This window comes from Nicotiana tabacum, chromosome 8, assembly GCF_000715075.1.
Source record: "Nicotiana tabacum cultivar K326 chromosome 8, ASM71507v2, whole genome shotgun sequence".
Lineage (NCBI taxonomy): Eukaryota > Viridiplantae > Streptophyta > Magnoliopsida > Solanales > Solanaceae > Nicotiana > Nicotiana tabacum.
In genome coordinates, this window is record NC_134087.1 from 179,853,805 (window position 1) to 179,925,893 (window position 72,089).

At 38.4% G+C, this 72,089-nt stretch overlaps 2 protein-coding genes and 1 long non-coding RNA gene across 5 annotated transcripts; 2 read left to right on the forward strand and 1 right to left on the reverse strand.

The window, feature by feature from the left end:
* The first annotated feature begins 16,590 nt into the window (after positions 1-16,590).
* Positions 16,591-20,502, forward strand: LOC107820296 (pentatricopeptide repeat-containing protein At1g53600, mitochondrial-like). Its single transcript, XM_016646557.2, has one exon. The coding sequence runs from the start codon at positions 16,705-16,707 to the stop codon at positions 18,868-18,870; it is 2,166 nt and encodes a 721-aa protein (XP_016502043.2). The 5' UTR covers positions 16,591-16,704; the 3' UTR covers positions 18,871-20,502.
* A 12,579-nt stretch (positions 20,503-33,081) lies between these two features.
* Positions 33,082-36,651, forward strand: LOC107811258 (uncharacterized). Of its 3 annotated transcripts, none has more exons than XR_001653876.2 (4): positions 33,082-33,842; positions 35,259-35,554; positions 35,642-35,773; positions 35,861-36,651. It is a non-coding gene; the product is annotated as an uncharacterized LOC107811258 (long non-coding RNA). The 3 variants fall into 3 exon arrangements; XR_001653877.2 differs by having other exon boundaries at positions 35,905-36,651; XR_001653875.2 differs by having other exon boundaries at positions 33,086-33,842; positions 35,642-36,651.
* Positions 36,652-67,497: 30,846 nt separating this feature from the next.
* Positions 67,498-68,093, reverse strand: LOC107809601 (uncharacterized). Its single transcript, XM_016634258.2, has one exon. It carries the CDS (start codon positions 68,011-68,013, stop codon positions 67,600-67,602), a length of 414 nt encoding a protein of 137 aa, XP_016489744.1. The 5' UTR covers positions 68,014-68,093; the 3' UTR covers positions 67,498-67,599.
* Between the last annotated feature and the right edge of the window lie 3,996 nt (positions 68,094-72,089).

Below are 72,089 nucleotides of genomic sequence, written 5' to 3' on the forward strand. Positions count from 1 at the left end.
TTGAAGTTTCCGGTTCGATAGTGAGATTTTGATCCGAGGGTCGGAATAGAATTTCGGAAGTTGGAGTAGCTCCGTAGTGTTGAATGTGATGTGTGTGCAAAATTTCAGGTCATTCGGACGAGGTTTGATAGACTTTTTGATCGAAAGCGTATTTTTAGAATTTTTGGAATTCTTAGGCTTGAATCCGATGAAAAATAGGTGTTTTGATGTTGTTTTGAGCGCTCCGAAGGTTGGAACAAGTTTGAATGATGTTTTAGGATTGGTTGCCAGGTTTGGTTGAGGTCCCGAGGGCCTCTGGGTGATTTCGGATGGTTGTCGGAAGGATTTTGGAGTTAGAGTTGCTGCTTCAGCTGCTGGTTCTGTCATAACCGCACCTGCGGTTAGGATCCCCAGGTGCGGCGCCGTAGAAGCGGCTTAGCAATCGCAGAAGCGGAAGTGAGGAAGGGGCCAGAGTCTGCAGATGCGGTCAGGTAACCGCAGAAGCGGCACCACATCTACGGTAATGTAGTCGCAGGTGCGGAAAGTCCTCCTTAAGTGAGAAGTCGCAGATGTGACCTTTGGTCCACAAAAGCGGGACCGCAGATGCGGTCCCTTGACCACAGATGCAGAAACAGCTGGACAGAAATATGAAATTTTGAGGGTTTTAGTTTCAAAAGTTGGAAATTCGATTTGGAGCTCGGGAGAGGGCGATTTTGAGAGGAAATTGAAGAGGAGATCATTGGGTAACGATTCTTTAACCCTTTCTAGTTATATTTCATCAATCTATAGTTAGTTTCATCATTTAATTTCGGATTAGAGATGAAAATTGGGGAAAATTTGGAAGAAAGTTCTTAGACTTAGAATTTGACTTTTGATTGGGAATTTGACCTTAGATTTGGATAATTTTGGTATGCATGAACTCGTGAGAGCATGAGAATTTTGATAATATAAATTTTACCTGATTCCGAGACGTGGGCCCGAGGGGCATTTTGGTCATTTTACCTAATTTTGCGTATTAACTTAGAATTGTATTGTAGAATCAGTTACTTGAAATGTTATTTACATTATGAAATTGAATTGAATAGATTTGGGCTATTTGGAGTCGAATACTCGTGGCAAGAACGTGGTCTCGGGTTGATTTGTGTCGGTTCGAAGTAAGTGGCTTGTCTAACCTTGTGTGGGGGACTTTCCCCTTAGGATTGCTATTGTGATAATTGAAATGCCTTGTATGTGAGGTGACGAACGCGTACTTGTGCTAATTGTTGAAAATCCAGTTTTCATTAAGTAACTTTAATTATGTTTTCCCTTTCTATTTATTCTACTTGCACTTTTAAACCTGTTCTTAGTTAGAGAAACATGTCTAATTGATTTAATTGTTTTATTTGTTTTAACTACCTTATTTGTATTACGTGAAGCATGCTAGGTTAGAATTGTCTGTGTTACCTTGTTATGAAGTTGAGTCTATTTGAGTATTCCTTGTGCCATTGTTGTGTGTTTACTTTGGGACTACAGGACGACATCCTGGGAAATCCCCTAGACGCATTTATGATTTGAGATGAAGTGCGGGATACCGAGAGATCCCCGGCACGTACATTAAGGATACCAAGAGATACTCGGGATACCAAGATATCCCTATCAAACATTGAGGATACCAAGAGATATTCAGGATACCAAGAGATCCCTATCACACATTAAGGATACCAAGAGATCCTCGAGATACCTAGAGATCCCTATCATACATTGAGGATACCAACAGATCCTTGGAATAACAAGAGATCCCTATCATGCATTGAGGATACCAAGAGATCTTCGGGATACTAAGAGATCCCTATCATACATTGAGGATACCTAGAGATCCCCTAGCATATATTGAGGATACCGAGAGATCCTCGGGATACCAAGAGATCCCTAGCATATATTGAGGATACCGAGAGATCCTTGGGATACCAAGAGATCCCTGGCATATATTGAGGGTACTAAGAGATCCTCGAGATACTGAAAGATCCCCAGTTATTTCCTTGTGATTGTTTGCCTCTATTTCAGTTATTGAATTCCTTGTTTTCCAGTATTAAATTCTTATTGTTATTTTTCAACTGTACTGCTTATCTTATACTGTCATGTCTTATATTCTTTATTTTATCTCAGTAGGGACCTGACCTTCCTCGTCACTACCCGATCGGGGTTAGGCTTGGCACTTACTGAGTCCTGCTGTGGTGTACTCATGCCCTTCTGCGCATGTTTTTCATGTGTAGATTCAGGTACTTTCACTCTGTTTTATCATCCTTGAGGCGAGGCACTTCTGTAGAGACTTCGAGGTATATCTGCCGTATCCACAAACCGAAGAGTCCCTTTCTATCTTTTTGTAATAGTATAGCCCTTCAGTACTTCCCTTTTGGTTAGACATTTTTGGAGTTAGAGCTTCTTGTATATCTCTTAGCTTGTGATTCATGGGATTCTGGGTTTTCAGAAAATGTATTGGTTTTAAGAGTTAATATTGTGTATGTCGAGCGGCACTTTTAAATGCTGTTTTATTACTCTATTTCTGTTTTAAATTATTTTCTTCCGCAAATTTGGTTTATCTTTCGCATTTTAGGCTTACCTAGTCGTAGAGACTAGGTTCCGTCACAATGGTTCACGGAGGGCGAACCGGGGTCGTGACACCTTGAGGCGAGACGACTGCTCCAGCGACTTCGAGGTATATCTGCCGCGTCCGCAGACCGAGGAGTCCCTTTCTATTCTAGCTTTTAAACATTTGCCCTTCTGTATTTCTTTTCCTTGTTAGATATTCTGGAGTTAGAGTACTGTGTAGTGATCCTTAGCTTGTGATTCATGGGTTTTCGGGTATTGGAGATATGTATTGGTTTCTGAGAGTTAAATATTGTGTATGTCGAGCGGCACTTTTAAACATTGTTTTATCACTATTCATTCTGTTTTAATTTGTTTTTATTCCGCAATTTAGGCTTACGTAGTCGTAGAGGACTAGGTGTTGTCACAATGGTTCACGGATGGAGAACCGGGGTCGTGACAAACATATTATAGTAAATATAATTCAATATTTAGGTTGTTTGTCCTCGTGCTTTATTTATTATACTTGCAACACATAAACACACTGAAAATTTATTTCACACAAATTTAAAAGGATATTCTTTAATTTTGAAAGACGAAAGCTGAATTCGGGGATAAACACATACTTTAAAGCACATTGACCAGTATCATACTTTCTGCATGTATGTCGTTATTGTCAAAAAATTTATATATCATATGTGTGCTATTACATAAGTTATTCGGCATATCTAAGTTTTTCAGTAGTATGACGGGCATATTTTTCTTCAAAATCAAACTATTCGCAACTAAAAATTAATTTTTAACTTAGTCTATTATATATACGATCATACTAACATAAATAAGAAATGAACTTAACAACAAACTTGTATGGTAGAAGGCCATTTGACATTAACGTATTTAAGTATTCTTCGAAGTAGTAATTATTGATATCATATTCTGCTAGTCAAAAATTAAAAATATTTTATTTTTACCATAAAACTTAGTAATCAACCTTTTATTTAGTTGATCAACATATTTATTTCTGCTAACTAATATAGCTCTTTAATTTCTGTCATGTAATTTTTAAAAATTGCATTTTAATCCAATGATGAAAATATCTCCCTAATTAAATTCACTACTATTACCATTGTGGTTGATAACTAAGTGCCCTGGAAGAACCAAATCATCTTTTATTAGATGGTCTACTTTGTTTCGGACGAAGCAAGAAGTCACTGAATGTTGGATCTATTTTTACTTTTATCTTTTCTGTCAATTGTATCATTTTCACTTGAGGCCATAAGCACAATTTTGGCAAGCTAGCTTTTATAGTCTCTGCTTTCATCAATTTTGGAACCACTGATAGTACTTGACAGAAATCACTTCCTAAACCATTACTTTTCCACTAAATATTCATTGGTATCTAATATATCTCTAAAACTCTGAGCAAATATTTCGATTATTTGACGCTTAGCCATAAGCCCTTAATTCAATATTATAAATTTTACTTTCCTTATAAATTTAACAACATTGCTCTATTTGGTATATTTGTGATGGTTATTTCAGTTGTTTGAATAGGTATATCAAATCTAAAGTAAGTTGTATGACCTCGAAATAAAATCGTTGGTGGTACACCACTTATTATTATTGCTAACAATATCATTCCTCTTAATCTGACATTTGCAAGTAATGCATAATATAACACTATTATTTTGATTCTGCAGGAGGAATCTACACAGGATAATCCCTTTATACCAGAGTCGTCTCTTTATAATATGGTCTTGAAAGTTTATTACTATTTAGAATTTAGCTTTGATTGTGCTTCCTCAAACATTTATATGGACTTTTGATTCTTAATAATGTAATAACCTTTTTTTACTTTGTGTTATAATTTTTTAAATCATTAACGCTCTTTTTATGGAATAAATTTATGTAACCTAAGATTTTGTTTTAACTTGAAAAATAATTTTACTCATATGATGAATTTAAAAAATAATTGAATTGGATTCTCTTGCTAAATAATTAATTGAAAGATTTAATTATTTGATCTTAACAAAAAATAATTTATTTTGTGTTGATTCAGATTCTTAATATTAGTTCATCTGTTGTTTTGAATATTTAATCGTAATATAATTCTATCCACCAAATTTTTTATTTTTAAAGGGTAAAAAGATCGATCTAACATTTCACTTTTAGATATTTATGCTTGCAGAATCATTAGTGGTATTAACTCTTACCAACTTTTTTTCTTTCTCTTTCTCACACATTTACATTCTTAAATATTTTCTTACTTGTTCTTTAATAATTTGGTATATTTTTCAATATTACACAAAAAAAATTGATTAAAAAATATTATTTGAGTAGAAAAGCAATTCAAATATAATATAAAAATATATTATCGTGGTGATATATTATTTTCTCAATTTCAACGGTTTATGCAGCCCATTTAACATTACTTTTATTGTAACGACCCGACTGGTTGTTTTGCTTTTTAGAACTTTGTTCCCCTAAATAAAACTCCCTGCGCTTGCTTTAACTAATTTACGACCTACGGGGAGGGTTGGTTCGGGATTTGGAAGGAATTGGGTTGAAATATGCTCATTTGATTCCTTAAAATTTTCTTAAAAGGCTAAGTTTGACTTTGGTCAAAATTTTTAGCAAACGGATCCGGATTCGTGTTTTGACGGTCCCAGAGGATCTGTAGGAAAATATGGGACCTGAGCGTATGCCCGGAATCGAATTCCGAGGTCCCCAGCAGGAGTAATAAATTTTTATTATAAATTATTAAATTGAAATTCTACGGATTTAATGAAAAGGAATAATGCTTGATCATATTGGTATCGGGCCCGTATGTTAGTTCCGGAGCACGGTACAAGTTCCATATAATATTTTAGTCTTGTCTGTGAAATTTGGTGAGAAACAGGACTGATTTGACATAATTCGGACGTCCAGCTGTAAAGATAGGAATTTGAATGTTCTTAAGGATTTCATGCGGTTTGGTGTTGAATCCATGGTTTTAGATGTTATTTTGGCGATTTGATCGCTCGAGAAAGTTTGCACAATGTTGTTGGACTTGTGTGGGTGTTCTGAGTGGAGCCCCGAAGGCTCGAGTGCGTTTCGGGCATGGGTTGGGGGTGAAAAACACCCTAGTTTTCTAGTGTTTCTGTGAGAAATTGCAGGTTTCGCAAATGCGAGGAATTTGTTCGCAATTGCGACCTCACATTTGCGAGGAAACCACCGCAATTGCGATGAAGGCAGCGGGTGGGAAGCGTCGCATTTGCGACAATTGCACCGCAATTGCGAACCCTGCAGGGTCCGCATTTGCGACCCCAGGATCGCATTTGCGATGAAAGCAGGAAGGGAGCCAGTTCGCAATTGCAAAGATTTTGCGGCAATTGCGATTTCGCATTTGCGAACCTTATGTCGCAAATGCGACATCAGAGATCTGGGCACAGCTTTTAAAAACGGGACTTAGGCCATTTATTTCATTTTATCTCTACACTTGGGCGATTTGGGAGCTTTCAAATAGGGGATTTCAACATAGCATTGTGAGGTAAGTTAATTCTACTTTATGTGAGTTTAATACTTGGATTTTGGGTAGATTAACATACAAAAATTTATGAAACTATGGGATTAGAGGAAGACCTAGGGTATTGATAAAAGTTAGATTTAACCACGAAATTTGTTATGAAATGAATTATAAATCATATATTATTGATTCTTAGGTTATAGAGAACAACTTCCTTTAAAAAATTTCGGAATCCGGGTACGTTGGCCCGGGGTCGGATTTTAGGAAACTTGTGTTTAAAGTTGGGAAATTACTTAAATAGATAGAATACGATCTTGTGAGCTTATATTGACTAGTTCCTACCTCATTTAACTAGTTTTGGATCGTTTGGCTCCAAATTGAGGGTTTAGGCTCGTTCTTGGTATTAGAATTACACTTTGGAGCGAGGTAAGTCTCATTTCTAACCTTGTAAGAGGGAATTGTCCCCGTAGGTGTAATAATTGAATAATTTGCTACTAAATGCGGGGGCTACGTACGCACTAGGTGACGAGAGTCCGTGCGTAGCTACTATTATGTTAATTGTCCGGGTAATCTAGGGCCTATATCATGCTATATTTGTGATTGTCTCTATATTTTCTTGCTAATGTGATCACTTAGGATATGCTAGAGACTTGGAAAGGAATATATGCGAATGTATACACTTGTTGGACATTTGTATGAATTTGTTGGAAAATAAATGCGCCTTCGTGTGTTTTTCTTGATATTAATTGATATTTGTGGATCGGGTCGATCGTCTCGGTAGAAATAGATGCATCTATGGTTCGTGCCATTCGACCCTCTGGTATTGCACAGTTTATTTTCTGTTGGATCGGGCCGTCGGTCTCGGCATAATGTGCGCATGATATCTACGTAAAATCTTATCCATGACTTGTTCTGCTAAATATTTGAAATGTAAATGGCTAACTGTAAAATTGTTAAGAACATGACTTATTACCTATTGCTACAAACTGTTGATTATTTGTGACTCCCATGCTTAGCATACCACTTTATTATATTATTTGACCTTAGTAAGTATCAAGTCGACCTCTCGTCTCTACTTCTTCGAGATTAGACGGAATACTTACGGGGTACATATTGTTTATGTACTCATACTACACTTCTGTACTTAATTGTACATGATCTGAGGCATGTACATCTGGCTGTCAGTCTGGTGCGCGCCCCTGATTTATAGTCTGAGACATATACGGTGAGCTGCCTCTTCCTTTGCCATCCAGCGACTTGATGGAGTCTTTCTTTACTTTTGCTGTCTATTCTGTTTCGGACAGTAGGATAGTTTTATTCTTTTGTACATTCTGCTAGTTGCCCACTACTTGTGACACCGGGTCTTGGCACACACATTACCAGACTTTTATTTTGGGGTTGTATGATTTCTTTTGGCACATTACTATTCATTTCTGGTTTTAACTTTAACTTAAGGAATTGCTGCACTTATTTTTGGTAAAAGTAAAATGAGAACTTAATTATATTTCAGCGTTGACTTGTCTGACAATGGTGTTGGGCGCCATCACGATGTATTAGGGAAATGGGTCGTGACAACATGGTATCAAAGCACTAGGTTCACGTGGGTCTCACAAGTCATGGGCAAACCTAATAGAGTCTTGCAGATCGGTACAGAGATGTTTGTACTTATCTTCGAGAGGCTATAGGGTGTTAGGAAAACTACTCTTTATTCGTTTCCTATCGTGCAGTGGTTGGTATACTAAATTTCCCTCTTCTATTCTCTCACAAATGGTGAGGACACCCACGGCTGATGTTTTAGACCCGGGAAGAGCTGCTCCCCCTGTTGCCAGAGGCCGAGGCAGAGGCCGGGGGAGGGCACCGGCCCAAGGTAGGGGACGAGGGCGTCCCAGAGTTATCCCAATAGTACCACCAGCAGATCCTGCGGGAGATCCTATTATCGAGGAGCAGGGCAAGGTGCCCGCAGCTGGGCCTACCCCGACGGACTTTATGATAGAACCGGGCTTCCAAGAGGTCATGGGCCATATGCTGCGGTTCATGGATTCCATGACTCAGGCTGGTTTATTTCCAGCGGATCTAGCTACATCACAGGCAGGAGGGGGAGCACAAACCCCTACTGCTCAGGCTCCTGGACACGCAGCTGTAGTGTATCAGACTCCAGGTGCACTACCCATAGATGGGGCCCAGCCAGTCACTACAGTGGCGCCCCAGCCCCGACGAGCTACAGACGGTGACCCGTAGAAGTTATTGGACAGATGGACTAGACTTCACCCTCCTATATTCGAGGGTGAGCGTCATGAGGATGCCCAGGACTTCATAGATAGGTGTAGGGACAGACTGTACAATATGAGGATATTGGAGTCGCATGGGGTTGACTTCACTACTTTTCAGATTGAGGGCAAGGCCCGTAGATGGTGGCAGTCCTATGTTCTTGGCAGGCCAGCAGGTTCTCCTCCCATCACTTGGAGTCAGTTCACACAATTATTCTTGGACATGTATATTCCACCCTCTGAGAGGGAAGAGCAACAATATCAGTTCGAGCAGCTATAGCAGGGTCAGATGTCGATCACCGACTATGAGGCGAGTTTTTTTAAGTTTTCCCACCATGCATTGATGATACTTCCTACTAACGCAAAGAGGGTGCGGAGGTTCATTGCAGGGTTGCATTCTGGCATTAGGGCCAACATGGCCCGAGAGGTGGAGATGGGGACTCCTTATCAGCTAGTGGTGGAGATTGTTTGGAGGATTGAGGGCTATCGTTTGAGGGGCAGAGACCAGATGCAGCAGGGCAAGAGGGCTAGATTCTCCAGAGAGTTCAGAGGTGCCCCGGCTAGGGGTAGAGGTCAGTTTGGGAAGGGTCAGCCCAGCAGGACCCATATTCAGCACCACCACCTGCTTGGGGTGCTCCGGCGCGCCCCTATTTTAGCGCCATGCCAGAGAGTTCTTATCGCTCGCCACCTATTCAGGGTTCTTCTGGTGGGTATTCAGATCCTCAGGGTTCTTCTGATTCTTATTTCAATGTTATGTCGGAGAGTTCATACCGTCCACTGGCTATTCAGGCTTCTTCTAGTGGGTCTACATGCCATCAGGGTTAGCCATCAAGGCAGTAGGCCGCCGCACCGCGGGGTTGTTTCGAGTGCGGAGACCTTGGTTATATGAGGAGATACTACCCCGGACTTCGGGGCAAGGTAGTGCAGCAGGGTCAGCAGCCTATGATTTCAGCACCGACTGCCCCCCCTCCACCTAGAGGTGGAAGGAAGACTGGTGGGGATCGTCCTAGAGGTGGAGGCCAGACAGGGAGATGTCAGCCAGCTACTGCTCAGTCAGGTGGAGGCCAGTCGGCCGGCGCTCCAGCCAGATTTTACGCCCTTCCGGCCAGGCCAGATGCATTGGCCTCAGATGCCGTCATCACAGGTATTATTTCTGTCGGCGGTATAGATGCTTCGGTATTATTTGATCCAGGGTCTACTTATTCATATGTATCATCTCTGTTTGCTCGTTTCTTGGTTATTTCTCCTGAGCCTTTGGGCACTCTTGTTCATGTGTCCACTCTTGTGGGCGATTCCGTGGTTGTGGATCGGATCTACCAGTCCTGTGTGGTCACCTTCTGTGGTTTCGAGACTAGAACGGATCTTCTGTTGCTTGACATGATCGACTTTGAGGTCATCCTAGGCATGGATTGGTTATCTTCATATCATGTCGTCCTAGATTGCCATGCCAAGACTGTTACATTATCGATGCCAGGGTCGCCAGGGTTGGAGTGGAAGGGTTCCACGGTTGACACGTCTAGCCGGGTTATCTCTTTCCTGAAGGCTTAGAAAATGGTCGAGAAGGGGTGTTTGGATTATTTGGCTTATGTTCGGGACACCACCGCAGAGTCTCCGACGATTGATTCAGTTCTAGTAGTTCGAGAGTTCGCCGATGTGTTTTCTTCTAATCTTCCTGGCATGCCACTGGATCGTGATATTGATTTTTGTATTGATTTGGCTCCAGGCACCTAACTTATATCTATTCCACCGTACCGTATGTCTCCTAAAGAGTTGAAGGAGCAGCTTGAGGAATTGTTAGCGAAGGGGTTTGTTAGGCCCAGTGTATCACCTTGGGGTGCACCAGTGTTATTTGTGAAGAAGAAGGATGGGACTATGCGGATGTGCATTGATTACCGCCAGTTGAACAAAGTCACCATCAAGAACAAGTATCTGTTGTCTTGTATCGATGACTTTTTTGACCATTTGCAGGGTGCTAGGGTGTTCTCCAAGATTGACTTGAGGTCGGGTTACCATCAGTTGAAGATTCGGGACTCGGATGTTCCAAAGACTGCATTCCGGACTAGATATGGCCATTATGAGTTTCCAGTGATGTCCTTTGGCTTGACTAATGTCCCAGCGGAATTTATGGACTAACAAGGTGTTTAGACCTTATATTGATTCCTTTGTCATCGTCTTCATTGACGACATCTTGATATACTCACGTAGCTTGGGGGAGCACGAGCAGCATTTGATAGTAGGTGCTTCAGACATTGCGAGAGCAGAAGCTATATGCTAAGTTCTCCAAGTGCGAGTTTTGGCTAGAGTTAGTGGCATTCTTGGGGCATGTTTTGTCATGAGATGGTATTAAGGTGGATCCCAAGAAGATTGAGGCAGTTCAGAGTTGGCCACGTCCTACTTCCGTGACCGAGATCAGGAGTTTCCTGGGGTTAGTAGGTTATTACAAACGATTCATGCAGGGCTTTTCATCTATTGCATCACCTCTGACTAGATTGACCAAGAAGGGTGCTCCTTTCCATTAGTCCGATGATTGTGAGGAGAGCTTTCAGAAGCTCAAGACATCCTTGACCACAACACCAATTCTTGTGTTGCCTTCCGGTTCAGGGATGTATACGGTATATTGCGACGCTTCACGCGTTGCATTGGGATGTGTATTGATGCAGGAGGGGCGAGTTATTGCATATGCTTTGCGTCAGCTGAAGATCCATGAGAAGAATTATCATGTGCATGATCTGGAGTTGGCCGCGATTGTTCATGCTCTTAAGATATTGAGGCATTATATGTACGAGGTATTATGTGAGGTTTATACTGATCATCACATCTTACATCACTTGTTCAAGTAGATGGATCTCAATTTGAGGCAGCGTAGATGGCTTGAGTTGCTGAAGGATTATGATATCACCATTCTTTATCACTCGGGCAAGGCAAATGTGGTTGCAGATGCCTTAAGCAGGAAAGCAGAGAGTATGGGTAGCTTGGCATTCATTCCAGCAGAGGAGAGGCCACTAGATTTGGACATCCAGTCCTTGGATAACAGACTTGTGAGGTTGGATATTTCAGAGCCCACCCGAATTCTTGCGTGCGTTGTTGCTCAGTCTTTATTATTGGGGCAGATCAAGGCCTGGTAGTTCGATGATCCACATTTGGCAATTCTCAGAGAGACAGTGCTTTAGGGTAGTGCCAAGGAGGTTTCTATTGGCGAGGATGGTGTCTTGCGACTCCAAGGTCGCCTATGTGTTCCTAATGTTGATGGTCTGAGGGAGAGGCACACAGTTCACGGTATTCCATTCATCCGGGTGCTACGAAGATGTATCGTGACTTGCGACAATATTATTGGTGGCAGAGGATGAAGAAAGACATAGTGGAGTATGTGGCTAGGTGTTTGAATTGCCAGCAGGTCAAGTATGAGCACTAGAGGCCTGGTGGCCTATTTCAGCAGATGCCTATACCAGAGTGGAAGTGGGAGCGCATTACTATAGATTTTGTAGTTGGCTTGCCCCGGACCTTGCGGAAGTTTGATGCAGTATGGGTCATCGTGGATAGGTTGACCAAGTCGGCACACTTTATACCGATTGTGACTACTTATACTTCGGAGAGACTGGCTCAGATTTACATTCGGGAGATAGTCCGGTTACATGGTGTGCCTGTTTCCATCATATCGAATAAAGTCCCTCAGTTCACTTCTCATTTCTGAAGAGCTATTCAGGGTGAGTTGGGGACCCGCGTGGAGCTTAGTACAACATTTCATCCACAAACCAATGGGCAGTCGGAGCGGACAGTTCAGATCTTGGAGGACATGCTTAGAGCATGTGTGATTGACTTTGGAGGACAGTGGGATCAGTTCTTGCCTTTGGCAAAGTTTGCTTACAACAACAGCTATCAGTCCAACATTGAGATGGCTCCATTTGAGGCTTCATACGGTCGGCGGTGTCGTTCTCCTATCGGGTGGTTTGAGCCGGGTGAGGCTAAGTTATACGGTATAGATTTGGTACAAGATGCCTTGGACAAGGTAAAGTTGATTCAAGAGAGGTTTCGCATAGCTCAGTCCAGACAGAAGAGTTACGCAGATCAGAAGGCGCATGACGTATCATTCATGGTTGGCGAGAAGGTTCTCTTGAAAGTCTCGCCAATGAAAGGCATGATGAGATTCGGGAGGAAGGGCAAGTTGAGCCGAAGGTTTATTGGCCCCTTTGAGGTGTTGAGACGAGTTGGGGAGGTTGCTTACGAGCTTGCTTTATCCCCCAGCTTATCGGGAGTTCATCCGGTTTTTCATGTATCGATGCTTCGGAAGTATCATGTCGACTTGTCCCATGTGTGAGACTTCAGTACTATTCAGCTAGATGAGAGTTTGGGTTATGAGGAGGAGCCAGTTGCCATTATTGATAGACAGGATCGCCAGTTAAGGTCCAAGAGAATTTCTACGGTGAGGGTCCAGTGGAGGGGCCAACCAGTCGAGGAGGCAACCTGGGAGTCCGATGAGGACATGCGGAGCAGATATCCACATTTATTCAGCAGCTCAGGTACTTTTCTATGTCCGTTCGAGGACGAACGTTTGTTTAAGAGGTGGAGAATGTAACGACCCGACTAGTCGTTTTGCTTTTCAGAACCCCGTTCCCCTAAATAAAACTCCCCACGCTTGCTTTAACTAATTTACGACCTACGGGGAGGGTTGGTTCGGGATTTGGAAGGAATTGGGTTGAAATATGCTCATTTGATTTCTTAAGATTTTCTTAAAAGTCTAAGTTTGACTTTGGTTAACTTTTTTAGTAAACGGACCCGGATTCATATTTTGACGGTCCCGGAGGGTCCGTAGGTAAATATGGGACCTGGGCGTATGCCCGGGATCGAATTCCGAGGTTCCCAGCCTGGGTAATGAATTTTTATTAGAAATTATTAGATTGAAATTCTAAGAATTTAATGAAAAGTAATAATGCTTGATCATGTTGGTATCGGGCCCGTATGTTGGTTTTGGAGCCCGGTACAGGTTCAATATAATATTTTCGTCTTGTCTGTGAAATTTGGTGAGAAACGGGACTGTTTGACGTGATTCAGACGTCTGGTTGTAAAGATAAGAATTTGAATATTCTTAAGGATTTCATGCGTTTTGGTGTTGAATCCGTGGTTTGAGGTGTTATTTAAGCGATTTGATCGATCGAGCAAGTTTGTACAATGTTGTTGGACTTGTGTGGGTGATCGGAGTGGAGCCCCAAGGGCTCGGGTGAGTTTTGGGTATGGGCTGGGGGTGAAAAACATCCCAGTTTTTTGGTGTTTCTGTGAGAAATTGCGGTCTCGCAAATGCGAGGAATTTGTTCGCAATTGCGACCTCACATTTGCGAGGAAACCACCGCAATTGCGATGAAGGCAGCAGGTGGGCAGCGTCGCATTTGCTACAATTGCACTGCAATTGCGAACCCTGCAGGGTCCGCATTTGCAATCCGAGGATCGCATTTGCGATGAAAGCAGGAAGGGAGCCAGTTCGCAATTGCAAAGATTTTGCGGCAATTGCGAGTTCACATTTGCGAACCTCATGTCGCAAATGCGACATCGGAGACCTGGGCACAACTTTTAAAAATGGGACTTAGGCCATTTATTTCATTTTATCTCTACACTTGGGCGATTTGGGAGCTTTCAAAGAGGGGATTTCAACATAGCATTGTGAGGTAAGTTAATTCTACTTTATGTGAGTTTAATACTTGGATTTTGGGTAGATTAACATACAAAAATTTATGAAACTATGGGATTAGAGCAAGACATAGGGTTTTGATAAAAGTTAGATTTAACCACGAAATTTGTTATGAAATGAATTAGAAATCATATATTATTGATCCTTAGGTTATAGAGAACAACTTCCTTCGAAAAATTTCAAAATCTGGTCACGTGGGTCCGGGGTCGGATTTTAGGAAACTTGTATTTAAGGTTGGAAAATTGCTTAAATAGCTAGAATATGATCTTGTGAGCTTATATTGACTAGTTCCTGCCTTATTTAACTAGTTTTGGATCGTTCGGCTCCATATTGAGGGTTTGGGCTCGTTCTTGATATTGGAAGTACACTTTGGAGCGAGCTAAGTCTCCTTTCTAACCTTGTATGAGGGAATTGTCCTTGTAGGTGTAATAATTGAATAATTTGCTACTAAATGCGGGGCTACATACACACTAGGTGACGAGAGTCCGTGCGTAGCTACTATTATGTTAATTGTCCGGGTAGCCTAGGGCCCATATCATGCTATATTTGTGAATGTCTCTATATTTTCTTGTTAATGTGATCACTTAAGATATGCTAGAGACTTGGAAAGGAATATAAGCGAATGTATACACTTGTTGGACACTTGTATGAATTCGTTGGAAAATAAATGCGCCTTCATGTGTTTTTCTTGATATTAATTGATATTTGTGGATCAAGCCGATCGCCTCGGTAGAAATAAATGCATCTATGGTTCGCGCCATTCGAACCTCTGGCAGTGCATAGTTTATTTTTTGTTGGATCGGGTCGTCGACCTCGGCATAATGTGCGCATGATATCTACGTAAACTTTTATCCATGACTTGTTCTGCCAAATATTTGAAATGTAAATGCCTAACCGTAAAATTGTTATGAACATGACTTATTACCTCTTGCTATAAACTGTTGATTATTTGTGACTCCTATGCTTAGCATACTACTTTATTATATTATTTGACCTTAATAAGTATCAAGTCGACCTCTCGTCTCTACTTCTTCGAGATTAGACGGGATATTTACGGGATACATATTGTTTATGTACTCATACTACACTTTTGTACTTAATTGTACAGGAACTGAGGCAGGTACATCTGGCTGTTAGTCTGGTGCGTGCCCCTGATTCATAGTCCGAGACTTCGACGGTGAGCTGCCCCTTCCTGTGCCGTCCAACAGCTTGATGGAGTCTTTCTTTACTTTTGCTGTCTATTCTGTTTCGGACAGTAGGATAGTTTTATTGTTTTGTACATTCTGCTAGTTGCCCACTACTTGTGACATCAGGTCTTGGCACACACATTAGCAGACTTTTATTTTGGGGTTGTATGATTACTTTTGGCACATTGTTGTTCATTTCTGGTTTTAACTTTAACTTAAGGAATTACTGCACTTATTTTTGGTAAAAGTAAAATGAGAACTTAATTATATTTCCGTGTTGGCTTGCCTGACAATGGTGTTGGGCGCCATCACGATCTATTAGGGAAATGGGTCGTGACATTTATTTTTCTTCGTCTGGGCATTATGGAGTGATAATGTATTGCTAATATAGATGATTCTTATGAAATTGATTTTATTAAACCTTACTACATATTTTAATAAGAATTTAATAGATAAAATTTTATTGATTTCAAAATCTTAAATATTTAAAAAATTAATGTAGAAGGTATTTAGTCCAAAAAATAGGTTATTAATGTTAGTCTTTTTTCTATGAGTTCTTCTGTTTAATATTTTGGGGTATTTTGGTCTATCGATATTGTATTTGTGCTTTTATAAAAATATATATACTCTCTTTTTTCTAAATGGATTTGGACAATATAATACATTCTCAAATTAAATTAGTAATAGGACAATACAATATTTTCAAATTAAATTAACAATAAGAATTTTTAAGAAGTATATCCTAAAAGTAATAGAATTACACGGCTAAAAATATGTCTCAATCGCGAAAGTAATTATACTAATAATTATGTAACATTTTCCTAAAGGTATTGGGTTTACATGCTAACATGTAGTATTATATGTTTATGCCCGAAAATAATTATATGATTTCTGCATCTGGGTATTTTGAAGAGTTTGTGGGAATAGTGTTTTATAAAATATAGAAAAAGAATAAAAAATAATGATATGAACTCCTATTCAAGTTGAGACATTAACGAACAATTTCCTGTGCAAACAATAATTCTTCGACCACACTTTATTTTAGACTTGAAATATCACTTAATTTTAAATTCTAAAATTTTAACTTTTGACATTTTATCCAACGATAGAGTTATTTAGCGAAAGATATCTTAACAGTATTTTGGTTTACCAACATTGTATTCGAAAATATTGCATTGGAATCTTGTCATGTAGGATTTTTAACGTGCAATATTATATCCTAAAACTAATAGGATTATAAGGCTAATATTTAGAATTTCGATTATATCCTTTTATTATGAATTATTATGCTTAATATTATAAAGTTATTTTTGTAAAACGATATTATATTTATATTTTTATAATAATATAGATATAGATATATATATATTTAAACTACAAATTCTTTGTTATAGGTGGGCTAACAAAACCACGTTCAAAACAAAACAAGTTATACGGAGTACAAAGTAAAACAAAAGAAAATTTTGAAAAAACCGCGCTTCCCTTTCTCTGGATAATGGAAGCTTTGTTTGTTTCTCAGTCATGCTAGCAAAGCCGAACTTCTTACATGTCCGCCTACGTTTGCCTTTCTCAGAATTTGCGCTTCCAAATCTTAAATACTCAACTTCTTCAAACACCCTTTTGAACGCCGGCGCTAAAACAAACAAATTCTTGATTTATTGTAACACCCAGATCGCAAATAATGGCCGAAACGGAAACATTAAAGAAGCTGAATCCATTTTCAACCGTATGGCCACCAAAAATATCGTTTCTTGGACCGCAATGCTTACGGCATATTCCCAAAACGGGCAACTCAAGAAAGCTCGTGCACTGTTCGATGAAATGCCTGAAAGAAGTGTCGCTTCGTGGAATGCGATGCTGACGGCTTATATGAGAAATAGAGTTGAAATTGATGGGATATTCAGTTTTTTTCAGCTGATGCCGGAGAGAAATTCGGTGTCTTTTGCTGCAATGATTACGGGGTTTGTTAATGCAAGGAGGTTTGATATGGTGGAGAATTTGTATAATCAGACTCCTATGGTTTTGCGGGAACCTGTTTGTTCGAATGTATTGATAAATGGGTATTTGAAAGTTGGAAAGTTAGACGATGCAGTTCGTGTTTTTGATGGTATGGTTCGAAAAGATATTGTTTCTTGTAGTGCAATGATTGATGGGTACTGCAAGAATGGGAGAGTTATTGAGGCTCGGGAGTTGTTTGATGCGATGAAAGAGAGGAATGAGGTCACTTGGGGTGCTATGATTGATGGGTATATGAAAGTTTGTTGTTTCAAAGGTGGGTTTGAATTGTTTCTAAGAATTAGAAGGGAAGGTGATGTGAGATTGGAGCCTACTATACTAACGATCATGTTTGAAGCTTGTGGAAGATTTAGTAAACATCAACAAGGTTATCAAGTCCACGGATTGGTTTTCCGTTTGGGATTTGAGTTTGATGTTTTCTTGGGTAATTCACTGATCACTATGTATTCTAGATTTTGTTGTGTAGATGCAGCTAAACGTGTGTTTGATTCGATGTTAAGGAAAGATGTCATTTCGTGGAATTCTCTTATTACTGCTTTTGTTCAAGCTGGAAATCTTGAAGAGGGATATGAGCTTTTTAAAAGGGCTCCGGAAAAGGATGTTGTTTCTTGGACAGCCATGATCACAGGGTTTTCTGAAAAAGGGTTGACTGAAAAATGTGTTGATCTATTTGCAATGATTCCCGAGAAAGATGATGTTGCATGGACAGCTCTTATCTCTAGTTTTGTAAATAAAAGGGAATATGAGGAGGCTTTTCGCTGGTTTATTAAAATGCTTCAAAGTGAAGTTAGACCAAATCCTCTAACTTTAAGTAGTATGCTTAGTGCTTCAGCTGGTCTGGCAATGTTAAATCAAGGTCTGCAAATTCATGCTTATGTTATGAAAACGAATATGGAGATAGATCTGTCTATCCAAAGTTCTCTTATCTCAATATATTCCAAGTGTGGAAGTTTAAATGATGCCTACAGGATCTTTAAGCTCATAAGTTTCCCGAATATTGTTTCTTTCAATGCGATGATTACTGGATTTGCCCAAAATGGCTATGGCAAAGAAGCAGTTAAGTTGTTTGACCAGTTGCAGAATGAAGGTGAGCAACCTAATGGTATCACTTTTCTAGGGGTACTTTCAGCCTGTATGCATGCTGGGCTCGTAGAAGAAGGATGGAACTACTTCAAATCCATGAGATCATTATACAACATTGAACCGGGGCCTGATCATTATACTAGCATGGTTGATATCCTCGGACGAGCTGGTTTACTTGATGAAGCAGTTAATCTAATAAATTCAATGCCATTCAAGACACATTCTGGGGTTTGGGGTGCTCTTCTGGCTGCCAGCAAGACTCACTTGCGTCTTGATCTTGCAAAGCTTGCAGCTCAAAGGATTTTGGACTTAGAACCAAGTAGTGCAGCTCCGTACGTGGTCTTGTCAGACCTGTATTGCATTGTTGGAAAGAAGAAAGATGAGGAACAAGTTAGGCTGGCAAAGAAATTGAAAAGAATAAAGAAATATCCAGGTTGCAGTTGGGTTTTGTTGAAAAACAGCGTTGGTTTATTTCTCTCCGGAGATCAGTCCCATTTGAACTTTGAAGAGATCAGCTGCACATTGTGGACAATTTTGGATGAAATGAAACAATTAAGTTGCATAGACCATGACCTGTTACCACATTAAAAAATGATAATTAGTGTGAGAGAAGGATGTCCTCAATTATAACGCTTTTCCACCCACACAACTAAAACGAGACTGTCATTTGCATGCCGTATATCCATATGTTTTTCTTGGATGGTTGAAGAGGATAATTGGTGTATTAGCAAAAGCTGTAGATATTTTAAGATACCAGTTTGGGTTCTATAGTCAAGTGATGCCTTCTGGAAGAAATTTAATGAGTTTCTAAAGGGCATTACCAGACATTCTCCATTCTGCAATGTTTGGCAAGTGGAAGTATAAAAAGATTGCCATCCTGACTTATTGAATCACTGAGATGATAACATGTCAATAGGTCCAAGGCCTGCTTAATTGAAAGGTGTTAGTAGTTATTATCGCTTGCATGGTCCTCCTGCTAAGTTTTTGAAGGCAGAGTTACAGCATCATGTACAGCTCTCCCATCTGAGAGGTTGCCCCTTTCTCCCTGGTTAGTTTACTCATTCCTAGTGCCTACATTTTCTATTAAATTTTGAAAATAGAGAGGTAGAGTTAGGAGCTCAACATCGGAAGAGCACCCTTCTTCGCTTTGGGAAATTTGAGTTAGCTATTGTGGTTTTTATCCTGCAATTTAATCACTCAATTGGATAGTGATTATGTTCCTAACTTAAAATCTGTCTATACATTTTGAAGCTGCAAGTCTGCAACCTTTTTTCTTAACCAATAAGTAACTTTATTTTGTAAAGTATAGGGATTATTCACAGCATAACATTGTAGACAGGAATTATTCACAGCACATGCATAACCTTAGCATCCTTGAGATTGGTAGTAGCTGCAATAAAAAACAGACAAAAATGACAGTACACACTTTAGCTAATTTCCACATCCACCTTTACAACCATCATCCCTATCTCCAGCATATTTGCTGCTACACCTCCACTGCAGTCACTTCCTCTGTATCATTATTGATGAAAGCTACTGTGGCAGCTACAGCAGCAGATGCCCCTAAAATAACCATTCCACCATCTTCTGTTACACTGCTTTTGGGTCTTTCACCATTTTCAAGCGTCACGACATGCTTGTAGAGAAGGAAAGCCTTGACGTAATTGGTAAAGTTGTTGTCATGTGATCAGGAGGTCACGGGTTCGAGCTGTGAAAATAGCTTCTTACAGAAATGTAGGATAAGACCCCGGACCTCTTGCATCGGGAGCTTAGTGCACCGGGCTGCTAAAAAAAACGACATGCCGGTAGAGGAGATACAGAGGATTCATATTTCTTGTCACGTTGCAGCGCCTTTTCTTTCCACCACAATGGACAGAAAACAAAATCAACATTGGCAGCATCAGAGCTGCGGATGGTCAGTGCAGTTACATATGCTTTCTCTGCATTTGATCCGCAGATGATCTAGAAATGTGTAAATTAAAACCATAATTTCAATCTACTACGTATAAACTAAAGTCATGCAAGTGAGAACATTTTGTTGAAGTCTAGAAGAAGAATAATTGACATCTCTCATCTAATCTTATAAGAAGTGATTAAGGTAAGTATTGTATTTAGGAAATTACATACTTTTCTTGAAAAGATTTAAGATAAAGCTAATGGATTAATTTTAGCAATAGTAACATCATGCGTCATTTGTTTTTGGGATAATACATAAATATCCCTCCCACTTGTCCTGTTTTTCATCTGTACACCTCAATTTTGCTGCGTCTTATTGTCCCGTAAATTATTTTGAGTGGTGTTAATATCACTTTTTCACTTTATTTTCATAAACAAATCTTTTTCCACTACAAAACCCGCAGAAACCTTCGAGCAAAACTACAACTATACATAATACAACCACATTTTCAACTATCAAGAACTTCTTTTAATATTTTTTTCTCTTCTTTAACGGAGAGTCCAATTATCTTGACTTTGACATTTCTATCAAAACAAGCTTTAAATATAATATGAGCGAAATTACAACTTGAAATTGGAACATTAAGTACTAAAAATAGTTAATTACAATTTGACCTATTCAAAAACCTTCACCACAACCACCACCACTGCTGCTGCCATGACCACCCCCTCCACCAAAACCACCACCACTGTCACCTTGAAAGCCGCCACTACTCGTATTACATGTTATGTTGATCAGAGTAGCCATGGCAATAGTACCATCATCAGGTTGATGGGCCAAAACTCTATTCCCTTGGCTTGCAATATTGGTTCCTGCGGGAAGCTCGTCATTTTTCTGCTTCTTGCTGGAACTAAATGCACAGCAAATAAAGAAGACAAGAAACGCCACGCACGCTGGCAGGACCGAGAAAAGTATCATAACAGATTCCTCCATGTTAATTTTAACCCCACAAACTGTTGGAAAAGTTGCAAGAATAGAAGACTGCGACTTTGATTGTGAGTGTAATTATTGTCCTTAAGGAATTTATGCTTCTACTCTATCGCTGCTGGTTGTGTGAAAGAATTTCTTCAGAAGTTATAAAGAACGAAACTCAAGTTCAGAAAAATTTGTATTTCCACAAAATCACGTTGAGAATATTTCAGAGCGAAGAAAAGAAAGGAAAATGTGATTGTAGTAGTACGTTTTTAAGGAATAATATAATTAACCAGCCTTTCCTTTCTCAACAACTATAGCTATACCACTAACGGAAACAATAACAACTTGGCAGAAATTTCAAGAAGACTGCTGCCTGTTATATATTGAGATCTTTTGGTTTATGTACTTACGTAATTTCTGCATGAACACACGTATTTGCACATGAAATTTGGGAATATTAATACAACTTGATTTTTTTATTATATCCACCTTGAGCCGTCATTGACTTTCCTGAAATTTACTTTTGGGTGATAACTGTGTTTACCGTAAAACAGTGCAGTTGAATTTATAACGTGGTTTATAGACAAGCAAACTGATTTGATCCGAAAATGATAAATGAATTAAATAAAATGCAAGACTTGACGTTGTAATCGAGATAACTAGCAGATAGCTTGGTTCCGGGAGCAAGGCTTTCGTAGGCAGCAATAAGAATAACGTTAGACAAAAAAATAAAGTATTATTTAGCTTGAGAATATTGGGTAGAATAGGTTTGTCAGAATTTTCGTGTCTTACAATGGTTATTGAAGCCATTATATATAGCTATACCTAGGAACAAGGTCCTAGCATCAAACACCTCTTAAATGACAATAATGTGAGCCATTGATGAATATGTAATGGCAGGTCATGAATGCCAAAATTCTCCGTAATGCCTGTGTATTTAATACTGAGGAATATTCTTCATTGAATGTCATCTGGTAACAAATATTTGTTTGCTCCCGTTGATTATGTTCCTTTCGGGATCTATTCAGTGCCAACCGAAGTTGTTGTCCTCGGTCTTGGTTTCCACTCGCTTCATCTTCCGTCTGCCTCAGTTTCCACGTGTCACGACGTCATTCGAGCATTTAATATGAACCGATTTGACCCTATACAGAAATTTTCCCTGCTTTCCGGTGGCACAACTTTGTGTCACCGGAAAGTTGGTAAAGATTCCTTTCTTGGCGGAAAATTTTCTGAACCCTTCTAAAAAGTTTCTGACGCTTGATAAAATGCACGTCTTCTCGCATTTAATACCCCGAACACGTGTTACTCCACGATTTAGAAATATTTTCGCCAGTTCTCGAGGTAATCATAGTCATAGTTTTAGCCGCCTATTCCTTTACTTATACGTCTTATTCTTCTTCTTCTTCTTCCACTTCTCACAGTTTCATAAACTCTTCTCAACTTCTTTGCATTAAACTTCTTTCTGCTACTATTTTTCTTTGATCTTTTATTCTTCTTTAAAAAAACTCTTATCACCTATACTGATTATGGCTTCTTACACTAATTTTTCCAATAACTCCGGTCTTCTCTTCGGTGGGGGCCCGAAGAGGAGCAAAGACAAAGATGTCTATGTTGATGTTGATCCTTCCATGGCGAGCACGATCATTCCCAAATATCTCAACATAGCCTAGGACTTCGAAGAGAAGTTCCCTACATCAAACTCTCAAACATGAGCTATTGGTAAATATCCTTCATATGTTCGCCCTTCTAGTATTCCTGTTGTGAAGGAGGACTGTGACTGCCATGCTCTAAACATCATTACTCCCGATTTGGTGGAGCGAGTGACCTTTACTAAGAAGGGCTTCACGTACGTTTACACGTACCCCTTTACTTGGGGTTTGTTTTCTTTGAGTGGGGAACTTGACCCTGTGATTTTAGAATTGTGCCACCGGTACCAGGTTTGTTTAGCTCAGGTTGTAGACATGTGATTTTTGACCCTTCCCAAGATTTTTTATATTTTAGCACGTAAATATTTAATTTAGGCCTAATATAGCTATTTCAACTAATTTTGACTTTTTTTACTTTATTTCTTCACAAAAAAAAATTACAAAAATATTTTAGTTTACGCATCTTTCATAAATTTAAATAAAAAATATACAAAAATAGTAGCTTATTTTTATTTTTATATATAATCTTGAAAATACAAAAATATCCTCATATTTTAATATAGTTTAGTTCAATTAATTAAAATTAATTTTATATTTTTTATTATAATTGTATATAATTTTAGAAGGAGGAATTAGTTTTGGGTTGGTTTACCCCGTCTTTATGAATCTTGTAGTCTATTTTTTTAGCCTTTGGCTCAATTCTCTTGCCCATAATTTCCAAACCCATAACTCCTAGGCCCATACCCCTAACCTAATCTCTACCCCTATATAATAGGACCTACACCTAAATATACACACACCTAAAAACCTTACGGAATCCGTCGTTCAGCAGAAAAGACCCCACCCCCTAGATTTTTGTCTTCCTCGCACCCCATCCCCAATTCTCTGAAGAACAAAAACCTCTCCTCTTTACATATCAAGAGATCCCCTCACCCCCTATAATTTCCCTTAAGCTTCAACGACGGAGACTTCTGATCTTCATCCTCACATTCTACGAGAAATCAGCCGCAACACACACACAAAGCCATCATTGTCTCCTTCATTAGAGCATCTTGAAAACTCTATCTTCACAGCCATGTAGAAGCTCCAAGACCTCACCTAAAATCATCCCCAAAACTCCATGAAAACACTATAAAAATAAAAATAAAAACCCAGCTCAAATTCTGCCCAAAACATCGCACAAATACTGCAGCTCCAAGGTTGAGTTCGAGTCCGCTGGCGAGTTTAGGTTCGAGCGAGCTTCGGTCTTGGTTCGTGAGTCCCGAACAAGTTTTGTTGATATGATTGATTTAGAAACTTTGTACTGATTTGAACATAGGGAAATAGATTGGTTGTTGATCTCCCCGGTCATAATTGCTGGTAATTCTTTTTCCATTCTTATGCTTTTGCTAACTTGTAATTAGGCCTATCTTATCCTTTTATTTTGTGTTGTTACGCTTTTTTTTTTATATTTTTCTTGAAATGGGTATTGGCCGATTCTAAGATTGCCTTTGAAATTGAGTTGTAGAGATGAATTTGGGTAAAGGGAAATTAAAAGATTGTATCTCTTTAAGTAATCATTTTGGGTGCCGTTGATTTGGGTTCTTTGATAGATAGTTAAGAATGAAATTTTTTAAGTATGATGATAGTTCAATTTTAAAGGGGATAGCTTTCTGTAATGGCATTTAGCATCTTCATTATGGCTAAAAGGTGCAACTTTTTGGATATAGTACTTATAAGAAAGAATTGCAGAATGCAACAAAAGTTGGAACTTTTTATGCACCTGTTTTATGGTTGGTAGATCTTGTTATCTGGTTGGGTTGTTACAACTGAAATAGTTAATTGGGGCATCAAGCTAGTCACTTTATAGTTTTGACAATCTAGGTGTTTTTGGTTAGATGTAGTTTGGAGGACTGCTTATGATTTAGAGGTAGCTTAATTACTTAAATTTTTGCAGGGAGAACTTGGGTAAGAAGAGAAAGGGAGTAGATATTTCAGTTACTTGTCAAAAAAATGCGAGTCCATTCACAGTAGTCAGGTCACATTTATCGCTTGAGGATTACTCGCGAAGGAAAAAGAAATCTATGTCATTGAAAATTCTAGCTGTTGTAGGAAGAGTGTAATCATAGGAATAGTCACTTCCCCGCCTTGTGGGAGTGCACGTTCATGGTCACCTGAACGAGGTCTTAAAAGGAAAATAGGTTTCCTTGATTCAGCCATTCGTAGCTTTCTTTAGGCACAACTTAATCTATTATCGTGATTGTGTACACGTTCGCGTAGTATGATTATGATCCTAATAAATAAATCGAGGTATGTGTTTGCGCAACTTTGACCAAACTTTCTTAATAAATAAACAAAGCGTTATTAATTTTGGACACGTTTGCGTGACATGATTTTTGACGCGCCAAAAGAAAAGAATATACGTACGCGTAACTCAATTCTTTAATTACGAATAATCAAGTTATTTAAAAGTGGTTAATAGATAAATGCACATAGGTCCTGAAAATGAATATTTAAATAATTTAAGCCAAGTATAAATTGCTAAGCGACCGTTCTAGAACCACGGAACTTGGGAGTGCCTAACACCTTCTCCCGGGTTAACAGAATTTCTTACCCGGATTTCTGTATTCGTGGACCGTAATTAGAGTCAATTTCCTCGATTCGGGATTTTAACCGGTGACTTGGAACACCATAAATTATTCCAAGTGGCGACTCTGATTTTAATAAATAATCGCGTTCCGATTGTCACTTAAATTGGAAAAAACTCCCTTATACCCTTTACGGGGTGTAGGTAAAAAGGAGGTGTGACAGCTCTGGCGACTCTGCTGGGGATCGAACCCAGAATCTCTGGTTCAGGGTTCACGAATTCGAGCTTATTAATGCGATTTTTATTTGGCTTTATTGTTGATATTGCTGTATTTTGTGGACTTAATGTGCTAATTGTCATTTACCGCTTTGATATTACTTGAACTGTATTTAAATATCTTCTTACGTCACCCCTCTGAGTCTTCTAAAAATGGTGCACACGTTCGCGTGACCCGCTTTTTCTGTAGAAATTATACCAAATAGATCGAGGCTGGGCCAGCAACAAGGCCGGGTAGAATTTAGTGCTCCTGGTACGTTACCCTCTCTTCGGGCCCAGTTGTCTGCTCGGGTAAGCCAGGTCTAGAACAATACACCCAGGTTTTAAACCTAGAATAACGCAGCCTCATGCTGGATCCCTAGTAGGAACGCTTGTTTGCATCACGTGCATTTGACTTTGGAGACTCAACACAGGGTTGGGTCCGTCTAGGACAGGTTTACCCAAATTAAAAGATCATCCTGATGCATCTTACGTGCGCATCTGTTTGTTTCAGCTTGCATGTTGACCGACTTCTAGAATAGGGAAAGAAAATCAAAAAAAGAAATAAAAAAAAGGAGAAAGAAGAAAAAAGAAAAGAGAGTGAGAGGTAGGTATTTGAATGACCCTGAAATTCTATTGAAATTTTGAAGAAAAAAAAAAGAAAAGTCATTTCAAAATAAGTCATATTTTTCTATTGCGTCAAAACGGGCGAACTACGCGGGTCTGATTCTCACCGGATGTGAGATACGTAGGTAAACCTCATCGGTTCCGGCCCATAATTTTCAAAAATCCAAAAATATTTTCGTTTACTTCCTCTCTAGAAAAGTCTTTTTTTAGACCCCAATTTTCAAAAAATCCAAAAATATTTTTCATTCCTTGCTTCTTTAGAAAGCCTTTCTTTTAGACCCTAATTGTTTTTAAAAAAAATATATACAAAAATATTTTCTTTTAATTTCTTCCAAAAATCCAAAAATATTTTCATTCTTCTTTCAAAATTCAAAAATATTTTCTTTTTTAGAAGCATTTCTTTCATAAATTCAAAATAAAATTCCAAAAATATTTTCTTTTTTCTTTAGAAGTTTTTTTTTTGAAATTCCCAAAAAAAAACTAAAAAGAGGAAAAAAAAAAAAGAGGAAAAAAAAATCTTTCTTCTTTAGTTTGCAATAATGCTGAAGAAAAATCAAAATCCAAAAATATTCTCTTTCTTCTTTATAAGTTTTTCTTTCGAAAAATGAAATGAAAATTCAAAATTCAAAATTCAAAAAAATAAGTTGGTTTATTTCCTTTATTCATGATCTTCCCGAACTACGCAAGATCTGATTCATGTTCCCACATGATACGTAGGCAACCTACATCAGGTTCGATCAATCGAAAAAAAAAGAAAAAAAAAGTGAAAAAAATGAAAAAATGATGATAATAATATGGACTAACTGAGTCCATTCTAACATGTTTTGTTTTGAATTGTGAAGAAAGTTGAGGTGGTCGGTTTGTGGTAAGCCGGAAACACAAAATCCAAGGAAAAATGATAACTGACATCGAAGCTGTTACAAGTTCTCAAGAGACTCAGGTTCAGAGGGTTCAACAAGAGTCTACTGTGTTTGAGAAAAATAGAATACTGAAACAACAAATGACCGAAATGTGTCAAACATGGGCCAGTGGTCAAGGACAGCCTCGTCATGAGTAACAATTTGCTACACAACAAAAGCAGTACCACTCTCCTGAGTACCACTCGTACTCGTTTGATCTTCCTGCAAACATTGAGAAGCCTGCCCGAAAGATGGTATAGGAAGAAATGACCCAAAGAGTGAAAAGTTTAGAACAACAGTTGAAAAACATGCAAGGGTTGGCAGGTCAAAAGAGTGTTGCCTTCAAAGATCTATACATGTTCCCCAATGTCCACTTACCGCCTGGTTTCAAGACTCCCAAATTTGAAAAGTATGATGGACATGGAGACCCCATAGCCCATCTGAAATGGTATTGCAATCAACTGAGAAGTGCGGGAAGAAACGAAGACTTGCTGATGGATTATTTTGGGGAAAGCCTTACGGGAGTAGCCTCCGAATGGTTTATGGATCAAGACACATCTCACTGGTATGTCTGGGATGACATGGCACATGCCTTTGTCAAACGGTTCCAATACAACATCGACATTGCCCCAGACTGCATTTCCCTTTCAAACCTGAAGAAGAAACCAACTAAAAGTTTCAGGGAATATGCCATTAAATGGAGAGAGCTTGCAGCTAAAGTTAAGCCACCCATGGACGACCACGAGCTAATCACTGTCTTCCTTCACGCTCAAGAGCCAGATTATTTTCAAAACATGATGTCCGCAGTGGGCAAATCCTTCTCGGAAGCAATCAAAATGGGAGAAATGGTAGAGAATGGTCTTAAGACAGGCAAAATTAAAAGTCAAGCAGTTTTTAAAGCCGCAACTCAGGCTGTCCGGGTTGAATCTGATAATTTTAGCGACACAAATGAGAAGGTTGAGGAAATCATGATGACATCAGGGTCGAGAAGAGGTCCCAGGAGAACATCTCGAAGGTATGAGCAGCCTCCTCAAGTTTTCCATGACTCCCCTGAGCAGTATTATCCACCTCAGAACCCTCAATACTCTGTCGCTCCACATCAATATGTTGTCCAGCCACCAAAACACCCCAGAAGGCGAGCACGAGCATCACAAAATCTCCACCAACCTCCACAAAATTTTCAGGTACCCTATAACCCACATCCAGGCCAGAGGTATAGAGGGGAACAAAAGTTGAAAGATAATTTTACACCAATAGGAGAGTCCTATGCAAGCTTGTTTGAGAAATTAAAGCATTATGACATGATTGCACCTATTCCTCCAAATCATGTGGACCCACGTGCAAGAAGCTTTGACCCTTCTAAAAGGTGTGAATACCATTCCAATGCCTAGGGGCACAATGTTGAAAGTTGTCGGGATTTGAAAAGAGAAATAGAAAGGATGATCCAGGAAAAACTGATTGTGATCCAAGATAGTGGCGCCCAGAGTATCGTGCAGAATCCTTTACCTGCACATGATGATGCACACTTTGTGGGGATGATGCGTGGTAACATGGAGTATGAGAATCCTCTCGGGAATTTGCTAACTGAAGTTAATGATTTTGAAATTGGAGAAGGCTCTGCTGATCCTGATGAGCAAATTTGTGGCTAAATGTCAAGCTTAGCAATTGTAAAGTCATTCCCTCCTTACTATGAAGGAATCTTGGTAGTTTGTTTTGATGTTTTTTCTATTATCTGGGTTATTTCAGGGTTGTGATCCAGATTTTATTTGTTTTATTGAGTCAAGCCCTTCTATCCCTCCATTTCGTTTGTGTGAGTCTTGTCTTTCTGTTCTTTTGCTATTTTCATTAGCCGGGTTATTTAGGGTTGTAACTCGGATTTTAGGTTGTTTGTCTTGTTGTTTACTCAATGAAATACAATTTTTCCTTTTGTGTCATTCCATGTTTAGTTCTTTTCCCGCTAGTTTCAATGGCATGACATGCATGCGGAATTTTTGTCCAGATCTTAGAAAATTGATTTAAGTTTGAATTGGACAACTGAGGAAAAGGCATTTTTAGGATGAATAAAGAGTTGAAATACTTTGGAATTAAGGTCGAGTAAAGTTCACCTTCAAATCATTGTGAAGATCGGGCTTGAGGATGTTTAATCAATTGAAGTTTGTTGGAAAGTTTGTCACTAAGGTATGAAGAAATGTCTTGTGACCACGACACACCAAGAAGACAGTCATGTTCATCAATGCCGTGATTGCGAAAGGATACTATGTTTAGCGTTCTCAAGACTGGGAGGCCTTTTTTCTGCTACCCAAACACTTTATACCCTTTTGTCACCCCTTTTGAGCCTGTGTTATTTTCTTTGACTACCCTCTTTTGGAATCAATTTTAGAGTCAAACAAAAAGAAGAGAAAAAAGAAAAAAAAGTCAATGCCCCAAGAGTACAAACTGGGGCAGTTCTTTGAAAGTTCAAGTGAAAAAAAAAAGAAAAAAAAAAGAATTGTCAAAGGTCCATGCCCTAAAAAATAGAAGCTGAGGCAAACAAAAAAAAGGAGAAAAAAGCAGAAAAGAAAAAAAAGGGAAAAAGAAACAAAAAGAATGAAAAATAGTTTAGGTCAGATGTTGGAAATACGTTCGACCTGATTCCTTTTAAGGATACGTAGGCAGCCTCACGGTTCAGTCCAGCCAAAAAAAGAATTCAAAAAAAAAAAAAGATCCAAAAAAATCCCCATTAGCTGAAACTGGGGCGGAGATTTTATTTCACTTTTGAAAGAGTCGATTCCAAGAGTTGTAAGTCCACAATCCCTCATTTTGAGTTTATTTGGAGCCTTCATGCCGACCTTTCTTTCTAACCCTATCCAAAAAACCGTCCAAATAAAGACCTCCCGATATGCCTTCAAGAATGCCAAGAGAAGTATGAAATGAGCAACGGTTGTCACACGACATATAACATTTCAAGTTACTCACAAAAAGTAAGAAAAAGAAAAGAAAAAGAAAAAGAAAAATGAGAGAGTCTTACTAGTGAAAACTCTCACGGGTACTGTAAGGCGACGATAAGCAGAAATTAATAAATGAGAGAGACTTGGTGGTGAAAACTCCTCGAGGCACCACTAGTCGAAGGTGAGTCTCGAAGCTGATACAAAGGATTGGTACGAACAAGCTCGACCTCAAAGGTCATAAGAATGGTAAAAGGGAATATTGGATTAGTTTGATAGATCAGGCCATTGAGTCCAAAATGCATGTCATGATCATTAAGGCTAGTTATATAAAAAGAAAAAAGAAAAAAAAACTCTTCCTTCTGTCCTTCCGACAGGGGGCATTTCTTATTAATACTTGTTTTTGCATCATTGTGTCCTCTACTCCGAGTCAGTCCTTGTCAAAACAAGCAAGAAAAGATTTCAAAACCTGCTACCAGCTTTTCAGTTGCACAAAGTGAATTTGGCCAGCACACTCAGTAGTTACTGTCAATATACCTTGAGGATTCATGCAAAGGCTTCCCCAAAGAGACTCTTGTCAGCCTATTTGGTGTAAGCAAAGATAACTTGTGATTCTCCCTGACAGACAAATTGCTCAAAAGCAGGAAGTCATTCAAGATATCAGAAAAGGTCATCTAAGAAAAGATCTCTAGTTGGGATAACTTCGAATGGTACCGAGTGTGAAACAATTAGGGTTGGTGTGAAACAATCTGAGTTGGTGTAGAACAAAAGTCTTTTGAGGCCGACTCAAACTGATTGAGCAGAAGCCAAGCTGCCCAAGACTCAAGGCCATAAACCGACCACCATTTTCAAAACTGATGAATTTTTTTTTGTATGAAACAGGAACAAAGCAGTGCAAGGAAAGTGATTCAAAAAGAGAAAAAATGAAAAACAAAAAAAAACAAAAAAAAAACAAAAAAAGGAGAAGAAAAGGGAAGACGAGAGGAGCCGACAAAAGGAAGTTTCTCAAATCTTTGCCTTTATTTGTCTTGCTATTGTGCATCAAAATCTTAATATGATGAATCTTTCTCCTAAGATACCAAAAAAAAGAGACCCAGTTTGATGAATTTTCTCCTAAGATCAAAATCTTAGTCTGATGAATCTTTCTCCTAAGATACCAAAAAAAAGACCTAGTCTGATGAATTTTCTCCTAGGATCAAAATCTTAGTCTGATGAATCTTTCTCCTAAGATACCAAAAAAGAGACCTAGTCTGATGAACTTTCTCCTAGGATCAAAATCTTAGTCTGATGAATCTTTCTCCTAAGATACCAAAAAAAAATGACCTAGTCTGATGAATTTTCTCCTAGTATACAAAATCTTAGTCTGATGAATCTTTCTCCTAAGATATGAAAACCTAGTCTGATGAACTTTCTCCTAGGATAAACGTCTTAGTCGGATGAATCTTTCTCCTAAGATACCAAAATAAAAAATAAAAAAAGGACCTAGTCTGATGAATTTTCTCCTAGGATTAACGTCTTAGTCTGATGAATCTTTCTCCTAAGATAGAAAACCTAGTCTGACGAATTTTCTCCTAGGATATTTTTTAAAAAAAAGAAGAAGTTTGGATTTGAAAAAAGGTCAATTTTTAGTTTTGTTAAGTTATCAATGTTTAGTTTTCTTGAAATCAGGGGCCCCGCCTGGAGAATAGGGTCAGTCTTTACTTTAGTCAAGCTTAGTTTATAGTTTTCCTAGTCTATTCTTTAGTTTACTCTCATCATTGCATTAATAGTACAAGTGGTTTACAATTTTGCTAACAACTCACAAATTTTCCTAGTGCAAACTAGGACAGAAAAATTTCTTTTGTTTTGTTTGTTTTGTTGTAATCAGATGCCCACCTGGAGAACAAGGGAAGACAACTCAAGTTTCAAGGGAAAGCAGTTTCGAAGGAAGATAGTTCAGGTTTCAAGGGAAAATGGTTCAAGGGTGCAAGGGAAAACAGTGTCAAGCAACAAGAAAAGACGGTTCAAGTTCAGCAATCAGGCGCCCGCCTGGAAAACAAGGGAAGTTATTTCAGAATTCAACTCAAGTTAGAAGTAGCAGAAGCTCGCGGCAAGAATGCGAGTCAACAATCCAAGATGATCAACAGAAGTTAGTCACAATCCAAAATAATAAAAAAAAAAAACAAAAAGAAAGACAAGAAGTGAATCCGAATGCAGAAGTTAATAAAAGATGTGAGCTGCTCAAGACAGGGCTGAGGTCACAAGCTCTGCATGTCCCGTTTTGGTCTGAAAAGTTGAAGAAGAACGAACTAGCACCTGCAACTAGCAAGCATCAAGATTCAAATCCAAAGTCTGTATGAAGAACCATTCAAAACTCAAGATCAAGCTTCAGAAGACTTATAGATAGAAATCTTGTAACTCTTAGTTGGTACGCTTAGCTAGTCCTTTCCATTTCTTGATTTTTTTTATGTAATAACGGGACTGCGGACCGGAACCTCGGCGGAATGGCACCTCAATCGTCTCTTCACCTCGGCATACTCCATCATCTCACCCACCTCTGAACTACACGTGACCTGATTCCTTTATAGCCAAGGATATGTAGGCAGCTCAAATGCCAGAGCTCGGTCACATTCCCCTCTCTTTTTGTTTAGTCTCTCCAAATAAGGGCCGGTTCAAAAAACCTGTCTAGTCGTTCTTTGTCTGAAAATACTTCGTCTTTCTAGTCAAAGAGGGGCAGCTGTAGACATGTGATTTTTGACCCTTCCCAAGATTTTTCATATTTTAGCGTAAAATATTTAATTTAGGCCTAATATAGCTATTTCAACTAATTTTAACTTTTTTACTTTATTTCGTCACAAAAAATGAAAATTACAAAAATATTTTAGTTTACGCATCTTTCATAAATTTAAATAAAAAATATACAAAAATAGTAGCTTATTTTTATTTTTATATATAATCTTGAAAATACAAAAATATCCTCATATTTTAATATAGTTTAGTTCAATTAATTAAAATTAATTTTATATTTTTTTTATTATAATTGTATATAATTTTAGAAGGAAGAATTAGTTTTGGGTTGGTTTACCCCGTCTTTATGAATCTTGTAGTCTATGTTTTTAGCCTTTGGCCCAATACTCTTGCCTATAATTTCCAAACCCATAACTCCTAGGCCCATACCCCTAACCTAATCTCTACCCCTATATAATAGGACCTACACCTAAATATACACACGCCTAAAAACCTTACGGAATCCGCCGTTCAGCAAAAAAGACCCCAACCCCTGGATTTTTGTCTTCCTCGCACCCCATCCCCAATTCTCTGAAGAACAAAAACCTCTCCTCTTTGCATATCAAGAGATCCCCTCACCCCCTATAATTTCCCTTAAGCTTCAACGACGGAGACTTCTGATCTTCATCCTCACATTCTACGAGAAATCAGCCGCAACACACACACAAAGCCATCGTTGTCTCCTTCATTAGAGCAGCTTGAAAACTCTATCTTCACAGCCATGTAGAAGCTCCAAGACCTCACCTAAAATCAGCCCCAAAACTCCATGAAAACACTATAAAAATAAAAATAAATACCTAACTCAAATTCTGCCCAAAACATCGCACAAATACTGCAGCTCCAAGGTTGAGTTCGAGTCCGCTGGCGAGTTTAGGTTCGAGCGAGCTTCGGTCTTGGTTCGTGAGTCCCGAACAAGTTTTGTTGATATGATTGATGTAGAAACTTTGTACTGATTTGAACATAGGGAAATAGATTGGTTGTTTATCTCCCCTGTCACAATTGCTGGTAATTCTTTTTCCATTCTTATGCTTTTGCTAACTTGTAATTAGGCCTATATTATCCTTTTATTTTGTGTTGTTATGCTTTTTTTTATATTTTTCTTGAAATGGGTATTTACTGATTCTAAAATTGCCTTTGAAATTGAGTTGTAGAGATGAATTTGGGTAAAGGGAAATTAAAAGATTGTATCTCTTTAAGTAATCATTTTGGGTGCTGTTGATTTGGGTTCTTTGATAGATAGTTAAGAATGAAATTTTTTAAGTATGATGATAGTTCAATTTGAAAGAGGATAGCTTTCTGTAATGGCATTTAGCATCTTCATTATGGCTAAAAGGTGCAACTTTTTGGATATAGTGCTTATAAGAAAGAATTACAGAATGCAATAAAAGTTGGAACTTTTTATGCACCTGTTTTATGGTTGGTAGATCTTGTTATCTGGTTGGGTTGTTACAACTGAAATAGTTAATTGGGGAAACAAGCTAGTAGCTTTATAGTTTTGACAATCTAGGTGTTTTTGGTTAGATGTAGTTTGGAGGACTGCTTATGATTTAGAGGTAGCTTAATTACTTAAATTTTTGCAGGGAGAACTTGGGTAAGAAGTGAAAAGGAGTAGATATTTCAGTTACTTGTTAAAAAGATGTGAGTCCATTCACAGTAGTCAGGTCACATTTATCGCTTGAGGATTACTCGCGAAGGAAAAAGAAATCTAAGGAAATTGTCATTGAAAATGCTAACTGTTGTAGGAAGAGTGTAATCATAGGAGTAGTCACTGCCCCGCCTTGTGGGAGTGCACGTTCATGGTCACCTGAACGAGGTCTTAAAAGAAAAATAGGTTGCCTTGATTCAGCCATTCGTAGCTTTCTTTAGGCACAACTTAATCTATTATCGTGATTGTGTACACGTTCGCGTAGTATTATTATGGTCCTAATAAATAAATCGAGGTATGCGTTCGCGCAACTTTGACCAAACTTTCTTAATAAATAAACAAAGCGTTATTAATTATGGACACGTTCGTGTGACATGATTTATGACGCGCCAAAGGAAAAGAGTATACGTACGCGTAACTCAATTCTTTAATTACGAATAATCAAGTGATTTAAAAACGGTTAATAGATAAATGCACATAGGTCCTAAAAATGAATATTTAAATAATTTAAGCCAAGTATAAATTGCTAAGCGACCGTGCTAGAACCACGGAACTCGGGAGTGGCTAACACCTTCTCCCGGGTTAACAGAATTCCTTACCCGGATTTCTGTATTCGCATACCGTAATTAGAGTCAATTTCCTCGATTCGGAATTTTAACCGGTGACTTGGAATACCATAAATTATTCCAAGTGGCGACTCTGATTTTAATAAATAATCCCGTTTCAATTGTCATTTAAATTGGAAAAAACTCTCTTATACCCTTTGTGGGGTGTAGGTAAAAAGGAGGTGTGACACAGGTGGGCCCCTCAGTAAGGCGAATGGTGGCCTGTCTGCGGCGGGTGTGCTTGAAAATGAAGGAGCCTCTCACCTTGGATCATATGTTAAATCTCTACTCCCCCAAAATCTTCCGTGGGGGAGTAATAAATTTCAGCAAGCGTGACCACCATGCTTTGCTTACCGGTATTGATGATGACAATAACCATAGATGGATGGAACGGTTTGTCGTCATTGCCACCAGGGATATCACCTCGGCCACAGCTCCATCTTTCCCCGAATCCTGGACTCGTTCACGTAAGCTTAAAGTTTAAAGCTTATTTCTTTTCTAGAAAATATGCTGCTTTATGTCATTGCTAACCCTTCTTCATTCATTATTTTCAGCAACTCGGTGGACACCACCAAGGATTGAAGGCCTTGATTGGTGGGTCCAGTAGATTCTGGACATCACTATGCCAGAGACCTGTCGGTAGAAGGAATTGGCCCCCAAATACGGGTGGAAGGCCAAGAATCACGGTAAACAAACTCTCCCTTTACTCCATCTTTGTACGTGAGTAAATTTACTAACCTTACCTCCTTGTTTGATTCATGTCTCTCGTATAGTTCTATTTTTGTCCTTAAGAAGGATATTTTGGTCGATCCTGCAGAGGTTGCGAGGTTGTTGAAGGAGGCTCTCACCCGAACTGGTTCTCTTGGGTTTGCTTCCGATGCAGGTGCTTCATCTCAGAGTCCCCGGTCGGAGAACAAGCAACCAAAAATATCTTTGGGGTTCTAAGCTCTTCAGATTGAGCATTTTGTTGAGCTGATGAAAAACGTTATCTCCTTTGTAGGGAAACCCCTTCATCACTGACTTCCCCATCATCGTCAATAACCACAGTGGTTGCGGTTGGCCGAGGGCAAAAATAGGAAAGTGAAGAAATCCATGCCCAAGCCACCCACAACCACTGTGGTTATTGACGATTATGTAGAAGCTAGTGATGAAAGGGCTTCCCTACAAAGGAGACAATGACCTTCATCAGCCCAACAGAATGCTCAATCTGAAGAGATTAGAACCCCAAACATATTTTTGGTTGCTTGTTCTCCGACCGGGGACTCCGAGATGAAGCACTTACTTCTGGTGCAACTGCTCATATATCTACTACATTACAGGGATTCCTTACGATCCAAACAACAAATCCAAATAAGGATTTCTTGTTCAAGGGAAAGGCTCCAATTGAAGGTATAGGGACTTATCGTTTGATCATGGAGACTGGACATCACCTTGATCTATTACAGACTCTTTATGTACCTTTATTTTCTAAGAATTTGATTTCTCTTTCAAGACTTGATGTTTCTGGATTTGATTTAAAGTTTGGAAATGGATGTTTCAATTTATATAAGAATGCTATTTTTTATGGTTCTGGTTTTCTTAGTGATGATTTATATAAATTGAAACTCGATATTGGTTTTTCTGAATCCCTTCTTACTGTTCAACATAATGTTGGAATTAAACATAGTTCGCTAGATGAAAGTTTTGCTTACTTGTGGCATAGACGTTTGGGTCATATATCCAAAGAAAGGTTAGAAAGATTAGTAAAGAATGAGATTCTTCCGAACATAAATTTTACTTATCTTACTATATGTTTGGATTGCATTAGGGGAAAGCAAACCAAGCATAGTAAGAAAGGTGTCACAAGAAGCACCCAGCTTCTTGAAATTATACACACCGATATTTGTGGACCCTTTGATGTTCCATATTTTGGTGGAGAAAAATACTTTATAACTTTTATCGATTATTTTCACGTTATGGATACATCTATTTGCTAAAAGAAAAATCTCAAGCAACAGATGCTCTCAAAGTGTTTGTTAATGAGGTTGAAAGGCAATTAGATAAAAAGGTGAAAAGCATTAGGTCAGATAGAGGTGGTGAATGTTATGGAAAATATAATGAATCAGGACAATGTCCAGGTCCATTTTCAAAGTTCCTCGAGGAACGTAGCATATGTGCACAGTATACTATGCCAGAAACAGTTCAACAAAATGGTGTTACAGAAAGGCGTAATCGAACACTAATGGATATGGTTAGGAGAATGATAAGTAATTCCTCATTACCCAAATCATTGTGGATGTATGCTCATAAAATCGTTGTATATTTATTAAACAGGGTTCCTCGTAAGGCATTTTCAAAGTCCCTTTTTGAATTGTGGACAGGAAGGAAACCTAGTTTAAGGCACCTGCATGTTTTGGGTTGCCCAGTGGAAGCTAGAGTTTATAATCCACAAGAAAAAAAATTAGATTCTCGAACAGTAAGTGATTACTTTATTGGTTACCCAGAGAAATCTAAAGGGTATGTGTTTTATTGTCCAAACCATAGTTCGAGAATTGTTGAAACCGGTAATGCAAGATTCACTGAGAATGGTGAAGTTAGTGGGAGTGTTGAAAAATAAAGTGTGGCAATTAAAGAGGTGAATGTCAATATTCTATTACCCATGAATGTGCCTACTTCCACATAAATACCAAATATTATTCCAGTTGTTGAAGAACACTTTGACAACACCGAACAATATTTGGATGAAATACTTCATGAAGAAACTAACTCATAAATATCTGACACAAATGAATCACAAGAAATACCATTAAAAAAGTCTCAAAGAGTTAGAAAAATGGCTATTTCGGATGATTATGTGGTTTATTTGCAAGAGTCAGATTTTGACATTGGTCTTAATAAGGATCCGGTTTCATTTTCACAAGCCATAGAAAGTAATGAGTCTGACAAATGGATTGATGCCATAAAGGAAGAGTTAAAATTCATGGAATATAATAAAGTCTGGGATTTTGTTGAATTGCCGAAAGTTCTAAAAGAATCGGGTGTAGATGGGTCTTTAAGACCAAACACGATTCAAATGAAAATATTGAACAATACAAAGCCAGACTTGTTGCCAAGGGTTATACTCAGAAAGGAGGCATTGATTATAAAGAGACCTTTTCACCGATCTTAAAGAAAGACTCGTTAAGAATTATTATGGCTTTGGTGTCTCATTAAGATTTAGAGTTACACCAAATGGATGTGAAAACTGCTTTTCTTAATGGAGACCTCGAGGAGGAAGTTTATATGGACCAATCAAAGGGTTTCGAAACTAAAGGAAAAGATTATAACAATTTATATAAGCTCGAATTTCTAACCATGAACCAGTGGTTCTGACTCTAATCTCCAACAGAGTCGCCAGAGCTGTCACACCTCCTTTTTCCGCCCCCGCGAAGGGCGTAGGAGTTTTTTCCAATTAAAGGACAATCGAAACGGGATTTGTTTATTTATTTCAGAGTCGCCACTTGGGAGATTTAGGGTGTCCCAAGTCACCAATTTTTAATCCCGGATCGAGGAAAATAATGACTCCACATTGCAGTCTGCGTACCAGAAATCCGGATAAGGAATTCTGTTAACCCGGGAGAAGGTGTTAGGCATTCCCGATTTCCGTGGTTCTAGCACGGTCGCTCAACTGTCATATTCGGCTTGATTATCTGATTTTATACAAATATGAACTTATGTGCAAATTTTAACTTTTTTACCGCTTTCATAACTATTATTATTTTTACAGGGAATTGCAACGTTGTAAAAATGTATCTCAAACCGCGTCACAATCAATGTACCCGTGGTCGTCGACACACTTTGACTCTGTTGAGATTTGGATTTGGGTCACATAAATGTGCACCCGAGTTTAAGAAAATTAAATTATTTAAGGCGCGCCTAAAGCGACTAGCGTATTATTATTTTGGGTAAGGCCGTGGAATTTCGTTAAACGGCCTGTCCCGAATTCTAAGTATTTAAAATATCCGTGTATTGAGGGCCCCACAATTTGTATTTTATTTGGCGAGGCTCGTCTCATTTTTATTAAAGGTAAACCTAAAAACAACTATGATTATCTACTTTATTCGCCTCTAAAAAATCCTAATTTATTCACTAAGATTATCTTAAAGTCATTATAATCGGGTTACATAAAATGTACCCCCGAATTTTAGGCATTGTAACCATGTCACGGGAACCGTACCCCTAATCACGATGATGATTTGACTACATGCCTAAAGTAAGCTACGAATGTTTATAACGACCGAAAATAATTAATAAAAATAACGATCAAGGCTCATTCGTTCATGAGAACTAACAGTTTCATAATTCATTCACAACCTAAATTCACGCTTCATCATTCAATCACAGAAGTTTAGAAGCATGCTAAGGGAAAAGCCCGAAACAGAGAATCAAAAGATGGAAATTTTACAACTAAAGCAATATCACGTATTCATTCGAGATTCAAGTATCACTCCGGCTAAAAATGTAATCACGCAAGAACAGAACAAAGAGAGAATAAAATTGGACCTCAAACTTGTAATGTTTTCGTTTTTTTTTTGAAATATGCTGAATAAAGAATTCAACACATAGTTCAACCATTAAAACCCAACTTAAACAAAATACAGTCAATGACCAACATTAGATTTATAGTAGGTTCCAAAACTCACGGAATCGTGTAATATATCTATGGATCAATAAAAAAGAGGGACAGAAACGGACCTTTCTTCGTCCTCAACGTAACAGACCTCGACGAACAACGACGACCTCAACGGAAACGAAAAACTTGAACCAAGATTGTCAACGACCTCGACGCTCACCTTCTCTCTCTCGACGACCTTGACGGGCTGTTGGTTGTTTGGGCGATGACTGACGTGAGGTTGAGCCAAAGGTTTGGTGGACTGGATGTGGAGATGGGGGAGGAGAACAACGTTTCTGTTGATGTCCGTTGCTGGTTTTTCCGGTGTGTTGCTGGTGAGTGACAGTAGGGTCAAGGGGGCAGCGACGATGAGGGCTGGGGTTATGGTCGCTGGACGTGAGGATGGTGAAGCAGCAGTGGTGGACTGCTGGTGGTCGACGGGGCTGGGGCGTGGATGGTGGTGATCGACTGGTAGCGGGGTCGTTTGGACAGAAAAAATGAAGCAGAAGGCAGCAGCAGCTGCAACGAGCAGCTGGGGACGATGGTGATGACGGGATACAGGTTGTGGTCGCCGGACTGTTTGGTTCACTGCTGTGCGCGAGGAAGCGACGGGGAGGCTGGTTATGGTCGTTTTGACGTGAAAGAGGAGGAGGCCATGGGCTATGGCGTGAAGGTTTTCTTCAGTTTTCCTCTTCTTCAAAATGAAGAAGAAGATGAACAGTGGCCTTTTCCTTTAATTTGTTTTCCAAAAAAAATTTCTCTCTCCCTTTTTTTCACGTTCTCCTCCCTTTTCTCTTTCCAAAATTTTTGCTTTTAAAATTCTTTCACTCCTCCTTCCCCTCCCGTTTTGTCCCTTCCCTTTCCCAAAAGTTTTTTTTGCTTTTTTTTTTTGATTTTCCAATCCCCCCCTTCATGTTCTGTCCCTTCTCCTTCCCAAAAGTTTTTTTTGCTTTTTTTTTATTTTCCAATCCCCCCCTTCACGTTCTGTCCCTTCCCCTTCCCAAATTTTTTCAGCTTTTTTCAATTTTTAAATCCCCCATGTGTTTTGTCCTTATTCAAAGGACATGGACCCCACGTGTGTAGGGGTCCAAGACATGTGTCCCCTATGCGCGGTGGGGTTCGGATTATTATGGGTCAAGTCTGAAAATTAGGCCTAAAAACGGGTAGTTTAAACCCAAATATTATTCTTTGCCCCGACCCGAGAATAAAAACACGATGTAATTCAATTAATCCTATGCAAGTAAAATAACTACCGAAATAAGACTAATTATTTAAAACAAAACTATTTCTTCTCTTTTTTTCTTAGTATTTTTCAAGATTAAAATAGGTACAAAGCATAAATAAAACTATTTTTGTCATTTTCGTTTTCATATAAAGATAAAATATAAAGTACTATTTTTGTATTTTTCAAGATTAAAATGACTACAAAACATTAATAAAACTATATTTTTTATAATTTTCGAAATTATATAAAGTACAAAAATAAGGTACTATTTTTTGTATTTTTTCAAGTTTATGAGAAATACATAAGCTAAAATTTATATATATATTTTTTTTGTAATTTTTCTTTTGCGACGAAATAAAGTAAAATAGTCAAAATAGCTATATTAGACCCAATTTAAATATTCACGCTAAAATGTGAAAATTCCCGGGGAGGGTCAAAAATCACACGTCTACAGCTGCCCCTCTTTGACTGGAAACACGAAGAGTTTTCCGACAAAGAACGACTAGACATGTTTTTGACCCGACCATTATTTGGAAGGACTACACTAAGGAAAGGAAGGGAATGTGACCGAGCCTTGGTATCTGAGCTGCCTACATATCGAGGTGAGAGAGATGGCAGAGTGTACCGAGGTGAAGAGACGATCGAGGTGCCATTCCGTTGAGGTTCCGGTCCGCGGTCCTGTCATTACATCAAAAATGAAAAATGAAAAAGATTAACTAAGCCTATCAGCTACTAGTTACAAGGATTCCTATATATAAGTCTTCTGAAACTTGATCTCGAGTCTTGAATGGTGCTTCATACAGACTTTGGATTTGAACCTTGATACTTTCTAGTTGTAGGTGCTAGTTCTTGAGCAGACCACATCTGTTCTCCACTTCCGTACTTTGGATTCATCATTTTTTTGAATAGCTTATGTTGATCATCTCAGACTGTTGACTCGCATTCTTGAGGCGAGCTTCTGTTATTTCTAACTTGGATTGAATGTTGGGGATTTTTGTTGTAACCTTCTGCCTTCCGGTGGGTTACTGCTTGATCTCTAAAGGTATTCCTTTGTTCTACAGGCGTGCTCCTGACTTTTTCCTCTTTGACATACAACAACCTCCGTTCTACAGACGGGCTCCTGACTTCTTCAACTTCTTAAAATTTATTTCATCCTCCATTCTCTAGGCGGACTCCTGACTTCAACAACTTTCTCAAAATAATTCATCCTCCATTCTCCAGGCGGTCTCCTGACTTCAACAATTTCTTAAATTTTAACACCTCCATTTTCCAGGCGGGCTCCTGACTTCAACAACTTTTTTTCAAAAATTTATCACCTCCATTCTCCAGGCGGGCTCCTGACTTCAACAACTTTTTTCAAAAATTTATCACCTCCATTCTCCAGGCGGGCTCCTGACAACCAAAACAAACAAAACAAACGAAATTTCCTAACCCAGTTTGCACTGGGAAGATTTGTGAGTCGTTAGCAAAATTGTAACCTACTTATACTACTGATGCAATGATGAGAGTAAACTAAAGACTAGACTAGGATGTGCATCTCCTACGAGTAAAACCAAAAAAACTCTTGCTAGCAAATGTGTCCGCTAAAATAAAACCTCCATGACTCAAACTAGGAAGTGAGTCTTCTATGGTTGAATCGGAATGAACTAAATTAGGAAGTGCGTCTCCTAGGGGTGAAAACTTCAGTAACTAAAACTAGGAAGTGCGTTTCCTATGAATAAAATCTCAATTTAGGAAGCGCGTCTCCTAAAAGAAAAACTTGAAAGACCTTGATTAGGAAGTGCGTCTCCTACAGGTAAAACTTCAATAAACTAGACTAGGAAGTGCGTCTTCTATGGTCGAACTTAAAATGAATCAAACTAGGAAGTGCATCTCCTAAGGGTGAAATCTCAATTCCGGAAGTGCGTTTCCTGAAATAAAATACAACCTGAAAAAGCCAAACTAGGAAGTGCGTCTCCTATAAATGAACTATCAATTTTAGGAAGTGTGCCTCCTATGGGTAAAATCTCAATGACTCAAACTAGGAAATGTGTCTCCTACGAATGAAATCTTAAATGAACCAGACTAGGAAGTGCATCTCCTAAAGCAAAAAATATAACCTGAACGACCCAGACTACGAAGTGCGTCTCCTAGGGGTAAAATAAACTTAGGAAGTGCGTCTCCTATGGGTGAAATTTTAATGATTTCGAACTAAGAAGTATGTCTCCTATGAATGAAAATAATTTAAGAAGTGCGTCTCCTATGTGTGAAATCTTAATTTAGGAAGTGCGTCTCCTATGGGGTAAAAGTAAACTTAGGAAGTGCGTCTCCTATGGGCACAACTAAACTTAGGAAGTGCGTCTCCTATGGGCAAAACTAAACTTAGGAAGTGCGTCTCCTATTGGTAAAACTAAACTTAGGAAGTGCGTCTCCTAGGGGTAAAACTAAACTTAGGAAGTGCGTCTCCTATTGGTAAAACTAAACTTAGGAAGTGCGTCTCCTATTGGTAAAACTAAACTTAGGAAGTGCGTCTCCTATTGGTAAAAATAAACTTAGGAAGTGCGTCTCCTATGGGTAAAATGAACTTAGGAAGTGCGTCTCCTATTGGTAAACCTGAACTTAGGAAGTGCGTCTCCTATTGGTAAAACTAAACTTAGGAAGTGCGTCTCCTATTGGTAAAACTAAACGTAGGAAGTGCGTCTCCTATTGGTAAAATGAACTAAGGAAGTGCGTCTCCTATTGGTAAAATGAACTAAGGAAGTGCGTCTCCTATTCGTGAACCATTTCCTTAAGAACTTGTGTTGTCTTCCCTTGTAACTGCTGGGGATTACACTGCTGGGGATTATTTACTTACCTGTTGGGGGATAAAATGTTATCCGCTGAGGATAACGCTGTCGAGGATAACACTGCTGGGGGATTCTGATTCCTTTAGGACTATTGCTTCACTCTTCGGAAGGCTGCTGGGAATGATACTGCCTTTTCCTTTTTCCGAGCACAAGTTTCATCCTTTTGTTCTGTCCGCTGGGGAAAAGCTTCCTTTATTAAAACTTGGGGATAACACTGGTTCAAAGATACGCTCCCTTGAGACTGGTGTTATCTTTCTTCTTCCCCAAATGGGTACCTGTCACGACCAAAACCGAAGGGCTGCGACGGGCACCCGGTGCCTTACTCAACCGAGTACCAATGTAACATATCTTTCTTATCATGTTATCATGAGTAAATGAGCTAGAAAACTCGTCCTGAGATAACAAGAATAAAATATAAGGGAATAGTCAACATATGAAGACCCAACATGATATACAAACTAATATATGTGACATACGGGCCTATAAGGCCGACATGACCATTAGTAAACTCGAAACATAGGCCGACAAGGCCATACAATTATCCATACACCTGACATATGTCTACAAGCCTCTAAGAGTACATAAAATCATAAAGGTCGGGACAGGGCCCCGCCATATCAATCAATACATATCCAAAGCATACTGACCAAATAGGCAACTCCGGAGCAAGTGGAGTGCACCAACACCTTCGCTGAGCTGATAGCCTACTAGGAGGACTGTCAACCTATCAATCGGGACCTGCGGGCATGAAATGCAGCGTCCCCAGGCAAAAGGGACGTCAGTACGAATAAAGTACCGAGTATGTTAGGCAGGAAAGCATAAACAAGAACAGTAATGTAAAGAGAGAGATAAAGGAGATACAACCTGTAACATCAGAGTGCCTCTGGGGGTTACTGATATGAAATGCATAATACATATATATACATAAACTTTTTAAAACATTCGCCTCTGTGGGCATCATCATCATATCGTACCCGGCCTCAAAGAGGACTCGGTAAAAGCGTACCCGACCATCATAAGGTTCGGTAGAATCGTACCCGGCCACGTGGAGCTCGGTAAACCCAACTGATCAGTGGTTGCACAATAGGTGCCGTACCCGGCCGACTATAGCGCGGCTCGGTAGAGTAAAATAGATACTATATATAATGCATGCTAGACTCATGGAATCATCTTCTAAACCTTTTGGAGTGACTTAAGAACTTTATGGACATCCCTACCATCAATATGAACCTTAGTAGGATTTAAGGATCATACACACTTGTTTAGAATAATTTTATAAGGAAAGAACAACATGGACAACCTTAGTTGCTAGGAGTAGAGTCATTATGAAATAGCGTATCGTTTATGTTCATTTCATTTTAGACCATGCCAAAAGAAAGAAGAAAGTGCCTTAACATACCTTAAACCCGTTTAGTCCTTAATCCCTTCCAAGCAACTCTTCAAACAAGTCAACTCAATCTATCATAGTATAAGGAGATTCAAAATCAGTGCTGAGCAAAGGCTAAGTCTATAACTTAAGCTAGTAGCTCGTTTACGTAAATTTGGGCAGCATCTCCATTGTAACAAGGGCCTCCTCCAATACCATATACCAACAACAATGACCAGAGCAATCCATCAATACATAATTATCAATATCAAGACACCATATAACCACAACAAGTCACAACTACATTACGACGAGCGGCAAACTCCGATTGGAATCTGTATACCCCTTATCAATCCTTATAGACTTCTTACTTCAACATAAAAGTATCATTAACTTGATAATGAAGTCATTAATCAATGATTCCAGCCTTATACCATATATTTATAACAACGAAAATAATCCACAACTTCAACTATCCCCAACTAGCAACTTTATTCACTAGTTCAGGTCTAGCCCATCCATTTAACTTAATCAATATCAAGATAACCTTAGGCACAAGCAAGAACACAATATACATACCTCCTACAGTAACTTCAAGTCAAAATCCAAGTTATATTCATTTTACAACAACCCTTAATAGCAATACAACACCATAGAAGTGACTTAAGCTAGTCCAAGTATTATCTTATAGTTTATCATCCTAACAACTTAACCAATATACAAGCAAGCTTAAGCACAATTAGTAGGTTGTTATACTCACCTTATACAGCAGCAACAACTTGGAATTTCATCCAAATACAGCCCACAACAATCCTCAATGACAACACAACCTCAAAGAGGTGTTGTTCTTCACTAGAACTAAGTTTTGATGTTGAAATATGGTGTAATCACTTTGGAATCACTTCAAACCCTTGTGATATATGTTTAGGAGGGTTAGGAGAAGTTTGGAGACGAACTTTAGTTGAAAAATGAGCAAAAATAGGCGTCCAAATCGTTTATAAATTGAAGTAGGTCAACCACCGCCTAAGTGGGTCCCATTGGGAGCTGCTTGCGCGGTCTCGCGAAAATGCGAATATCTCTCTACTCCGATGTCGTATTGACAAACGGTTTAATGCGTTAGAAACTACACTCATAGACCTTAAATTTGGTTGGTAGAACACCCCATTATTCCAAGTATATTTGGATAAATTCTCAGATACATTTGACCTAAATTTCAGCAAATTTATGAATGTAACTTGTGATGATCTTTGCCAACTCTTGTTCCACAACTTGCTTGCCTTCAAAATGTAGAAAATGAATATCATACGACTAAAATAACTCATAGAATAGCCTCCTTATCATGTTAATAACCCTAGTCTCACCCCAAAGTACATGTTATAACATTCGAAACTTGTCGACTTTCGACGAAACTTATTTTCTTCAATTGGTTTAGCTTCTAAGATTTCCAACCCTCTTGGTAATCGTTATTCATGATCTTAAATATTTGTAACCTCCAAGGTAACATTATTAACTTACTTTATTTGCTTCCAAATAGAATCTCATTTCTGAGCTTACATCAATGACTTACGATGTACTCTCACGTATGAAAACTTGGGGTGTAACATCATTCCCCCTTTGGAACATTCGTCCTCGAATGTTGACTGATGCACTTATCAATTTCATAAACTATGGCTCTTACGAATACTTTAATGTTCATCTTGCCATCTAAGCAACAGTTTTGTGAATAAATCCAAACGCTTGGGCATTCCCCCTTTTAGGCCTCTTTGTCACGCCATGACATGTGGTCGGAATTTTTCCAACATCGTAACATTTGCTACCTTATATCATGCAGTATGTACGACTGTGCCCTTATATGAGTGCCTAGCGACTCGTCTTCCCTTTTTCCTCCATCTTTTAGCCAATCTATAAGCCTCACCGTATGAACATATACAGAATTATGAAAAGTTGTCCCTCTAGGCATCTATAGGTGTATTGATGTCTTTCGCTTGGTACTTTATCGAACTTAAGACTATTGCTATCTCTTGTTTCATAGCCTTGCATATCTATCCTTATGGATTTACTACATCTAGGCAGGTTATACTATACCATAAAACTTACTTCGTTTTATAATTACCGAGACTTGCTACCCAACTCCAGGTTACTCTCTCGCTGCTTATCCTATATGTATAAATCTAAGTCCTTTAGTGCTTCCTCATTTTTATTCATCTTAAGAATAACAAACAAATCTCATCTCATACTTTGGAACTTGTACCCATCTATTGTTTATTCACCTTAATGTTGATCTATAATCTATCACTGATAACTTGCAACCTCTTACGTAATACACTGTCACTAGGGCTCACATCTTATTGGGGAACATCTGAAGTGATTTTCCTGATCCACCTAGGGATAATACTATACTTCAATAACCATATTTCATTGCATCCCAACGCGATTCATCTTATGGGGGTATTCTAATCCCGTGCAATTAATGGAATCCCTTTCTCGTTAAATCATTACTCAATCAAAGGCCTAAGAATCATCCTCTTATCTATCACAATTACACCCTTATTCTACCGCCAGGGCAACATTCCATCTCTTCTAAATGCACCTAGTCTTAGACTCCTCTGGGTTCATTCAGGCTGTATAGAGTTTTTTATTCATATGGAAATCATCAGCTCCCTTGTTTTGATGGGTTTAATCCCGAGGACATACATATTCTCGTCACCTTCTCACTCATCTTTTCATATCCTTACTCCTATCTACCTAAAACCTTGTTGCTCTACAATACTTTACCTTAGGACCTACACCGATCTATTTATACTACTCCCAACCTTCCTTTAACTTGATAGCACCATAAATTTCCTTTTGTGCCTTCTCAGTTGTCCTTAAATGTAAGCAATTACTTTTGATGGTCGTTCTATCACTTGTTGCATGAATACTTGGCTTGTCCTTTTTGCCCACGAATACTATAATTTCTTGTACCTTATATGATCTCAAACATCACCTTTGATAGCTTCTTTTTTACCATTCATTAGCCATGATAGGTGCCACTTTCTTATGGAGTGTATACAATATTGTAGTGAGACTGTTGTTACAGGATCATTTACTCTCTAGCTCACTATGCTTAGGTGGAAACCTTCTTCCTTATTTTCTCAACTAGTCTTTCATTGTAGTACTTAGGGAGACCTTCTGGCTCTTGTAAAGTTGCGAGCTTGATATATCGTACACCCGAAGGTAATTTTCGTTATTCTTACTTGCCTATAATAATTCTTAGTTACATAAATTTATGCCTTTGTGCTCGTAGGGTTACTTCTAAGCTCAAATATTTATTGTCTCCTTAGTGACACTCTCTCTTATTTTCATAAACCTTTAAAAGTGGTACCTTTAATTGCCTCAACTCCTATCTGAATTTTTTTCAAATGATTGCGATCTTGTATCTACGAGACTAAATTCATTATGTTGCAGTTCACTACATTTATCTTGCATGATCTATTGATTTATCCGTGACCTCTTGTCTAGCCATAAATGGGCTCTTCCTAAATCAACTACTAATTACTCGTTGATCCATTCTCATATATATATATATATATATATATATATATATATATATATATATATATATATATATATATATATATTCTGCATAATCCCTCTTGGGATATATCCTTTGTCTTAACTTATCTCTCACCACTAGCTCCAGATGTATCAAATGTCCATTCATACTTATTTATCAATAACATCCTGGCCGGAAACTTTTACTGCCTCTCCCCGGTGTCGTGCTTGTATAATGTTCTGGATTCGCAACATATCTGCAGGAACTGAATAAATGCAACATCATCCCTTTCTCCTTTTTACCACATTCTTCCTTTACCATTCCATAGTTAACTGAACCACTTAACTCCGACTTAATACCATATCACACCATATTCCCCCCTTCAGGGGAGTACTAAGATTTAGTACTACGACGATCTACCTATACTTGTTTTACCTTTTCATATTCAGCGTCTTTTCACATTATCAATGAACCTTAATCACCTTATGGTAACCTTCTGTACCAGGGATAACTAAATTTCTTACACACGAAGGTGACACCTACGGTAACTGGCAGATTTAGTCCCTTAAGATTAACTCTGCTCAGAGTGCTTGCTTTAGGTAAGCGACTTCCTAAATAACCTTTAAAGGTTATTCGTCTGTTGTCTATTCTATTATTGTTTGGAGCACGATCTTTGAAATTCTCACGATGTCGACCGTTATCAAATCCTCTGGGCCCTAATTCATGTTCGGTTTTATCTTGTTCACCAGCCCATACTGATTTTTATTACTCTGGGGTCTAACCTTTCCTCCTGGTAATCACGTTGAAGTCACCAACTCATTTCTCGAAATAAAAATATGATTTTATGGCTTATACTCTTTTATTGCCTTAAGGCTTGTCACCTCTTGTATTTTCCTTCACTTTGACTATAGACTCTGTCATGGTGTCATATTTTGATTTACTGTTATCACCCCTATATCACATCTTACTCATGATGCTTCATTTATTTTCTTCTTATTCTCCGGATAATATTCTTTTTGTCTATCACCTTATTCTGAAAGCTTCAACAAAAAGTTCTTTCCCTATAAGCTCCCCTAGCTTCATCTCATTAGAATGCCTAATATTCTTTTTTTTTACTCGGGGCTAGAGTCATACTAAGGTAAATATTTGTCCCTTCTAGGATCCCACTGTCTATATTCTGAAATTTTTGAATATTCCAGTATTCGTATCTGATTGTACTACTCTAGAGTTCACCATCTGGGTGTCTTAGAAGGATATCTTTTACCACATTTGTACCATCTTTCGGAAACATTGGTTAATAATAACAACCTATCCACAATTTTTGGGTTGCTCTAACTCCAGCTGGATCCTGATATCCCATCTTTCTCTTAAATAATATCTGTTAGCTCCCATAGAACATAACTGAGATGGGTGTGGCCAATTGTACTTACCTCTGTCATTGATGAAGGTACCAAAATGTTTATATTTCTCTGCCTGATTTGAAAATATTGATAATCTTCATTATCTGGGTGCCTTGTACCCCTCTTCACCTTACTTCTTTTACTTGTTGAAACTTGTATCTAGCTTTTGAATCCCTCATAGATTTTCACCATATTCGTGAATAGATATCCTTGCCTTAAGGCTCCTTATTAAGAAGCATACACATCTTAGTACACACACGATCTGTTGAAGACCTCATATTTACTCATCATAAGTATGATGTGAAATCGAGTTCCTCTGACTCAACTCTTTCACATCCACATGTAATCTCTTACCAACTATCTTTGTGGAAGTAGGTATCGTTGTATTATGACTAAAGTCGAATTTAGGAGTTTGAATTCTTACAACTAAGCTCTACTGCACGATCTAGAGTAAGAAGAAAGAGTGACAGACCTAAATGCCCTGTAGCCTCCTGCTTATAAGTGTGGTGCACAACACACCCATAAACAAGACTCTACTAGACACGGCTTGTAGACTCCCTAGGACAGAACTGCTCTGATACCACTTCTGTCACGACCCAAACCGAAGGGCCGCGACGGGCACCCGGTGCCTTACTCAACCGAGTACCAACGTAACATATCTTTCTTATCATGTTATCATGAGTAAATGAGCTAGAAAACTCGTCCTGAGATAACAAGAATAAAATATAAGGGAATAGTCAACATATGAAGACCCAACATGATATACAAACTAATATATGTGACATACGGGCCTATAAGGCCGACATGACCATTAGTAAACTCGAAACATAGGCCGACAAGGCCATACAATTATCCATACACCTGACATATGTCTACAAGCCTCTAAGAGTACATAAAATCATAAAGGTCGGGACAGGGCCCCGCCATATCAATCAATACATATCCAAAGCATACTGACCAAATAGGCAACTCCGGAGCAAGTGGAGTGCACCAACACCTTCGCTGAGCTGATAGCCTACTAGGAGGACTGTCAACCTATCAATCGGGACCTGCGGGCATGAAATGCAGCGTCCCCAGGCAAAAGGAACGTCAGTACGAATAAAATACCGAGTATGTTAGGCAGGAAAGCATAAACAAGAACAGTAATATAAAGAGAGAGATAAAGGAGATACAACCTGTAACATCAGAGTGCCTCTGGGGTAACTGATATGAAATGCATAATACATATATATACATAAACTTTTTAAAACATTCGCCTCTGTGGGCATCATCATCATATCGTACCCGGCCTCAAAGAGGACTCGGTAAAAGCGTACCCGACCATCATAAGGTTCGGTAGAATCGTACCCGGCCACGTGGAGCTCGGTAAACCCAACTGATCAGTGGTTTCACAATAGGTGCCGTACCCGGCCGACTATAGCGCGGCTCGGTAGAGTAAAATAGATACTATATATAATGCATGCTAGACTCATGGAATCATCTTCTAAACCTTTTGGAGTGACTTAAGAACATTATGGACATCCCTACCATCAATATGAACCTTAGTAGGATTTAAGGATCATACACACTTGTTTAGAATAATTTTATAAGGAAAGAACAACATGGAATCCTTAGTTGCTAGGAGTAGAGTCATTATGAAATAGCGTATCGTTTATGTTCATTTCATTTTAGACCATGCCAAAAGAAAGAAGAAAGTGCCTTAACATACCTTAAACCCGTTGAGTCCTTAATCCCTTCCAAGCAACTCTTCAAACAAGTCAACTCAATCTATCATAGTATAAGGAGATTCAAAATCAGTGCTGAGCAAAGGCTAAGTCTATAACTTAAGCTAGTAGCTCGTTTACGTAAATTTGGGCAGCATCTCCATTGTAACAAGGGCCTCCTCCAATACCATATACCAACAACAATGACCAGAGCAATCCATCAATACATAATTATCAATATCAAGACACCATATAACCACAACAAGTCACAACTACATTACGACGAGCGGCAAACTCCGATTGGAATCTATATACCCCTTATCAATCCTTATAGACTTCTTACTTCAACATAAAAGTATCATTAACTTGATAATGAAGTCATTAATCAATTATTCCAGCCTTATACCATATATTTATAACAACGAAAATAATCCACAACTTCAACTATCCCCAACTAGCAACTTTATTCACTAGTTCAGGTCTAGCCCATCCATTTAACTTAATAAATATCAAGATAACCTTAGGCACAAGCAAGAACACAATATACATACCTCCTACAGTAACTTCAAGTCAAAATCCAAGTTATATTCATTTTACAACAACCCTTAATAGCAATACAACACCATAGAAGTGACTTAAGCTAGTCCAAGTATTATCTTATAGTTTATCATCCTAACAACTTAACCAATATACAAGCAAGCTTAAGCACAATTATTAGGTTGTTATACTCACCTTATACAGCAGCAACAACTTGGAATTTCATCCAAATACAGCCCACAACAATCCTCAATGACAACACAACCTCAAAGAGGTGTTGTTCTTCACTAGAACTAAGTTTTGATGTTGAAATATGGTGTAATCACTTTGGAATCACTTCAAACCCTTGTGATATATGTTTGGGAGGGTTAAGAGAAGTTTGGAGACGAACTTTAGTTGAAAAATGAGCAAAAATAGGCGTCCAAATCGTTTATAAATTGAAGTAGGTCAACCACCGCCTAAGTGGGTCCCATTGGGAGCTGCTTGCGCGGTCTCGCGAAAATGCGAATATCTCTCTACTCCGATGTCGTATTGACAAACGGTTTAATGCGTTAGAAACTAGACCCGTAGAACTTCAATTTGGTAGGTAGAACACCCCATTATTACAAGTATATTTGGAGAAATTCTCAGATACATTTGACCTAAATTTCAGCAAATTTATGAATGTAACTTGTGATGACCTTTGCCAACTCTTGTTCCACAACTTGCTTGCCTTTAAAATGTAGAAAATGAATATCATACGACTAAAATAACTCATAGAATAACCTCCTTATCATGTTAATAACCCTAGTCTCACCCCAAAGTACATGTTATAACATTCGAAACTTGTCGACTTTCGACGAAACTTATTTTCTTCAATTGGTTTAGCTTCTAAGATTTCCAACCCTCTTGGTAATCATTATTCATGATCTTAAATATTTGTAACCTCCAAGGTAACATTATTAACTTACTTTATTTGCTTCCAAATAGAATCTCATTTCCTAGCTTACATCAATGACTTACGATGTACTCTCACGTATGAAAACTTGGGGTGTAACAGTACCTGCCTTCAAGAAAATTTTCACAATGAGAAAATTTTCTGCCCCGGTTTGATGATCTTCTTTATGGACTGTCTTTCCGCCATCGATAACATTCATTTTCCCTGTTTCAAATCAAAAAAAAATTTGTTAGTTTAAAAACATGGTAAGTGGTCATGCCACTCCTGCTGGGGATGGTTTCCTCTTTCTCCTTTCCCCGCTTTGCGTTCCAGACAACTTGTTGGGGATGACATTATTTGCTGGGGATGATCCCTTTCTGCTGGGGATATCCTTCTTCTTTTGTGGCATAGATCGGAAACTGACATTTCCCCGACCTTTTAGTCTCACATAAATTTTCCAAATCATGCTTATTTCTCTCCTTGATTTGTCCACGGGCCTTGGCCTTGAGGTTTATAATCTTTGATTTCGGCAAGGATATCCCTCTTGACACTCGTCAATCTTTGTCAATCTCCTTTTGCTGGGGATATCTTTCTTGACACTGGCCTCGCGCTTGTTCCTTGCTGACTATACCACTTGGATGTATTAGTCAGATCTCATCTTGCATAATTGGAAAACTGATGGCCTATTTTGAAGTCATTTCCCACTGGTTATGACCAAACAGACTCTACTGGGGAATTTTTCTATGAAAGGAGAAAGATAAACAAAAAGGGAACCGAATAAAAGATAAAAGAAAAAAAGATGACTCTTTAACAAGAGAAACTATAAATAAAAAAACCTATCAAACGTAGATACCGACTCTTATGGTCATGACATGCGCATGTGGCCTATCCTCTACCGTCAATCGTCTTTCAAGATCTTCGCTTGGCGATTCCCCATATGATTCTCAATCTTATTCGACTTGTAGTGCCCGAAGGGTTTTCACTATCAAGCCTCTCTCATTTTGTTTTTTTTTTTCTCAGCTTTCATCGCCTTATGGTGTCCATGAAGATTTTCACTGATAAGACTCTCTCATTTGTATCACTTTCCAGCTGAGGATTTGGAGTGTTGCCGGTATGACTCTTTCTGTTAGGGATTAGAGTCCTTTCTGCTGTGGAACAGAGTGTTAATGTTCACCGGTAAGACTCTCATTTGTCTGACTTGGCATCCTTTGAAGACTGATCAGAAGGTCTTTCTTTGGACCGTAATGTGGGTTTTTGGATAGGATAGAAAGAAAGGGTATTAAAGGCTCAAAAACAAAATAAATTTGGGGTTCAAAATTATAACCTTCGGAATCATATTTGTTTACAACAAGCGCAACCCTTGCCCCAGTTTCTTGCTTGGGAATTTTTATTTTTTGTTATATTATGTTACACTATGCACACTATGACCATTATGGCCATTATGACCGAGCCGTGAAGCACCTATGTATCCTCTTTGAGGAATCAGGTCAAACGTAGTTCCCACTTCCTCTATTTTCTTCTGACTTTCTTTTGTTTTTGTTGTTTTTGTTTTTGTTTTTTTATCATTTTTCCTTTCTCTTCTCTTTTTTTTTCTCTTTTCTCTTTTGTCGTTTTGTTGTTTTTTTTTTTGTTTTTTTTTTGTTTTTGTTTTTCTTATCTTTTCTGTTTGTGTTTCTACCCTTTGCTATTGATTCCGAAAGAGGAGTATGAAAGAAAATAAATAAGGCTCAAAAGGGGTAACAAAGGATAAAGTGTTTAGGTAGCAGAACAAAATGCCTTCGTCATTCCAATATTCAAAACATGCCAAGTGCAAACAACACAATTAAACAAGATTTGTAGCCTCTTCTGATGGTGCTGGACTTGACAATTATACTCACACATTTGCTTTTTCATTTGTCATCTCTAAAGCACCGTTGGGAAACACTCTCACTCGCATTATCATGAACGACCCTCATGTCAATTTGGCAAACCTTGCATTTAACGGTTTTCTTTATGTTTTACTTGCCCCAGTTCCATATGACTCGGGCTCTAAATATCTCAAACCGTTCTTATTTCCTTTAAACGTTTCGATCACCTCCCAATGGTTTAATGATCAGCTTTTAAGATTGGGCCAAAATTGTGTGCGCATGTCATGTCACTAGAATCGATGTTTGAACAAAAGACACAACAAAAGGATAGAAGAACTAAACAAAGAAAATTACTGGAAATAAATTAAAGACCGAAACGTGCATTAGACTAATGGTGGAATGGTTCGAATAACAAAGTAAGCAAAACAAACCAAAGTACACCATGAAACAAACCTGGACCAAACTAAATAAACCATTGTGGCAAAAATGGAGGGACAAGAGGGTTTGACACAAGACAATATCCGGATTACAACCCTAAGAATAATCCAGACAACAGAAATGACAACAAAATAAACCATCAAATATCCTCTCTGGCTGACCCAAAATGGAGTGTCTTTCCAACTACCAAGCCGGCATCTCCGGCTGACCCAAAATGGAGTGTCTTTCCAACTACCAAGCACGACATTTTAGCCATTGAGCTCTATATCAACATTGCCAAGACCATCACCAACTTCAGTATCATCAACATCTGTCAACAAGTTCTCAAGAGGATTCGCGTGCTCCCTATCACTGTCATTGATCACAATTACCCCTTCCTGAATCATTCTTTCTATTTCCTTTTTCAAAGAACGACAGTCTTCAATGCTATGTCCTTGGACATTAGAGTGGTACATGCATCGTATAGCAGGATCGAATCCTTTTGTATATGGGTCTGGAGTATAGCCAAGGAGCGGCTTAATCAGGCCAGAAAGCTTTAACTTTTCAAACAAACTTGTGTAGGACTCCCCAATCGGCGTGAAATTATTTCTTTGCCTTTGTTCCCCTCCATGCCCCTATTTTCTAGGGTCGTTGGGTGCTCGAAAACGTTGTGAAGGCAAGAATGCATTATGTGGTGCTGGCTCTCGCCATAGGGGGTGACCTGATGGTTGGACATATGACCGGACATTGTTCGGAAGATAATACTGAGGTGGATTATGTGGAGCTCGGGGATATGTTTGGGCATGATGGACAGAAAATTTTGGCCCTGGTGGGTAGTAAGGTTGCGGGGGTCTGGATTGGTAGTAGGGTGAAGGACCTCTAGATCTGTACCAAGTACCTGCTTCAACTTTTTTGACTTCTTCTCCCTTCTTCTTCCCGAGCACACCTCTCGTGCCGCTCTGAATGGCCTGAGTTGTTGCCTTAATTGCCGAATAGCTCAGGATTTTGTTGGACTTAAGTCCTTCTTCGATCATACCGCCATTTTTACCACCTCGTTGAAGGATTTGCCAACTGACGTCACCAAGTGACCAAAGTAAGTTGGCTCTAGAGTTTGCAGAAAGTAGTCTACCATTTCCCCTTCTCTCATCGGAGGATCAACTCTGGCTGCCTGTTCTCTCCACCGGAACCCAAATTCCCGGAAGCTTTCCCCGGGTTTCTTCTCAAGCTTTAGCAATGTGAGACGGTCTGGGACTATCTCAAGGTTGTATTGGAAGTGTCCTGCGAAAGCCTGTGCCAGATCATCCCAGGTGTACCACCTGCTCGGATCTTGTCTTGTATACCACTCTAATGCCGACCCGCTCAAACTCTGGCCAAAGTAAGCTATCAGTAGCTCATCTTTGCCCCCCGCTCCCCTCATTTTGCTACAAAAGCCCCGTAGATGTGCCATAGGATCGCCATGCCCTTCGTATAAATCGAACTTGGGCATCTTGAACCCTGCTGGTAATTGAACGTCAGGGAAAGGGCATAGATCCTTGTAAGCTACGCTGACCTGGTTGCCTAACCCATGTATGTTCCTGAAGGACTACTCCAGGCTTTTAAATTTCCGCATCACCTCGTCCTGCTCTAGGCTCTTAGCCGGCTTTTCAATCTCCGTCGGTACCTCAAAGTGGGGATTATAGGTATGTGGCTCGGGTGCTTTGAACGTGAGTTCAGGGGGGTAATATTGTGTGTCGTGAGCCTGAAACAGCGGCTCACTGGATGATCTATGCAATGGGGCTGGAGGAGGTGCCACAAAGACGGGAACATTTGGTGGAGGAGGGTTTTGACTGGGTGGTGGAGCTTGGGGATCATAAGCCTCTCTTCCCTGATAGTAGTGATGGCTTGGGAAACTCGTTGAAGGACCGGGAGAGGGATATTCTGACGTGTGTCCTGGTTGGAGAGTAGGAGTAACAGGTAGTTCCTGCCCCTTCTGGGCTCTAGCTAAGGCTATCTGCAATTCATTCATTTCCAGCCTTATTTTTTCCATTTTTTCCATGGCTTCCTTCAGCATCTGATGTGCTGTCTTTTCCGACTCAACATTGTTGTCTGATCCAGTCATGCTTTCTGGTATAGGACCTTTCGATCTTGTTTGATAATGGTACGGTGCCAGTACGCTCTAACAACTAACTGGTATTATTGGAAAAACAACAAACTTGTCAGTGTTAGAGTCTTGACAGATATTGTAATCGCACATTGGGGATGCAATGTTCTTAGGCAGTGAACCATTTCTAACATGCTTTTGCTCTGATCGCATGCATCATCCCAGCTTATTTCATTTGTGCCTCTTTTAAGTGTTTCAGGGACATTTTCTTTTCTTCTCTTTCTCTCTTTTACCCTTTTATTTTTTACTATTTTTTTTAAATTAAAGTCGAATCCTATAGAGATTGTCTACGTATCATGACCCCGCACGAATCAGACCAGGCGTAGTTCATGCATCCATAAAATAAAGACCCAATTTTACATTTTGTTACCCAAATATGCTATTACAAACTGTTATTTGAAAGAAAACAAACGAAATACAGACTCCACACTATTAACAATGTTTGAAGAGAACATAGGGGTAGACAACAAACTCTGAAAAACAAACAAGTGCAGACTTGAACTAGGGATACATTAAAGATTTCAATTTAGGTGCCCGCGAGGCATCATTCGGCCTTTCCGCGGGCTTTGGTGTAAGACCCCTTTGCAAGTTCTTCAACTCATTCATGATCCGGTGGACGTAGCCCATGATGGAGGCAAGAAGGGTATCACGAGGTATTTGCTCACATGTTAGGCATATCATGTAGATGTAGTGCCCAATCTCATCAATCCTACCTCGGATATTATCCCTTTCTATGCACAGCTGTTCTATCCGTTAATTCTTTAGTCCCAATATTCGAGTATTGTCAATGAGCTGATCTTGGAACCTCTCCATTTGTTCTTCCATTCGGGCTATTGACTCATAGCAGCGTTCCCTATCTGTTCTAGCATCCCGGGCTTGTTTAAGGACCCGATTATTGAGAATGGAGTTTATTTCTCTCAATGTTGTAACACTCATTTCGTAGTCCCTTTTCACTTGCCATAGGTGCTCTCTCCGCGCTGCTGTAACTTTTGCCCACCTGATCTGCATTCTTGCTATACAAGCCTCAGATCTCTCCAAGTCTTCTCGGCTTTTGCTGACCTGACTCCTCAACTCTGCTATCAACCTCGTATCAGCCCAGCTTCTCAGTTGGTTGTTGGCATCCATTTTCATCCTCCGGATCTGGGCTTTGAGGTTCTCGCTTTCTCTGGTTAATCTGTTCTTTTTTCCCTTGTCGGCATCAACCTGCACTTTGTTCTTAAATTTTAGATCCTTAATCTGTTGTTTCAGCTTGCCTATTTCGGCAAGATATTCCCGCTCTTTGGCCAACCGGTCCCAATGTTCTTGTGAAGCCTTGGCAAACTCTTGAAGGTGAGGTCTTTTAGCCGGCCTTCCAGACGACATTTCCCCTTTGTACCAAGCCTGATATCCAGGTGAAACTTCCCCTCTTGCTTGATTCAACACACAAGTATTTGCCTCTAAGTATTGACATTGGCTCCAAATCTGGCGGACCCTCGCTTCAGGAAACTGACCATCGGAACTGATCTCAATTACCTGAGTGCTTAAATCCTCATCTTTGGGCACTATCTGACACCTCCCAAGTTGCCTCAAAACCCGATACGACGCATAAGGTTGAATGCTCTTAAGTCCCATCAAGAGAAAATGGGGTCTAGCTGCTGGCATGTATATGACTTCGTCGATCGGTAACCATCCCAGTGTCCACTGTATTTGACTGGCGTTGAGGGTCCGGAAATATGAAGCCCATGCCGAGACTCCTTCAGGTAGGCGGGCCTCATTAATTCTGGTGTAGAACTCCTCTATGCATGTCTTTTCAGAAGACCCATGGCTTAGGAACAGGGCTCGGTGACATAGGTGTTCGGTCATCCACATTTGCAACAACAAGTTACAACCTTCAAAAAAGTTTCCTCCGGCTTTGTAGGCCGTGAGAGCTCGAAACATATCAGATACAATCATCGGTGCCAGCGTGCTATCTTTCTGAGTGAGCAAAGTACTGACGACCCCAGCTATCTTTATGTCAATATTCCCGTCTTTCCTCGGGAAAATTAAAAGCCCTAAGAAGGTTATCATGAAAGCAACCCGTCTATGTTCGTCCCACTTTCGACGGTTACTTTTGCTGCACAACTTGTTTTCTGGCTTGTCGAATCCTCCTATGTGGCCATATCTTTGGTATATGAAGCTCAGAGTGCAAAAACCTTTTGCCAAATCAGGGTTATGGATTGTTCTGACTATCTTTAACGAGTCCATAAATTGGTGCACTGCTACAGCTCTTGGAGCAACCAGGTATTTATGCCTCAACGGAACCTCAGTACTGCCGATGTACCCTGCTATTTCTTCTAAAGTTGGGGTGAGTTCAAAGTCCGAGAAATGGAAGACATTGTGCGCAGGGTCCCAGTAAGGGACTAGGGCTCTTATAATATCTCCTCGAGGCCTGATGTCCAACAAACTCGTGAGACCTTTCAAATGTTTCTTGATTTCGTCATGCCCTTCTTTGCCTAAATCACTCCACCATAGCCGCAATTGGAGGGGAATTTTATTCATGATTGAAAAAGGCTCATTTTGAATCGTGCTCATTCTGCACATTTATTAATATGATTAAACAAAAGAAAATTTATTTGACTCAAAATGATTTGATTATTTTCTTAAAAAAACAGATCTTCCGAACACGACCTTTCAGCACTTCAGGGACGAAGATTTTAAGGTTGTGCGATAAAAAAGAATGACAGAAGTGGTCATTTATACAAAGTCAGCCTTCCGGTGTTCCTTTTGGGAGCATGCGGCTTTTGATAAAAAAAACGGCATCACCCGACTCTGTGACAGAAAATTAAAAGTTTGACATATATTTTGTCGATTTTTTACAAAATGGGAGGTTGGACCCGAAGAGGGTTGCCTACGTATCTCACGTCCTGTGAGAATCAAACCGGCGCAGACATAAACTAAACTTGTAAACAAGGCTCCTTTCTTTTTCCTTTTTTTCAAATAAATTAAACTAAAAAAACAAAACATTTTTATTTTTATTTTTCAAAATTTTGGCAGGGTTTTGATACTTTTTGGACTTTTGGTTTTATTTTTCTAAAAAGTAGTTATCTCCCTACACTGTTATTTTTCTCTTTTTCTTTTTTTCATAATTTATCTTAAAAATTGATGATTTTAGAAGTCGGTCAGCATGCAGATCTGAAGCAAATAAATATGCACATCAAACAGGATGCAGCAAGATGGTCTTTTTCTATTTTAGGTTGCTAGTCCTAGACGGACCCAACACCTGTGTTGAGTCCCCTAAGTCAAATGCAACGTGATGCAAATAAGCATTCCTACTAGGGATCCGGCATGAAGTCACGTTATTCTATGTTCAAAACCTGGGTCGGTGTTCTAGACAGTGTACCCGAGCGGACAACTCGAGCTGAGGAAGGAGCTCCTTTCCGGGAACCAAAAGGCCAGCCGGCTTAGAAACTTTTCGAGCCTCTTTTATTCAGGGTATGACACTAACAGAATAGGGAGTCTTAACCAGTAAGCACATCCCCGGAGGTAAGAAGAGAAGGTTTCGGCACAGTTTATATGTACAGTTCAAATAATATCAAAGCAGTAAAAAGCATCATTTTGCACATTTAGGCCAAAACATGTAATAAGATCAGATAATAAATAAAGCCAAATATAACAATTCATCTAAGCTCGAATTTCTAACCCTAAACCAGTGGTTCTGGGTTAACGTCCCCAACAGAGTCGCCAGAGCTGTCACACCTCCTTTTTCCGCCCCCGCGAGGGGCGTAGGAGTTTTTTCCAATTAAAGGACAATCGAAACGGGATTTGTTTATTTATTTCAGAGTCGCCACTTGGGAGATTTAGGGTGTCCCAAGTCACCAATTATTAATCCCGGATCGAGGAAAATAATGACTCCACATTACAGTCTGCGTACCAGAAATCCGGATAAGGAATTCTGTTAACCCGGGAGAAGGTGTTAGGCATTCCCGAGTTCCGTGGTTCTAGCACGGTCGCTCAACTGTCATATTCGGCTTGATTATATGATTTTATATAAATATGAACTTATGTGCAAATTTTAACTTTTTTACCGCTTTCATAACTATTATTATTTTTACAAGGAATTGCAACGTTGTGAAAATGTATCTCAAACCGCGTCATAATCAATGTACCCGTGGTCGTCGACACACTTTGACTCCGTTGAGATTTGGATTTGGGTCACATAAATGTGCACCCGAGTTTAAGAAAATTAAATTATTTAAGGCGCGCCTAAAGCGACTAGCGTATTATTATTTTGGGTAAGGCCGCGGAATTTCGTTAAACGACATGTCCCGAATTCTAAGTATTTAAAATATCCGTCTATTGAGGGCCCCACAATTTGTATTTTATTTGGCGAGGCTCGTCTCATTTTTATTAAAGGCAAACCTAAAAACAACTATGATTATCTACTTTATTCGCCTCTAAAAAATCCTAATTTATTCACTAAGATTATCTTAAAGTCATTATAATCGGGTTACATAAAATGTACCCCCGAATTTTAGGCATTGTAACCATGTCACGGGAACCGTACCCCTAATCACGATGATGATTTGACTACATGCCTAAAGTAAGCTACGAATGTTTATAACGACCGAAAATAATTAATAAAAATAACGATCAAGGCTCATTCGTTCATGAGAACTAACAGTTTCATAATTCATTCACAACCTAAATTCACGCTTCATCATTCAATCACAGAAGTTTAGAAGCATGCTAAGGGAAAAGCCCGAAACAGAGAATCAAAAGATGGAAATTTTACAACTAAAGCAATATCACGTATTCATTCGAGATTCAAGTATCACTCCGGCTAAAAATGTAATCACGCAAGAACAGAACAAAGAGAGAATAAAACTGGACCTCAAACTTGTAATGTTTTCGTTTTTTTTTTGAAATATGCTGAATAAAGTATTCAACACATAGTTCAACCATTAAAACCCAACTTAAACAAAATACAGTCAATGACCAACATTAGAATCATAGTAGGTTCCAAAACTCACAGAATCGTGTAATATATCTATGGATCAATAAAAGAGAGGGACAGAAACGGACCTTTCTTCGTCCTCAACGTAACGGACCTCGACGAACAACGATGACCTCAACGGAAACGAAAAACTCGAACCAAGATTGTCAACGACCTCGACGCTCACCTTGTCTCTCTCGACGACCTTGACGGGCTGTTGGTTGTTTGGGCGATGACTGACGTGAGGTAGAGCCGGAGGTTTGGTGGACTGGACGTGGAGATGGGGAAGGAGAACAACGTTTTTGTTGATGTCCATTGCTGTTTTTTCCGGTGTGTTGCTGGTGAGTGACAGTAGGGTCGAGGGGGCAGCGACGATGCGGGCTGGGGTTATGGTTGCTGGACGTGAGGATGGTGAAGCAGCAGTGGTGGATTGCTGGTGGTCGACGGGGCTGGGGCGTGGATGGTGGTGATCGACTGGTAGCGGGGTCGTTTGGACAGAAAAAATGAAGCAGAAGGCAGCAGCAGCTGCGACGAGCAGCTGGGGACGATAGTGATGATGGGATACGGGTTGTGGTCGCCGGACTGTTTGGTTCACTGCTGTGCGCGAGGAAGCGACGGGGAGGCTGGTTATGGTCGTTTTGACGTGAAAGAGGAGGAGGCCATGGGCTATGGCGTGAAGGTTTTCTTCAGTTTTCCTCTTCTTCAAAATGAAGAAGAAGATGAACAGTGGCCTTTTCCTTTAATTTGTTTTCCAAAAAAAATTTCTCTCTCCCTTTTTTTCACGTTCTCCTCCCTTTTCTCTTTCCAAAATTTTTGCTTTTAAAATTCTTTCACTCCTCCTTCCCCTCCCGTTTTGTCCCTTCCCTTTCCCAAAAGTTTTTTTTGCTTTTTTTTTTTGATTTTCCAATCCCCCCCTTCATGTTCTGTCCCTTCTCCTTCCCAAAAGTTTTTTTTGCTTTTTTTTTTTTTTTGATTTTCCAATCCCCCCCTTCACGTTCTGTCCCTTCCCCTTCCCAAATTTTTTCAGCTTTTTTCAATTTTTAAATCCCCCATGTGTTTTGTCCTTGTTCAAAGGACATGGACCCCACGTGTGTAGGGGTCCAAGACATGTGTCTCCCATGCGCGGTGGGGTTCGGATTATTATGGGTCAGGTCTGAAAATTAGGCCTAAAAACGGGTAGTTTAAACCCAAATATTATTCTTTGCCGGGACCCGAGAATAAAAACACGATGTAATTCAATTAATCCTATGCAAGCAAAATAACTACCGAAATAAGACTAATTATTTAAAACAAAACTATTTCTTCTCTTTTTTTCTTAGTATTTTTCAAGATTAAAATAGGTACAAAGCATAAATAAAACTATTTTTGTTATTTTTGTTTTCATATAAAGATAAAATATAAAGTACTATTTTTGTATTTTTCAAGATTAAAATGACTACAAAACATTAATAAAATTATATTTTTTATAATTTTCGAAATTATATAAAGTACAAAAATAAGGTACTATTTTTTGTATTTTTTCAAGTTTATGAGAAATACATAAGCTAAAATTTATATAGCTAAAATTTATATATATATTTTTTGTAATTTTTCTTTTGCGACGAAATAAAGTAAAATAGTCAAAATAGCTATATTAGACCCAATTTAAATATTCACGCTAAAAATGTGAAAATTCCCGGGGAGGGTCAAAAATCACACGTCTACAAACATCTTTTGGATTTGTGGAAAATACCGTTGATTGGTGTATATACCAAAAGATCGGTGGGAGAAAGTTTATATTTTTAGTCCTATATGTTGATGATATTCTACTTGCTGCTAATGATTTAGGTATATTGCGTAAGACTAAAGATTTTCTCTCTAAGAATTTTAAAATGAAAGATATGGGTGAGGCATCCTATGTGATAGGAATAGAAATATTCCGTGATAGATCACAAGGATTATTGGGATTGTCTCAGAAAGGCTATATCGAAAGAGTTCTAGAGAGATTTAACATGAACAATTGTTCAGCAGGAATTATTCCAATTCAAAAAGGGGACAAATTTAGTCTCATGCAATGCCCTAAGAATGGTGTAGAGTGAAAAGAAATGGAATCAATTCCTTACTCTTCTATTGTTGGTAGTCTAATGTATGCTCAAACTTGCACAAAACCGAATATTAGTTTTGCGGTCGGAATATTGGGAAGATATCAGAATAACTAATAGTAACCTATATTATACGATGTAGATGCTATTTATGCTCTAAGTTAACCATACTTTATTGATGTTTTAAGTGCTAAATGATAACAAAATGCTCTAATTGAGGTTGTTTATGCTTTACAGGAACTACTCCGAGTTAGGAGGAGGATATAGAGTGTTTTGGGATCAAAAATATAGATACAAGGCCAATCGAGAAGAGCCCGGATGAAAACGAACAAGAAAAGATGAAGAAAAACTAGGCAACAACCTACCGCGACCGCGGTGGGACCGCGGCTTGAACGCGGTGAAAGAAGGCGAAAAACAAAATGGTTGGAAATGACCGCGATCGTGCCGCGGTCGATCTGAAGAAAGCCAAGAAGTTTAAGGGCCAAAGTGTAAATCATGGGAAACTTATCCTAACCCTATATAAACTCAACAAACTCGCCCAAATCAAGGTTAAGCTTGTTTCTAGACTCAATTAGAGGTAAGAACAAGTGTGAGAAGATCAACCAAACATTACAGTTTTTCTATCACCTTTTATTTCGTGTAATTACACATTATGAACAATTTTATAGTTTTATCTTGCTTTGTTATGAGTAGCTAACATTTAATCTAGGGTTGATGGAACCAATTGTTAGATGAAGTTTTGACTCAGTTTTGTTATAATCGAGCCGGGTTTATTATATGATTGTTCAACTATGTTTTGTATGGTGATTAATTGAATGGTCCCTTGATTAATCGGGTTAATGCCTTGTGTTGCTTGAGAAAGAATACTAGGTTAGATTGTTGTTGGACAATACCACTTTTGGGTAATTGAAGAAATGTATTACTTGAATTTAAAAGTGGGGTTAGAGATAACGTAACTTTAGTGGGATAATTCAGAGCTGCATAAATTATCAGCTAGAGTAGTTCGAGAGAATGCTCTAGTAAATTATCATAGTTGATCGAGAGATAATTGCGGTAACCCATAGCTCATAATCCTCATAGAGTATTACGGCGAGATTATAGCAGAAGAGTTAAGACTTAAACTAGCAATTGGGGAAATCAACACCCTAGATCTTTTTACCATTGAATTATCTTTAATTTGGTCCATTGTTAGTTTTAATATCATTTTTACCTTAGTTAAACAAATCCCAATATTTATTGATAAGAATCTTGCATCCGAAAATTGTTTGAGCTTGTACTAGAATAACTAAGAGTTGTAATAGACAGGTTAGTTCTCTAAGGATTCGACTCCGGACTTATAAGTCGGACTATACAATGAGCACTTTGTCTTTTATAAGGCATAGTTGGGCGTGATCAGTAACCCAGGAATTGATCATTGGAAAGTTGCAAAGAAAGTTTTGAGGTACCTGAAAGGAACGAAGGATTACATGCTCATTTATAGGAGATCCAAGCATTTGGAAGTTGTTGGATACTCGGATTCAGATTTCGCTGGATGTATTGACACTAGAAAATCCACGTTTGGTTATTTGTTCCAATTAGCTGAAGGAGCAATATCATGAAAGAGTGCCAAACAGTTTGTCATTGTTACATCCACGATAGAAGCAAAATTTGTGGCATGTTTTAAAGCCACAATTCATGCATTATGGCTAGAAAATTTTATTTCAGGATTTGGGGTTGTCAACACTATTACCAAGCAGCTGAAAATTTACTGTGATAATTCTGCAACAGTATTCTTTTCCTAGAATGATAAGTACTCCAAAGGTTCCAAACATATGAAATTAAAGTACTTTACCGTCAAGGAGGAAGTTCAGAAACAAAGAGTGTCACTTGAGCATATTAGAACAGATTTCATGATTGCAGATTCGGTAACGAAAGGTTTGCAACCAAAGATATTTAAAGAACATGTACATAGAATGGGTCTTGGCCGTATTTATGATGTTTTGACATTCTGAACTCATTTATGTGTTTCTGATATACATTAGTAATTTTCTGTTTCTCATAATGGTGTACACATTATTGTTTTGAGATATTACAAGATAAGTCTCAATGAGACATTATTGTGGACCATAATATTTTATAACTTATGGACCTGGTACGATAAGTTACTAATGTTGTAGTATATGGAAGGGAGTATGTAGACAAATTATATATAACCGCCATAACTCACATTTAATAGTTTATCGTATTATGGTATTTATGATGGACGTTATAGAAGAGATTTGTTTATGCGCAACTAATGTTCCTATATTAAATATTAATATTATGTGATTATTGGGCCAAATGGGAGAATGTAAGTTATTTTTTCTTACGTGTATGTGACCCAATAGGTTTAAGGCCCATAATTAATATTTAATTAATGATCAAATCTCATCCGTCCGATTAGTTACTTGATGGACATACCAGATTAAGTGAGAACCTCTATAAATTGGTCCTCTCCCTGCCCATTAGAGTTACAGTATTTTTATTTCTCTCTTCCATTATTAAAGTCGGCGGTAACGTAAAGCTAAGGCAAAGGCGAGAAACCAATTCCAATTAACGCTTCCGCTTCGTGATAATGACTTACGATTCAGGTATGTTTTATGTAACAATTTTATGTAAGATTATCATGTTCAAAATCCTTGTATGAATTAAAAGTTTATGCTTACACATGATCCTTTCTAAAGCAAATTCTTAAGCGAGGACATGAATATATTAATTTCACAAAGTTCATGAATAAATTTAATTTGTACTTTTCCCCCATCGCTATGATCTCATTCTATCGTAGATGCAATCATTCATAATTTCATTTACACACCTTTCGGAAGTCCATTCTCAATTCGAAATAACATACAAATAAAAAATTTAAAAACAACACAAGAAGAGGAAAAGGCCAACGTAGCCGGCTAGTGTCCAAATCAACACTAACCTCCACACCCACCACAACCACCGCCACAACCGCCGCCACAACCACCACCGCCACCACAACAACAACCTTGGTTCGCACCAGAATTATCCGTAACACCACCTCCAACTGCCGCTCCACAACCACCACTAATATTGCTATTACCCTTCCGTTTATCTTTAGCACTCCTACTTGCCACAGCTGCAGCCGCCGCAGTGCCAGCTACTGCAGCACCAACCCCGGCCAAAACAATCATATTCCCGTCTTTTGTGCCGCCATAGCTGGTGGCGCTCTTTTTCTTTGTACCTATTTCTACGTCGGATCCTTTTGGCTTCTTAATCCTATCTCGGCCGGCGCATAAGCAGCAGCATAAATTACAAGCCGTGAAAGCCATAGAAGCGAAGACTATGAAGACTATAACGTATACTTTCATATTCTATCCTCGTTTCAATTGAAAAACGAAGAGGACAATTGCCTCTTTATATTCAACTCCTTGTATTGACTTTCTATTTAAAAACCTATAAAGTCAAGCTACGATTCAGTTGTTCTTTATCTATATAAGTACTTTACGACGAAGTTCATAGTGAATATTCTTTTTGAATTTAACTTACATGTTTTAAAAAAAAAATTATAGTATCAAATGTATTACTCCATCCTTTCAATTTAGATGAGTTACTTTGACTCGGTACGAAGTTTAAAAAAAAAAAGACTTTTGAAATTTATTATCTTAAAAACTTAAGAGGTAAAAGCTTTGTGAGGCCATAATATTTATCTGATTATAAAATCTTCTCAGTAAAAGTAAAATGGATAAAATGAAGAGTTTAAATTTAAAAATGTATCATTTATTTTAGAACAGACCAAAAATGAAAGTATCTCATCTAATTTGAATCAGAGGGAGTACTAACATGTTACTCCTATAACAAGTAATTTATTTTACTACTATTAGGCTACTAAATTTAGTTAATTATCATTAAAAAAAAGTATTAACGGCGGATAAATTTCCCGGCTAAAAGCAAAAATTAGTTGCTAATTACATTTAATAACTATTTATCAAAAGTCCATTTAGCGACCGGTTGTTTAGCGATATATGAATTAGCAACGTATTAGCAAAAAATTCGTCTCTTATTTTTTAATGTATACACAATTATATTTTATTATAGATCTTACATTAACCTAATGGTGTAAAATAATTATATAATAACAAGTGCATACAAGTTAAACTCAGCTCTCTTTTATGCAGATGGTAATTAACTTTGACAATTATTCTTAATCGTTAAATCAAATCACTTGGGATTATTCAGAACCTTAAACGTTCTTTTCTTTTTCCTTAATTTCCCTCTTTAGGTAAAATTATGAAGTCAAAGTCAACCATGACAGATCCCTATGACATGGCTGTTATTTAAGATTTCAACTTACTAGCGTATCGTTGTAGTTAAAGGAGGGGAAGAAAGAGCAAAAAGTCAACAATCCCGACGAGATTCGTTATTGAGTTTCCGAGCAACTTCTTCCAATTTAAGAAATGTTAATGAAGCTGGTAGTCTCATTTTATTGCACTCTAATTTTGGTTGGCTTCATATATATCTTTCATTTTCAATTTATTTGATTTAATTTGATTTGACACAAAATTTAAGAAGATTTTTTTTTTTTGAAATTTATTATCTTAAAAGTTTAAAGGGTAAAGTTTTGCGAATCCATAATATTTATGTGACTATAAAAGTTTCTCACTAAAGGTAAAATATTTAAAATAAAAAATTTAAAGTTAAATTATTTTTAAATATAAAATATATCATTCTTTTTTAAAAGGACCGATAAGAAAAGTATGTCACATAAATTGAAACGAGTGAAGTAATGTATATTGTATTATTTCTAAGTGGCTTGTGGTATTTGTGTAATTCTTGACAATATGAGTGTGAAATATGCATTCAATTGACCAAAACTTTTTTAAATTTCATTTCAATTTGACTTCTTGTGGGGTGAAATTAATCATGTATATATCCCTGCTCTTTAATTTAAATATCAAACTCCTCCCTCTTCGAATAATACTCTCTTCTCTCTTCATTACTTGCCATCTTCGTCAAGCACTAAAGTTCAAACAGCTATTTCTAGCCTCTTTTCCTAAATCCTATGCACTTTTCAGACACTAAAAAAAGAAGAAGACATTCAACGATAAGTATAAAAAATCATATTATTCATTTTGAATGAAATTTTTAATGACATTAAAGATTTGACCTAGAAAAGAAATTTATGAAAATAATAATAACAATTGTTTTTATTATTATTATTATTATTATTATTATTATTATTATTATTATTATTATTATTATTATTATTATTATTATTAAATGAACATCAATAATGCTATGGATTATTCAACGAGCTCGAGAAGAAGAGTTCAAGAGTCAGATGTAGGGTCAAAAGCTGAGCTCGAGATGCAATTAGCTAAAAATAAAGAAGTGAAAAAATAATAGAGGGAAATAGAAGATTTTATTATATCGAGTCTGATTAAGGTGTAAATCATAGAACCTGCACAAGTTAGGTTAGGGTCGCAAATTGCCACAACAAATATTTTGCGAAACTCATTTAATAATTCTCAATAACATGTATTAATCCGTAAAACACGCAGTAATACTGCTAACAAGTCAAGTCCCTTCCTGATGCGTAAGGCTATCTTCTTCCTTACTGCCTCAATACATCACTGATCTAACGAATTACATGAAAATAAACGTATAGTGTTTCAAGGTTTTATATGAAACCAAAAATATTAAAAAGAAATGTTTTTCTATAACTATATTTAGACATTGTAGGAGAATCTCAGAATTTTGATGCAAAAGTATTTTCAGGGATCTTACGACTAATTGAAAATGTATTTGAGGAATTGGCCGTGTGATGGATGACATAAAAAAAGACGACCATAAGCTGCATGACAAGTGTAGTAGAAATGAGAGTTTGCAGAAAAAAGGAGAGAATTAAACGTTTCAGGAACTTTGTACGATGAAACTTGATGAAATACATTTATTTACGACTCCTTTTCTCCTCTTCCTTCTATTAGAGCATTAAACAGTGGTTTATAACAAGGTATTTTACATAATTATGCTTAATTATAGACTTAATTATCACATACAAATCCACAATAACATAGGATCCTTTAATTATATGCAATTAAATGGTTACTCAAGCCTAACAACTAAACTCCCCCCCCCCCAACGTTTGTCTTTTTTTCCCCTCTTCAACTCAATTTCAAAATGCATTTTCTTTTCTTTCTGTAATATTAATTCGGAGCAAAAATAACAGATTGTGTACCTTAAATTCACAGCGGATATTGTTGTTGTTGCTACCAAAAGAATCTGTCCCAAGTCTCCTTTGATTTCACAAGGAAATTAAGGTTAAAGTTCACAAACCAAATGCCTTTAGTGTGATGATGTAATATAGAAAGTGAGGATTGTTTTTCCTTTTGTTTTCTACGTTATATCTCTCGTGCTCTATCTTTTGAAGCAGAAGACTTCCCCTTTTTATTAGGAGAGGTTGAGCAGTTATCAGATAATTGTTCCCTCCCCTTTTCAAAAAGGATTTGAACAGTTATAACTGTTCTCCCTTCTTTTAAGGATAAGGTTGAACAGTTATAACACAACTATTCGTCCTTTATTTTAAAAATCAGATAATTCTTTATTTGCGGGTCGGGTAAGATTGGATCGGGTCGGTTCACATAGGCGACCCACGATCCCAAAAACTTACATCTCCCACTTCGCACATGGTGGACAAGACCCAAGCCAATATTATATCAACTAGACACACAATTCATACGACAAATAGTTCGTGCGACCTGTGAGCATCAAGGCTTGCCTTCAAGGTTTTATAAGCCCTATATAGGAATTCAATCACGTATGGAAAGAATTCACTTTTAATATGAGGATATCAGTACTCACACTACCCCAGACTTCACTACTTCAGTAGTTACTCATTCGATCCCTCATCCTCTTTAGGAGGTGAACTCGAATTCAAATTTAACTTTATATACACAATTACACTCGACATTTATATGGTCAGTGTAATAGTCGGCTTGTGTACACTAGTTAGATTATTTTAATTTAATCATCTTCCCTTTCTACTCGGATCTATCTGTTCCAAATCAACTCTTTTCTAGACATGCACTGCACTGCCGAATCATTCAAGGCTATTAGTGACATGCTAAAGTAGCAACATTGATTGAAATTTCAAGAAACGGTAAAAGGTCAAAGGGTATTCCAATGAAAAGTTAATTTTAACTTTTCAGGGTCTCACACAATGAAGAAGCAGCGAACTATTCTTTCATTAACCCATTGGTCTCCTAACACGCGTGGTATGAAACACGTACTACGATGTTCTCACCTTATCCTGGTGCATGTGTCTCATTTATTTTAATTATCCAACATAAGACACCTCTTGATGTCTAACCCGAGTTTTTCTCTTCAGTGATCCTCAAACTCATTTTCTTAGAGAGACTCTTGTCTGGTTTATAATTCACAGCATGAC

What these genes read in the sequence shown, in the direction of transcription:
- LOC107820296 (XM_016646557.2), top strand. Translation starts at nt 16,705, where the DNA reads ATGCTAGCAAAGCCGAACTTCTTACATGTCCGCCTACGTTTGCCTTTC.
- LOC107809601 (XM_016634258.2), bottom strand. Translation starts at nt 68,013, where the DNA reads ATGAAAGTATACGTTATAGTCTTCATAGTCTTCGCTTCTATGGCTTTC.